The sequence below is a fragment of the Mytilus californianus genome, unplaced genomic scaffold (assembly GCF_021869535.1).
Source record: "Mytilus californianus isolate M0D057914Y unplaced genomic scaffold, xbMytCali1.0.p SCAF_3, whole genome shotgun sequence".
Classification (NCBI taxonomy): domain Eukaryota; kingdom Metazoa; phylum Mollusca; class Bivalvia; order Mytilida; family Mytilidae; genus Mytilus; species Mytilus californianus.
This window is the reverse complement of record NW_026262679.1, coordinates 45,553,329-45,610,992: the sequence shown is the minus strand read 5'-3', so window position 1 is coordinate 45,610,992 and position 57,664 is coordinate 45,553,329. Positions and strand designations below refer to the sequence as shown.

The following is a 57,664-nucleotide window of genomic DNA, read 5'->3' as shown; positions in this document are numbered from 1 at the left end:
AATCACTTGTAATATCATTGCGCCTTGGAGAGTACATGCACTTTACTCCTCTTACAGATTCCAGATAACACATATGTTTTATTCTGTCGCTACAACAATTGACTACCAGCAACGGTTTTCAAAGAAAAACCAAGACATATCACACAGAAAACACATTAGTTGTTGTAAAGTTAATAAATAATTAAAAGTTTTCTGAATCAATCAATTTCTCACTAATTAGTACCACCTGCTGATTGTGATATGGAGCAATTAATATGTTAAGCATCTTTTTATTAACCGGAGACAAGGAATATACACGGGTGTTGTTATCTGCAGTCATTATGTAATTATAATCGCAATTTCTACAGTAGGATAAAAGTTGGATTTTTTTAGACAGGAAGAATCAAAATTACGGTATAAATGGATAAGTAGATATTCGAAAAAAATCTAATTGGTATGTCATTTGCTCGTTATAAAAACCATACTTTAATTCATTGGTTTCTGCATGTCACTGAAAATTTGTTTTTAACATTTCAAATTTGTTGCATATTGTTAATGTTTTTCACATTTTCTTTTAACTTTGAATAGAAAAAATGCTTGAAGTACATTTTGCACAATGTTTTATCAGAACTCACGTACAGGTTATACTTATGCTTACGTTAAAACAATCTATGTGGATTAAGATTAAACAAACTTTCAAATTAAAAGCCAAAGGAAGGAATGCCAGTATGCGTCGGAGAAAAAAATAAGGAACTTCATGTAAGCTATTAAAAAGGAAATGCCAAAACCATACATATACAAGGCCAGCCTGGTCGGTTTGTCTGAGAAAGCTGGATAATGGTTTTTGAATGAAATTAAAAATAATCATTGAACTACAATAGAAATAAAAACAAAATATGTTTCCCGTGCATAACACACGTTTCTAAGAAATCTTCTGGTACGCTCGAGTCTAGAAATGTGAAAAGTCTAAAAAAATATTAAAGGTAACAGAACAGCCAAATCATCTTATAAGGTCAATTTGCCAGAGGGAGTAGCAACCGATCATGACAGCGCCCAAGCACTGACTACTATACCAAGCTGTCAACAGCTTGATCGACCTAGTGGTATACCTGTAGTTATCAATAATCGCAAATATTTCTTCAAGCAAGTTTCTTGATTTACCATAGTCATGCAAGCTCGTAATCAAAAAGGATACATGTAACTTCAAATGATGTAACAATACTTTCAGGGAAACACTTAAGGAAGCAATAGAAAACAAATTGGAATACCAGGTTCAGTACAATACATCTTTAATAAACTGCAAAATGTTCGTACATATAAATATGATAAACAAATGATCTGCTTACAAAGCGATACAGATGATCTGTTTAATGAGAAGATCATACCTCGCAACTTTGCTAAAGAAACCCCAAATGCTGGATGTAAAAAAAGTCCATTATATGTTACAGCTTCCATCCCCATTAAAGCTTTCAGCTTTACAGTTCTTTATGGAAATAAAGTCTTTATAGTTCTTTATGAAATATAATCCAAATTTAGTTATGTAATTAAGAAGTACTACAACTTAGGTTTCTCCTCGACAGAGAAAAATTGGTTTTATTTTTTTGACTTAATTCATTTGTTGATGCTGACATTTTTCATTCATTTATATCGAACAGTGTTGAATTGAATAAACAGAAAGGCTATTAGTAGACTTCTACATTATAACAAATAACTGTGTGCACTTCGTGAAACTTATATGTTTATTGACACGGTATCATTAATATTTCAAACTTCTTTAAAAACATTAAACAAGTTCTTCCTATATTAAAACACACGAGACGTGTAATTTAAGCTATCAATAATATGAACTAGTAGTACCTGAAAGTTTAATTTGTGTAGGCTTAGATCATTATTTTCAATATTGGATCGCAGTGTTTAGTATGGTATAATGAAGTCAGGGTATTCTCCTACTAAACGGAAACAATTTCCCGTAATTGATGCACATTTATATTATTGCTGATATATAATACATATTAAGGAAAAGAAGACCTGAATGACATCAAAGCTGAAACAGGAAATTGCTTGACACTCTATATAAACCTGTTTGCTGCAATAGAAATATTGCTTGAGCAAGGTTTTAATCGTCAATTAAAAAATAAAACATTTATCAAGACAATAGGCATGGTTTACTAAGCCGAAAATATCACTGCAAGGTTGCCATGACTCCAAGACCGACCAATCAAGAAAGAGAATTAATGATGGGTAAATTTATCGATTACAGGACAAGGTAATATATGTAATTCAAACTTCATAAAAGTGAACAACAAACTCTTTGAAGTGGCGAAAGTAACTTTGACATTTAATTATTGGAATTTAAATAATCCGTTCTTTCTTTACAAGGTAAGCAGCATTAATTTTTATCGAAAAATGATTTAAAATAATTGAGTATACAAATAATGAACACAAAAGCAAACCAAAATATACATTTTACAGATGAAACAAAAGGATAGATTATTATTATTATTATTATTATTATTATTATTATTATTATTTATTTTGATAAAAGACACTGATTGTTATATTAGTTAATTGATACCCAGTGACCAATATTACAGGCATATTTCGAACGAAAACAATCCACAAGTCAGTGAACTGGAAACTTCTGCCTCCGGGGAATATTGGAAGTGTGCAGCTATACATAACACCAGTATGACTATACTTGCATTTGACATGCCCAAAGCTTCTTCACACGAAATCGCTAAAAATTTCATGTCCAAATGTGGTGTGCTTTATGTAAAAGCACCTGGATATCTATACCACCACAGCATGCAGCATACTTAATTGCCAATTTTGTAGACGATAATATGTTTTTTCAGTGCTAAACTCTGCTTTAACTGTTTTATGTACATTTCCTTTAGTGGTAAATTAAAAAGTATTATACAAACCCATTTCAGTAGCATTAGCTATAGTTTTAATTGCATGTTTGTAAAATAAATTGTTGATAATTTATCGTTCTTTTATTTACCGTTTATATGGTTTTTACAAAGGATAAACAACAAAAAACAACATTTAATATGTCCTAAATATTTGTTAGTTAAATTAACAAAGATATTGGAAAATATAATTGAATTTAAACATTACGGGTCAATGTGTACTTTTTATTTCAGGATTTGAAATAAAAAAAATGATTATAGATATCTACTTCTCTTTTTCATTCAGCATTTGAATAAAAAAAATATTGATATATATTTCTATAAGCTGGAGAAGTGCTACTTTTGAAAACCAAACAAAACGACCCGAATAGTAAACAGACAGTATAAAAGGTGATTGTAAAGTAAACAAAGTGAGCAAAGTGTTCTTGCTTCTTTGATGCGAAACGGATAGTTTTCTGTAGTTTCTTTTATCATTCTAGCCAAAGTACATGATATCCACCTTATTCCCTCAGAATGTCAACATATATTTATTTTGTTTCAATATGTAAGAGTTAAAAGAGTACATAATTAGTTGACTACTTGCATGTCGACCGATTCATGTAATTGCTCACCCTGTCGAAGCATTTTGCCGTGCCCCGTTTGAGGTTCAAGCGATTACGATCGTGTTAACTCGTATTTTCGATTTGCTTAAATATCTTACGTAATTGCTCTTCTTAAGCCGAAGCTTTTATGATTTTGAAAAAAATGGGACTCGTAGCTTCTTTGTTGCAAATGAACTAAACAAACATTTCAAAGAAGATTCAGAAAAAAAATTAAATTTGTACGTTTAATTTTCATATATTCGCTTGGCGCTAGAGATTTTGGTCTTATTGCATGGTACATTAATTGTATATGTTCTCGAATGTTGTTGCTAGGATTCTATTTAAGCTACCGTTTGAGTACAACGATTCTTTGAGTGCAATTAACTGATACCAATGTGTGTGAAAATATACTTTCATGTTGGTATCTAATCCCTTCTATTCATTCAATAAAAGCATTGGTCATGATGATAGTTTAGCTACCAGTACAACGATTCTTTAGGTGCAATTAACTGATAGCAATACGTGTGAAAATGTACTTTCATATTGCTAATTAATTCCTAACTATTCATTCAGTTTAAGCATGGGTCATAATGATGTAAAACTTCAATATGTCTTAATTTACACTTTGTAATTGATGTTGACAAAAGAATTAGTGCAAATCCCTGTAGTGATAAATTAAGCCATTATTTAGATTTTCTTTATGTTCTATACCTCCAAGGAAAACATTAATGCTTAATTGTGTATTCGGGTAAAACAAAAATGACGTAAAAGATGACCTACTGCAAAATTCGTTTAATTACAATTATGTTTCAGACCTCATAACCCGGAAAATAATATTTATGATTAGACCGTACAAATGTACGCTACTTTACGTATGTATAGATGAATTATCACCAGTTTAAAAAATATATGTTTTTATTCATTGGGCAACTTTCAGCATGAAAAAAGTTGATATAGCGATCGGAATCATTTATTCTAAGATAAAAGCATTTTGTTTGAATATCACTGATATGTTTAAATCAGACAGCGGAGTTTTTCATACTGACTCAATGTTTTCTTTTAATAACAACACAAGTAGATGTTATTATTTTTAATAAATATACTGCAAAACCAAATGCTGAATATTGCTTCACATAATTTTTTTGTAACTTTATGTAAAATTTCCCTTACTCTTACAAATTAACCTTTTTCTAGTAAAGTTCAATTTGTACTATAGAACATATAGTTTCGTGTATACCAAGTTCATATATGTAGTGTACTTTGGAACATGACAACGTTCAAGTGGAATAGTTTAATATCACCTACATGTTATTTATTAAACATCAAACAGTTATAAATAAAAAAATCTCCACCCACATATAACAAGGTAAATACCAAAATATAACAATACTTTAACAACAACAAGATTGCAGCAGAAGAGTCATTTCATTTCGTTTTGAAATGATGATGTGTTTAGATATATTATATTGCTAATAGTAATACCATAAATCAATGTTTTAAGTGTTTGCCATTTGAACTTGTTTGAACATTAGGCATAGCTATGCATATAAGACTATAACGATTGAATTCGTATTCCTTTTTGGCAATTCCTTTTTTTTCATGTACTTGACTTGCATGGCTAATAAGACTTGTAATTTCCTGTTTCAAAACGCGTACCCGGGAGGAGTACCACATTTTGAATAGAATTTGCATACTCTGTTAGAATACATGAGGTCGATACAATTTTGACAGAGGATTGTGTTGATCTTTGTTCTTTGTTTTTGTTCTTTATTGTTTTATTTTAGCTGCGGTATTGTTTGACATAGGTCGAGTAAGTATAGTAAAGATTCAAGTCACATGTGGTTCATACGGGAATTAACGTGTGTTTGTGTATGCTATTTAATTACAATATTGTGCCCTTCCGTTCGGTCAATGAGATGACTGATACAAATTTTAAACTCCCAAAAGGTTAAAGTCTCAACGGCAACATAACAATGCTTAACATTCGTAGTTATTTGTACTAATTAATACGATACAGAGAATAAGTCAATGGCAGCCATATGATTACACAATAACACCATAAAAGACGTCAGGTTAACATACGGGTGTTCGAAAATAGTTTTTATATATCAATATCAAAGTTGTACCGAGTCTAGAAGAATTAAACTTTACAGGGACCACCAAAGACGTTCCACCAATCCCAATTCTTTAACATACGTACCTATTTATGTATGAACAAAGACACACACCAATGCGATATCTGACTTGGGACAGGCACATTAACATTGTACAGAGTTGAGGAATCGTTATTCCTTTTTACCTTTTTCAGTTGAATAACGAAAGTAATGTAATATTTTCACTACAAAATAAACTTATAACAAAGATAACGATAAATTGCATCAGAGATTGATTACAACTTAATTTGTAATCAATATCGTTACTTTTGACATTGTTTGTTGCGTTGCAGTATAAAATTCGAATTGTAACCACCGTTGTCACAGTATATGATGGCTTTCTTTTTATTCTGTATTCCTTATTATTGCTTTATGAGTACTATTGTTGTTTTTGTGTGTCCAATGGGTACTGATTGTGCCGCACTGCTTGCCAATTTGTTTTTGTCTTCATATGAAGCAGAATTCATACAGAACCTTCTCCGAGACAGAAGGAAAAAGCATCTGGGAAAGTTCTTTAATTTCACTTTTAGATATATTGATGACGTCCTGTCACTCAATACCCCGCATTTCAATGAATGCTTACATCTGATATATCCGGCTGAACTTGATATTAAGGATTCAGCCGAAAATAGAATGTCTGCCTCATATCTGGATCTTTTCATGGAATTTGACACAGATGGATGACTTCAAACTAGAATCTATGAAAAACGTTATGATTTCAACTTTCCAATTGTCAATTTTTCATTTCTCAACATAATATACCCTCTGCTCCATCGTATGGCTGTTACATATATCAGTTAATACGTTTCGCTCATGCATGTTCACACTATGCAGACTTCGTTAACAGGGATGCGCTTCTTATACAAAAACTGATCCAATAGAGTTATAAGAAAGAATGACTGAAATAGACACTACATAAGTTTTACGATCACCGTCACATTTATTATGGTTGACCGCTACAATACATGTTTTCGCGGTCTTGAGATACCAGTATAGTCGTCTGATCTGTAATTTTTACCGATTGTGTCCAATTCCCGACTGCGACCTTATAACTTAGTATGGATTCGCATTGCGAGTGATGCATACATAGCAGGAAACTCTTACCTTGTCAACGCGTCTCGATCCTTTTGGAGTCCATGCGATTCATTCAGGTTTTATTTGCTACCATGATTTGTATCTTCTTAATCGATTTGCGAGATTTTGACATCGGTAGACTACTGCCACCTTTATTTTTACCGGTATTATTAATTTATAATAAATATTTATTCTGAACTCGTTTGGATGCTGTCTCAATGACGTATTTGGTCATATATTATACAGGTGTTTTTATTTGACAATTACTAACATGAGCAACACGTGCCACATGTGGGGCAGGATCTGCTTACCCTTCCGGAGCACCTGGGATCACCCCCAGTTTTGGTGGGGTTTGTGTTGCTCATTCTTTAGTTTTCAATGTTATGTTTTATGTACTGTTGTTTGTCTGTTGGTCTTTTTCTGGTTTTTTTTTGCCATAGCGATGTCAATTTATTTTTGACTTACGAGTTTGAATGTCCCTTTGGTATCTTTTGCCTCTCTTTTAAAGTCACAAAATGTACTAATTCATTTTGAATCTGGTGGATAGTTGTCTCATTGGCAATCCTACCACATATTCTCATTTTCGTATCAACAAATAATGAATTTGATTGTTTAATATACTAGTAGTGTTGTTGCTTAACGTTCTGTTTAATGCATTTTAGGACAAAAACAAACCAATCTTTAAATAGAACAAGTAGGTTCTGATATGTAGGTTAACAGGGGTAGAAGGCTGGATATGTCATTGAAATCAGAATAAAAATGCTATTTTGATAAAAGAAGAAATTATTCTTCAAGAGTTAAACACCGAACCCCGCAATAGAATTGTTGCGGAAATATTTAGTGTTGAGAGATTTGATCTCTTCTAAACGAGGTATCGGATTTACGTCCAATTCCGGGCGAACTATTTATTTTGTCGTTTATAATGCAACATATAAAGCCAAGGCAAACAGGCAACCCCTTTCCAGCAGAATATTTTTACTACTAAATGAGAGAAAATTTATTTTACTATATTTGTATACCACTTCTTCTGCAAGGGTTCAAATATTTGAAAGAAATGAAATGGTCTGAAGTTGTTGAATGATTCTTGATATCAGATTGCTTAATACCTATTGAAGTAATATAAGGTTGTTTTTAGTGCGAGAATTAGTTAAAAAGTCATTTGACTTGGAATTGTGTTTGATCGGCTGTTTGTGGTTTTGCATTTGATATTCATTTTCCAGTGTTATAAGCAACCTTGTTAATTTGTATGTGTATATGATTTTAGTATAATAATGCTCCTGGTGTACCAGTTCCTCTTGCCACGATCGTTTTTATATGTTTATCCTTTTATCGATAAATCTTTGTGAACAATATAAGGTGGTTTTAACAACGCTATCCTATCTAAACTCCTTAGATTAATTACCCATGTACTACAAAAAAGCGCCATTTACTGTAAATCAATCCCTCTTAAACAGTAAGTGGTAGTTCAAGTATAGAATCAATAACTTTCCAATTACATTGTTTGTCTTTTAACTTATTATAATAAGAAACAATGGGATAGATCTTTGATAAATTCTGTAAACATATTCAAAATGTTTGTGTCTATAGAAACAATGTATTAGTTGGAATAATATGTAATTTACGCAAAATTATTTTGTATCAATTTTTTGAAATCATTTAATCCGTTGGAAAGGGGATTCCATATCAAAACTTTTCATAAACAAACTTTAAATTAATGATTCTATGAGTAAAAAAAAGCAAATTTAATGTGTAATACAATCAATGGCTATTTTTCTATATCAGCAACCCGTGATGATATCAATTTAAGTCCCTTTTGCACAAGTTTCACAAACAACACAACAATAACGTCTGTTTTTGATACTATATATATATATATTTGACTCTTCAAAATTCAAGAGTCAATTCCAAATTGAGGTAAATTATATGGCCTTCCAAATACCGTTTCGATTCCTAACATAACTGAAAAGAAATTAATTGTCGAAATCCGGATATGGTGTACAAATGTTTGCACCTCATGTTTGCGGTATACCATCTTTTCCGCAAGTTTATTGTTTTCTGTTTGGTATTAAATTAATATGATTAAGATCCATTGTGTTACATCTGTGATCCGTTTATTTGGCAATCGCCATGGCAGTCAGCAGGGTTTAAGAACATCCGTTGTTCGACCTGTTAGTCAAATGCGTTTTGCTAAAATATACTTTTTCACTTTTTTGGTCTTTTGGAAAATGTTGTTTGTGCTGTATTTAGACCCCTCTACAAAGAAATTTGTTTTGCATGCACACGTATAAAAATTGCGGTTTTTATCCAACGCAATCATAGGTTTGAACGTTGTTTTCAATTTAGACTGTTTATATTTTTTCGTTTGGGCTTGTATTATATTTGCCTTCGGGTTTATATGATCCGTTCATCCTATTTCGACTCTTCAAAATTCAAGAGTAAATCCCAAATTGAGGTAAATTATATGGCCTTCCAAATACCGTTTCGATTCCTAACATCACTGAAGAGACATTAATTGTCGAAATCCGGATATGGTGTTCAAATGTTTGCACCTCATGTTTGCGGTATACCATCTTTTCCACAAGTTTATTGTTTTCTGTTTGGTATTAAATTAATATAATTAAGATCCATTGTGTTACATCTGTGATCCGTTTATTTGGCAATCGCCATGGCAGTCAGCAGGGTTTAAGAACATCCGTTGTTCGACCTGCTAGTCAAATGCGTTTTTTTTAAATATACTTTTTCACTTTTTTGGTCTTTTGGAAAATGTTGTTTGTGCTGTATTTAGACCCCTCTACAAAGAAATTTGTTTTGCATGCACACGTATAAAAATTGCGGTTTTTATCCAACGCAATCATAGGTTTGAACGTTGTTTTCAATTTAGACTTGTTTATATATTTTTTCGTTTGGGCTTGTATTATATTTGCCTTCGGGTTTATATGATCCGTTCATTCTATTTTGACTCCTCAAAATTCAAGAGCCAATCCCAAATTGAGGATAATTATATGGCCTTCCAAATACCGTTTCGATTCCTAACATCACTGAAGAGACATTAATTGTCGAAATCCGGATATGGTGTTCAAATGTTTGCACCTCATGTTTGCGGTATACCATCTTTTCCACAAGTTTATTGTTTTCTGTTTGGTATTAAATTAATATAATTAAGATCCATTGTGTTACATCTGTGATCCGTTTATTTGGCAATCGCCATGGCAGTCAGCAGGGTTTAAGAACATCCGTTGTTCGACCTGCTAGTCAAATGCGTTTTTTTTAAATATACTTTTTCACTTTTTTGGTCTTTTGGAAAATGTTGTTTGTGCTGTATTTAGACCCCTCTACAAAGAAATTTGTTTTGCATGCACACGTATAAAAATTGCGGTTTTTATCCAACGCAATCATAGGTTTGAACGTTGTTTTCAATTTAGACTGTTTATATTTTTTCGTTTGGGCTTGTATTATATTTGCCTTCGGGTTTATATGATCCGTTCATCCTATTTCGACTCTTCAAAATTCAAGAGTAAATCCCAAATTGAGGTAAATTATATGGCCTTCCAAATACCGTTTCGATTCCTAACATCACTGAAGAGACATTAATTGTCGAAATCCGGATATGGTGTTCAAATGTTTGCACCTCATGTTTGCGGTATACCATCTTTTCCACAAGTTTATTGTTTTCTGTTTGGTATTAAATTAATATAATTAAGATCCATTGTGTTACATCTGTGATCCGTTTATTTGGCAATCGCCATGGCAGTCAGCAGGGTTTAAGAACATCCGTTGTTCGACCTGCTAGTCAAATGCGTTTTTTTTTAAATATACTTTTTCACTTTTTTGGTCTTTTGGAAAATGTTGTTTGTGCTGTATTTAGACCCCTCTACAAAGAAATTTGTTTTGCATGCACACGTATAAAAATTGCGGTTTTTATCCAACGCAATCATAGGTTTGAACGTTGTTTTCAATTTAGACTTGTTTATATATTTTTTCGTTTGGGCTTGTATTATATTTGCCTTCGGGTTTATATGATCCGTTCATTCTATTTTGACTCCTCAAAATTCAAGAGCCAATCCCAAATTGAGGATAATTATATGGCCTTCCAAATACCGTTTCGATTCCTAACATCACTGAAGAGACATTAATTGTCGAAATCCGGATATGGTGTTCAAATGTTTGCACCTCATGTTTGCGGTATACCATCTTTTCCACAAGTTTATTGTTTTCTGTTTGGTATTAAATTAATATAATTAAGATCCATTGTGTTACATCTGTGATCCGTTTATTTGGCAATCGCCATGGCAGTCAGCAGAGTTTAAGAATATTCGTTGTTCGACTTGCTAGTCAAATGCGTTTTGTTAAAATATACTTTTTCACTTTTTTGGTCTTTTGGAAAATGTTGTTTGTGCTGTATTTAGATCCCTCTACAAAGAAATTTTTTTTGCATGCACACGTATAAAAATTGCGGTTTTTATCCAACGCAATCATAGGTTTGAACGTTGTTTTCAATTTAGACTTGTTTATATATATGTATATATATAATAAAGTGTATAAATTATGATATGTCTTTTCAATATTTTATGTGCACACAGGATCAACCCTTAACCAATATAACCACTCGAGCAACGCCGTCGGGATTATAAGGGTGTCTCAGTTTGGCGAGAGTGTGAAATTGAACAGGCCTTATAATAATAATAATTGTCAGTAGTATTAATCCGACGATCCTGTAGAGCAATCATTCGTGTATTTTTAACAGGACTGAAACGGCGGGAGTCACTAGTTAAGCCGGAACTCCTGAACGTTCCAATTACACCATGGATGTTTTATGGACTTGTTTTGGTTTTTTGTAATAGTTCTTTTTTGTCATGATGTTGTCTGTTTTTTCTTCAACCTATTGTACTCCTTCGGTATGTTCTTCTTTTATCTACTGATTTAGTAGATTAAAAGAACATAGTAATAAAACAAACACAAAGATTGTTTTCTTTTTCTCGTGAAAAAGTAGGACTATTGCGGCAACATACAGTTTGTAGTTTTGATAAACTTTAGTGAAACGTATGATATAAAGCTCGTTAGCAGGAAATCGATTTGAATAATTTAAATCCGTATTGGAGGATCTCATTTCAGATTACAAACTGTTGACTAGAAAATTCCTTAGCTTTTATGGTTAGCTTCTTCGCTATTTATAGTCCGTTTCAACCTAAATAATTCCGGTGACTATCCTATTGGATCAAAGTAAAATATTTTGTCCTACAATCAGCCAATTATTGAACAAATAACAGGTAAAAAAATGATTTTTTGCTTTCTTGTAAAGTATACAAATTAAGAAAATGGTAGTTTACCATGTTCAAATTTCATAAATTGATTTTAAAAGAAGACACATAACGGTAACAAACAAAAACCGAGGGAAAAGCATGGACTCCAAAAGGGGCTAGACGAGGTGCGTCGACAGAATAGTTAAAATATAAAAACAGTCTTCTGGTATCCGTCTTTTTCTTAGCCAAATGGTAATGCTAGAATATCTATAAACGTAATAGTGAAATGTGGGGTCCCTTCGCTTCAGTGTTACGTCCCTTTATAAAAACAACGTCTTTGAAGAAAAATCTGAAACGTTTCGCCCAGACAACAGATGAAGAAATTGGTGATAGACGACTGAAAATACATGCAGAAAACACATTAAAAGCAAACACATTGTTATTGTTTGCATTTCTTTTTCTTATAGACCCCGTATATATCTTATTAGGTCTCTAGCACTGTGTAACTAATAATTATGTACATTGTCGGAAAAACAAGCATGTGTACTCGCTACGAAAACACTGATAACAACAGGGCAATGAACGTTCATTATCGCGTTTAAATTATGCCAGCACCCCCCCCCCCCCCCCCCAAAAAAAAGTGCACCAGCTCCCCTTTATATCTGGCAAACACTCGGTGTAAAGATAATAACAAATAGAATGCCTGTCATGTTAAATGAGCCTAGAGACACGACACAACTTTGCAAAAACAAATAGAATAAAAATCCTGTATTTTCCTTATAATTGATATATATTGTTTCAATGAATACATTACCAGGAAATTATATCAAAAGCACTATTGACGTGTACTTCCTTTTTTATTTAATGTGTTATACATGAAAGCTTGAATTATAAGTATCTGCATTTCAAATGCACCAATGGGACAAAACATGATAAATGAATAATTCCGAAAGACATTTATTCAAAATAAAAATATTAATGTGTTCAAGTGATAAAAGAAAATAATGCACGGATTATAAAAATCTAAATTCATAACTCCGTTACTTGGTTTTTCGATAACACAATTCATCAATAGGAAGGCACATAAAAATTGATTTTTTACAGTTTTTCTCTTGAATTTATACGATCATCCCTGCTTTTACAAGCATTTTTTCATGTGGTATTCCTTCACGGTTAAACAGGATGACTATCAAGCGAACTGAGACAGGTGTCCTAAGAATATGAAAAGAAACTTAACGATAAACAATAAGATCCATTTTAATCTATATAGAAATATTTGAGGGTATCAGTAACCCAGTAGCAAGGAATTTGGAACTGGCATGAAAATACGGATATTTGCTGTGTTCAATTTTTGGGATAATTCCAAATTAAGAAATAATTCTCCTTAATGCGTAGCTTTGATTCCTTGTCCGTGTTTGGTTTTATTTTTTTTCAACCCTTCAAACGTTAAAAGTTTTATATTTTTTTTGAGCCCTTCATACGATAAAAGTTTTATATATTTTTTTAAATATGTTGGTCCACAGCATCACTGAATAGACATTAATTGTCAAAATATGCATCTGGAGGAGTAAAATTGGTATATATAATTTTGGTTGTCTTCGGTTTTTAACTCTTTGCATACAATCCTTTGCTAATATGAACGCATTGTATTGAACTATTTAACAAGGATGTCAAGTCGGTGAGGAATTACTAATCGAGTATTCGTTATCTCTACCGTGAGGGATACTCGAGTACTCGCCCGGAAATATATCTACAAAATGGAAACACAAAATTTAACCCATTTTACGTATTGTTGGTCGCTGTCTAATGGAAGTAAATCCCTTAAATTTTATTATCTAAGACCAGATGATAGTCCCAGGAATTTTAAACGATAATTAATAATTCATTTACTACATGTACTTATTATGTAAACACTTATTTAATTAATAACTTAATAAACACCTATGGAAAAATGATTACAAACTAAAACCAGATCAAACAATAGTATATGGTCATCGTAAAGTAAACACATTTAATGATTGACAAAGAGGTGTTGAAAAGAACTTTCTGATGGTTAACCATTCTATAAAAATTGAGAATGGAAATGGGGAATATGTCAAAGAGACAACAACCCGACCAAAGAGCAGATAACAGTCGAAGGCCACAATGGGTCTTCAATGGAGCGAGAAAATCCCGCACCCGGAGAGGGGCCTTAGCTCGCCCCTAAATAAATATGCATGAGACTACAAATGTGGTGGAAAGACTTAAACATGTTTAGCCAAAAGTGTGAGCCTATGAACACTACTCTCGTGCATAGCTCACCTCTTTTCGGATGAATTTTAAATGACAATTAAGTGCAAACATTCGAAACGTATTCTCAGTAAAGGTTAGACAATACTTGGTCATGTTTTATGAAGATTTAAAGCCCAAGGCGTAGCCGAGGGTTTTAATCTTCATAAAACATGACCAAGTATTGACTGACCAATTTAGAACATATTCACACTTTCGAGTGACCTTACAAAATTATCCTTTCCCATCGTAATATTCAAACCTTGAAAAGAATTTACTTTTTATAATGAAGTGTGAAAAAAATCCTTTGCTTTATATATCAGCAGTCCATACCTGCCAACCCTCCCGTTTTGAGCGGGAGTCTCCCGCGCAAACGACAAAATTCCGGAAATCTCCCGCTTGCCGGTCCACTCCTTCGCGGGAGAATAGAATCTCCCGCTTTCGGATATTTTGACTTGGAATAACCCTAGCCTGGCATCCTGACCCAATCTAATACTTCGTCAAACAGTAAGCCAGGATCCCAGGCTAGAATAACCCGCGTTCGTAATTCTCGGGCTTTTTCATTACTTTCAATAGAAATAAATAAACAATCAGCGATCATTTGAAAACTTTGGTCAGTAGCTTTTATGTTCGATATATAAGAAATGGAAATTCAGTTCTGCTATGTCAACTCCAACAAGATAGAGGTTTTGTCTGGACCAAGCGGCAGTGTAAAAAAGAAGAAATAGATAACTGCAAATCGAAATGTCAAGAAGATTGGCAATGAATCTTTTTGCACATCATGTTCAATCATTTTTTCGATTTCTTCTGGTGGTCTGTACGATGTTTGAAAGCATGCTTAGTGTGAGACTCACAACAAAATCAAAATATGGAATGTTATGAGTTATGAGACTCGGAGGTATTGAAAAAGGCTAAAAAAAAACACCTTGAATAGATTATAACCAGGAATTGAAGAAATAAAGTATATGTTTTAACTCTTATTGGTGTTTTGCTGTCATAGCTGAGGGGAAGATCTCCCTCTTTGAAGGTTTCAGAGGTATGCAGCAGTCTGACATTGTTTTCTTGAAAGAAAAAAAAATAATAATTGACTCGAATATCTGGTATCAACATTGAATAAAAGATTATGTTACCTACATCTTTGCCCCCACTTCATTTTTTGTTTGTTATATATATGTACCATGATAAACATTTGCAAAATTCAAAATGTTTTTTATTATTCTATTCTCTATCATCTTTAATCAGTAGACTATTTTGCCAAGGAAAATGCCTCAGGGGATTGAACGCTTCGTTAGTGTAGTTATTAAGAGTTCCCTTTCATAATTAATCTACAATGTAAAGCATTTTATAGTGCATGGAAAACCATGTACTATGAAAGTAAAAAGGAAAAAAACTGCCTTTTCATTGGACGAGAAGTGGTGAGTATGTTCTAATTTGACTAAGCAAAGATTACTATTTATAATTTTACCGAGAGGCACTCTCAATACAATCAAATTCATCTAAACAAGGCAACAAGATTCTAACAGAAAACCGATTAATAGAGTATCATTTTGATATTCGATACTTGGTAGTATCTATCGATACCCGAGTACTAAGTACTCGTTGACGTCCCTAAAGTTATTAATGGCACATTTTGTTGTTCATTGTTTGCAAATTCGGTATATATCATACAACAAGTTTATCATGAGTTACCACAAATATTGGACAATATTACATATAACACCAACCACCAACATCCGATTCATCGGAAAATCTGACAAATATGTACTACAACGAAAAACACATATGCATGTTTCATTTTTATACAATACAATACAATACAATACAAATATGTTTATTATAGTGAAATTGTGTTTGAAAAAATATGTACAATATTGAAATATTTCAATTAAATTACACCCAGCCCATTGGATCTATAAGTCACTTTAAATAGATACTAGTATTAATCCAGATTGACAGCAGGAATTTTATATACATGTTAATTGTTTAAATATAAGTAGAGGATGTCAACGAGTACTCGAGTACTCGAGTATCGCTCGGTAGTACCGAGTATCGATTACCAAAATGATACTCGACTAATCGGTTTCCTGTAAGAATGTTGTTGCTTTCTTGCTTTCTTAAGCTAAAACAACAACAACAACAAAATTTTCGAAAGCGCCTCCCGGGAAATTAAATATTAATCAAAATTAATAAAACTTAAAATTCGATTCGAATGTTTGTGTTTAAATGTCATTTAAAATTCCTCCAAAGAGAGGTAGGATATATGAACAAGAGCATGTTTCCAAGGCTTACACCTTTGGCTGATCTTAATTATTCCTCCACTTCTCTACCGTAAGAGTATAGATTTTCTTCAGCAGGACTGCTAGTTACCTAACAAAGATGAGAAAACCTCGTCCCAGAAAAAGTATACAAGATGATATTTTTCAATAAGAACAAATTTGTTGCACCCTGTGTTGACCCTCAGAAAAGGATTAAGTTCTAATCATCACCCCTTTGGTGGTCATTAAATGTGTTTTTTACGATTACTGTTGTTTAAGTAATCATTTTTCTATAGATATTAATTAATTACTTGATTACATTATTGTCAGCTTACATAATCTGTTCATGTAGTAGATGAACTATTAATTATGATATAAAGTTCCTTGGACTATTATCTAGTCCTAAGTAATAATGTTGAGGGTTTCACGTTTATAATGCAATGACCCACAATACATAAAATGGATATAATTTTGTGCTTCCATTTTGTAAATATAAAATGCTTGACCGAGCGAGTACTCGAGTATCGCTCGGTAAATCCTACGAGTACTCGATTCGTTTATCTTCACCGAGTTGACATCCCTAAATATAAGTGTTGTCTGCGTTTTGATAATGACTGTTCTAAGTATCGAGCTGTTTTTTGAGGATATTCAGACAATAATAAATTTAACTCTTCACTGTTGTTCAAATTCAATACCGATCACTAAGTCCAGAGAATATTTGATTGTGTAGTCCATTGTAAAATTGGCATTCAACCAGAAAGTGTAGTTCATTTTCAGCGTGCCCGGAGTCATACATTCTGAAAATTCGTTGGTATTCTGGTTCACCAACAAAAGTCTTGTTTCCAATCTTAGTGGGAGAATACCACATCTAAATTGTGCTAGTACCGATCTTTCACTGCGTTTAAAATTGAGTTTAATATACGATTCTTTGAATATTTAGATGTAAAGGTTATATATGTACGCAATTTTGGAAAGTTAGATAAATTTGTATGCCATTTTGTTGCACATATTCCATAAGATTGTTTCGGACACTGTTAATATCACATTTTAGCATTTGTTGAAAGTTATCATCCATAGCAACTGAAGACATTATTGTTCTTACGCTAGATTGACCAATTGTTCGTACATAGTTCGTAGTCACATAGTTCGTAGTCCCATAGGAACACCTTATTACAAAGTCTAGTATTGTCCATATCCATTAGTCGCTTCCAGTACCTTACCATATTACACCAGCGACGTTCTTTTGAAGGTAACCATCCAACATCTCCGTTGATATCTAACTTTGGAGCAAACTTGTGAACTCCTAAAACTTATCTAATGGCCTTGTTTTGAACAGTGTCGACACAATTAAAGTCTTTATAACACCACACTGAAGTCGAGTATAGGCACAATACAAGAACTGTACAGTTTTTTCCTAAGTCTTTTAAACTGTGTATCTTCGATATAATATTTCCGAGTGCTCTTCCACCAGCGGTAGAAAATTTTTCAGCGTTTGACGTACAGTCTTTTTTTTTCTCATTGAAAATAATTCCAAGGTATTTATATTTGTCTGTAATTTGCAAAATATTGCCTCCGGTTCTGAACTAAAATTCACTCCGTCTTTTACGAGATGCTCTGAAATGTACAACTTTTGACTTGTCTGTATTTACTAAGGCTCTCCATTGTTTGCACCAATCATGTAATTTATCAAGCATCTTTTGCATATCACATTCATTCTTGGTCATCAAAACAATATCGTCCGCATATAAAAGTAAAGACAATATTGATTCTCCAATATTTATGCCAAGTCCAAGTTCATTGATTTCATCTACAAGATCATCAATAAAAATAGAAAACAATGTCGAAGATAAATTATCAACTTGTTTTACACCAGAGTTACTTAAAAAACCAATCGAACTTTTTATTGTTAATCGAATACTTGCAGTTGTTTATACATATACACTTTTAATAGAGTTGTATATTTCCCATCAATATTGTTCAGCAACAGTTTGTACAGCAACATATCACGATCTGCGATCTACGAAATCAAAAGCCTTTTTTTAGATAAACAAATGTGGCAATAACATTTGGATTGTTTTTTATTATGCTGTTGAGGGTGATTTTCACACGAAAGCCATTTTGTTCCTCAGAAAGTAAATCATTATCCTTCAGATATGAAGACAATCTATTGCCTAAATCTAATCTAAAAAGTTCATCGGAAGGTACCAAGACCTTGTTGATAAATACTCCGTATCTACTTCACAAATAATACACGATGGTCTTGAAGTATAAATTCTGGGTACTGACGTTGTTTATCATCTTAATAACGTGTTATAGTATTCTTTTATTTGTCTTTATGAATATTACTTTTACTGTTTAGTCTATTTTTGGTGATATCCATTTGACGTGGCTCTGTACTTATACATCCCGTCATTGTGTTATTGTGCTATGGTAAATTTTTGTATTCTTGTCTTTCATTTTTGCTAATGTGCTTTGTCTATATGCTTTTTTGTGTTTCTTTGTTACATATTTGTTTGTTTTTATAGTGATTAAGATTATAACACAATGTTGACTGCTGTACCCCTATTTTTGACATTTTTACCTATTATGTCTGTTTATTTTGTTCACACATCGTTGTCAATATAATGGAATTTTATGCGACTGTCATACAAGTGAGAGGTTTAGCTAGCTATAAAACCAGGTTTAATCCACCATTTTTCTACATAAGATAATGCCTGTACCAAGTCAGGAATATGACAGTTGTTATCCATTCGTTTGATGTGTTTGAGCTTTTGATTCTGCCATTTGATTACGGACCTTCTGTTTTGGATTTTCCTAGGAGTTTGGTATTTTTGTTATTTTACTTTTTGTTTATTAAAATCAATGGACAGCTTTGAAATACACGACAACAAACTGATTCCTCGATAATGTAATGGAATGCGTTTATCTGATGATTTGTCTTTAAGTATCGGACAGATTATGGCCTGATGCCACAATGATGGTACAATGCTTGTATCGAAAACCAGTTGAAACATAGAATGTAGGACGCTGATAACGTTTTCTGTGTTCATGACTTCATAAGGGATATTGTCAATTCCAACCAATTACCGGTTTTTTTTTGTTCTTGAGACAAGTCGCCTAGTTTCATCTATAGTTATAGCTGAATTCAACTTTTCATTTTCATTAAACAAAGGATCGAGCATTCTTTCTTCTAATAAGACTTTATGATTAGAGGCATATCTTTGAAATTACAATCGAAATCGTCAGCTGAATTATCGATATTATATATATTTTGAAAATCTGTTTTCCATTTTTCTAATACAACTTCTTCATCACTAACAATCCCATCATCATTTATATTGTGGAATTTCCGACTATATAAAGGAAGGTCTTCATCAATGAAAATTCTTTTTTCCGCAATATTGCAAGCATCCACTCTTTTTTAATGCTTGAACACATTAACTTTTTTAATGCTTGCACACATTAGCTTTTTTAATGCTTGCACATATGATCTTTTTTAATGCTTGTATATATTATCAATATAATAGTTTAGTATGGAAATGAACATAAGTTATTTAGAAATAGCTCTAAAATGCATAGAATGTACCAAAAAAAACGGGCGAAAAAAGCATCTTCTTTAATTTATATAAAATGCATACAAACTTCAAAAAAAAATGCCGCTCAATAACATATAGATAATAACGGTTTGTTTAGATTTCAAGATTAAACATTTTATTTTTCGGAAATATTTTAAAATAGGTTGATTGGTAAGAGAGGGGCGGTAGAAAAAATAAATCTTCATAATGTCATTAAACTCTTAGCAAACAACTTATTCTATCGAATTATGAAATCATTCAACCTTTGACACTATAATGGCCAAACGTTAAGGTAGTTTAGGTGTCTTTCGCAATCTTGGATTGTAAAAAAACTAGAAAACAATCGGTTTTCATCTTCAATGAAATATGCAAATTTTCAGAATGGAATCAATGAAATTCTTTTTCATCTAAATGAAGAAATTTATATGATCTATCTTGTTATTTCGACTATTTTACAAATATAAAATATTTTTGTTTGATTGAACTTTTTTGATAATTTAACCATATAAGAGGACATAATCCATATTAACTGATTTTTGTAAAAGGAATGTACAGTAAAATTGCCTTTATTGTTTAGTAGCAAGAAAACGAGTTCCATCACTTCAATTTTCTTTTTATTTTGTTTTGAAAGCATATTATAAGAACTATATTCTTATATTTTATTTTAAATGCTATCGTTTAGTTTTCTACCTAGTCACACAGAATTGTTTTCACAATGTATCATCTTTACAAAACCTGACAACTGTAGCTTGTAAAAAAGATCCGCGATACATGCTTTTTATTTCATTTTGGAAATTGAATGATATAAACCACATTTTGGCAAAGTGTAAAAACATTTATTATTTCTACCGATATTAATTTAGACCTCCATCTGCCTCAAGTAAAAGTGTATCAGCCAAAAAAAATCTCTGTAGCCAAAAATAACCCTACATTTTTTAAATAATTATTAAAAAAAATAATGAAATCAATATGCATTAGTGATTAAGTATAATAAAAAGTAAATAACAAAAATACCGAACTCCAAGGAAAATTCAAAACGGATTGTCCCTTATCAAAAAGCAAATTCTAAAGCTCAAACACATAAAACGGATGGAAAACAACTGTTATATTCCTGACTTGGTACAGGCATTTCCTTTCGTAGAAAATGGTGGATTAAACCTGGTTAAATAGCTAGCTAAACATCTCAATTGTATGACATTTGCATAGAATTCCATCATATTGACAACAATGTGTGAGCAAAACAAACAGACCTAATAGGTAAAAATGTCAAAAATTGGGGTACAGCAGTCAACATTGTGTTTGAATCTTAATCACTATAAAAACAATTATAACAACAAAGGAAAAGAAATGGCACATATAAACTCTACAGACAAAGCACATAAACAAAAATGAAAGCCAAGAATACAAAAAATGACCATAGTACAATAACACAATGGCGGGATATATAAATACCGAGCCACGTCAAAAGGATATTACCAAAAATGGACTAAACAGTAAAGGTTAAAAATATACAACGACAAATCAAAAGAACACTATAACACGCAGTTAAGATGATAAACCACGTCAGTACCTATAATCTATACCTCAAGACCACCATGTATTATTTGTGAAGTTGATACGGAATATTTATCAACTCGTTCTTGGTATCTTCCAATGAATTTTTTTAGGGAAAGGACGAGAATTTTTGCGACATAACCCTGGTCATCAACTTTCTGCGCAGACACTGAGCTGTTAGGGACTTTGTAATTATCTGAAGTAGCTATTTTTTAAGTGACCGGATGCAGTCATTTGCAGTTTTGTCTTTGACATTTCTTAAAGACCAAACTCGACATACATCATCATTTATATATGCTAATAAGTGTCAATTTACATCGTAGAAAGTACTTAAAAAATCTTGTTGTTTGTGTTAATGTTAGATGATAGCATTTAACGACTCTTTAAGTTGTGACATTGCAAATACCAGAAAGAGGCATCTGCTGGTGGACTGTTAGTCTTCGAGGGTATCACCATCCCAGTAGCCAGTACTTCGCATGATAATTCGGATATTGTAAGATTGAAATTTGCAGTTATAGAATTTTTAAATCATTTTAGATAATGAATAAATCTATCTCATGCAAAGCTCTGATTCCTTGTCCGGATATTTGGCTTTAGATCCTTTTTGTTTTGATCAGCTCTTCCAACGTTTTCATGAGGTTTTGGATTATCAAATATTGCGGCCTTGAGCATCACTGAAGAGACATTAATTGTCGAAATGCGTATCTGGTGCATAAAAATTGGTACCGATAATGTTATCATCTCAGTCACATCCCCTAAAATAACTTCACATTAACCAATAAAGCAAAACATTACACTTGTATGTCTCTCAATAACGTGCATGCTTTTGTTTAGGTAAATGCATTTATGGGAAACCTGTCAATGTTTCAAAAGGACGTTTGAAGTGCTAGTTAGTTTTATTTATTTTCTTTTCCCATTATGATTCAGCAATTTATTTTTTTGAAACACGAAAGGTTTGATTCATAAGTACCTGCATTTTAAATGCACCGAGGAAGCAATACTTGAGAGACAAATAAATAATTCCATTTAACGTTTATTCTAAGAAAGATACTTGTGTAATGTGTTAAAAATAAATAATTAAAAGAAATAAATATTGTCGATAAATTAAAATTCTATAAACCACTATATCATGGTAACAATTATTTGCTTTAAAGGTTTTCCAAAATAAGGAGGAACACATTAATATGGATTTATATAAAGTTTCTCGTAGGAAAAAATCAGAAATCAGAGATATACCATAGCACAGATACATGCAGTAATTGACGCCGCCATACCAATTCAATGACAATCTTTGGAATTTACCAACGGAATAAAAAGTGTTTTTTGTGAAGCAAGCAGCATCAGCAGTCAGTGGCTGTCGCATTCTTACCAATGTTTTAAGTGTTGACGGCCAATCTTTGATTAGTCTCGATTTAATTATAAATAATTTGTATAGGTTTGGGGCGTTTAGACCAATATATAGGTAACAGTAGTTTACCAATGTTCAAATCTCATAAATCGACCAAAACATAGTATAGACACATTTCTTCTGTTGAAAACTGTATGTTGACAAATCGCTGTTGTTTCTTATGTCGTTTGGTTACTGTTGGGTGATTGACGGTCCCTTCATATCTCATTTTATGCATAAGCAAGAAAATGCATAGATTATATAATAGTAGAGTGTTTAAGAAAAAAATAATTTTGAATTTATAGCAAAGATAAAAGTGAAATTTTTAAGTCGACTTCCCGTTTTTAGTTTTGTTCACAAAGGTTACATTGTAATTCCATAACATGGAAAAGCAAATCTGATAAAATGTATTACTCGTATAAATACTGTAATATTTGTTTAGGTAAATTACTTTTACTAAATGAATATAATCAAGACAATTTTACAGAGGAAATGAATGTATAGGAGATTTACCAAACCCAAATACGACTTAACTTATTTCATGCATTCTTGTTTTGTTCCTTGAATCTCAACTGAAGTGTGTCTTGACGTGGGGTATTAGATGCATTAAATGATAGTCCGTTACGCTGCATTAGGTTTAAGTTGCAATATAGTGCATAAATCAATCGAAACAGGCCATGAAAGAATGAAGAATCTGAATACCAGCTTAAACTAGATTTAAAAGATCGATTTGAGAATGAGAAAGTTCTACTTTGCAATTAGAAGAGGGATTAAAATGTTTTCGAAATCAAGAAAAGAAACAACTATGAAAACTAAATGTATTTTGTATTAAATAGGAATAAAGGTAGATGAGGATACACTAACGAGACAGTAACCAAACGACAAAAATATCGGAAAACATCCAGAGGGCAATATGCAGTCTTCAACAATAGGCAGTCCAGTCTATTTATATTCCCCTGTCGTTGAAACGTTGAAGGTGAATCATGAGGTGGGGATAGATGGCGGTTGTGTTTGAGAAGATGCTTGAACAGCTGTTCACACATTGAACAATTAACTAAGACTGTGTTTCCCACGTGACACATACTTCGAAACTTGAAACATGCGACTTTATCTGACGTGTTTATGTTTGTGTGAACTCTTGACCGAAGTTTTATGATGCCTGCATGCTGTCTATTACGGAATATGCAGAGACGGGTTTAGAAAATAAACAACACTATCAAATGGGATCAAACCACTCATCTATAAACCACGATTATACAATTCTATAAATTACCACAAGCTCTAAATCGCCCGGAGTCAAAAAAATTAAGCATTTTACCATTTTTATTTGCAAATGCAATTTTACTGACAACTGACAATCTACAGTAAATACTTTATACAGATGTACAAATATATGTCTCAAAATTATTAATCACCTTGTTAAGTAAATTTATATTTAGCTCGTGACCACTGCTATGAATGATTCATGATATAACATTATTGTTTTATTACCATACCTATTTAAGGATAAAAAATTATCTTTACCAGGAAGCCGAGCTCAAATAGATTTTCTGAATATCTTATCATATATTTACAAACAAAAAGGGTAACAAGGATCATGAAAAATATTTTACTCTACAACCACCCACAACAAAGTCCTCCGACAAAATAGACGCACAAACATAGAAAATCAACAACGAACAACCTACTTTCAAAGCTATCCTCATCCTTTCTTTTGTCATATATGTTGATTTGTCCTATAAGTAACCAAAATCTTATAACAGTTAGACCTTGTATGTGAAAAGAATGTTCATAAATGATTTGTATATACTTTTGTATATTGATAGGTGTAAATTCAGGACTTTTTATCTATCGTTTTTTTTTTAATTCGGGTGTGGTTAGTGCCAATTTAAGTGAATTTATATAAACAAAATTCAATACTATTGAAAAAAAAAAAACAATTATTAAATTTTCTTTCCTACAAACAGTCTACATTAATTCACCAATAAAACACTAATTCACTTTCAGAAAGTTTTTATAATCATATAGTGTACAAATGCTTTTTGTAACCAATGATAATATTTCTTTCTTTTTTTTATCATTTCAGAATATGTGTTATTGGTCCATTATACAACTTTTGAGCATAGTAACTATTGTAAAAGGTAATAAAACATATAGTACATGTATCAAAATGTTAAAAATATAATTATAAAATATCGGATTTTCATTTGCTACAATCATAAAAAAAACAAGTTTGTTCGTGTTTTGTCATTAGGTTAATTAAAAACAATATTTTACAAATGTAGTGTAAAGTTCAGAAGAGTAGGAACGTGCATATGATGCAAGAAATGTAAAAATGTCGAAAATTCATTGGATAATACTAGGCCATTGAATGAAGAGTATACATGGCATATATAATCAAGTAAGCTGATATTTGAACCGTATGATTTCATGTACATTAAAAGCGCAAAATCATAGTTACAGTATATTTGTTCACTCAAAAACAGATCAATTGCATTTTGATCAATGCACTATAAGTGTTATATTTGTCCTCTTAGTACTATGTTACTAACTATCTTTTAATTTCTTTTCGTAGATATTGGTTCTCATTTTGCTGCTGATGTTGGATATACATTGGTTTATCACCAGGAACAACGAAATTATCAGACAGCCAGCGATATTTGTAGAAGTCATGGTGGAACGCTTCCTATTATCAAAAATTATATTATTCCTGAAATCCTTGCTGATATTCCTTCTTTAAGGTATTTTTTTTATTTGAAAGTAATCCACAAATGTCTTTGAATATGCTGAAATCTGAAAATGCTTATTAACTATTTTCATTTAAAATTAAGACTGAAAGCAAGAATGTGTCCATAGCCCCACTCGCGCTATCATTTTCTATGTTCAGTGGACTGTGAAATTGGGATCAAAACTCTAATTTGGCATTAAAATTAGAAAGATAATATCATAGGGAATATGTGTACTAAGTTTCAAGTTGATTGGACGTCAACTTCATCAAAAACTACCTTGACCAAAAACTTTAACCTGAAGCGGGACAGACAGACGGACGGACGAACGGACGGACGCACAGACCAGAAAACTATCTACCTACTACTATCGTTGGTGGGGCATAACAATTACGGAATTCCTTCAAAAAGGTATTTTCATTGCCAAAGCAATATGCCAGCTTTCTGATAAGAAGAAAGTTATCTAAATAGAGAGGTAGATGCCCATCTCGTATGAACATTTTTAAAAAACCTAACTATACAGATAATTGCTGTCCTTAATCTGTCACATATTTTTGTTAAGACGTCTCCTAGTTTAACAGACGGAGTGAAAACCTGTTAAAAAAAGGCCAGTCCTGCAACGCCTGACTTTTACCTTACATTATATCATTGACTTCATTGAGAATATAAAAAGGTGATAAAGAAAAAAGCAAATTCCTCCATTATTATTAATAATTTTTTTAAGAATTTATTCTCACTAAAACGCAAATGACATTTTCATTATATGAAAGCTCTTTATATGTTTATGACCTTAAATTAAATTTTATTCAAAACGATGCTCCGTCTAATCGAGCTCCATTTTATTATTACATAATATATCTCGGTAAAAGTTGTATTCACCCAGAGATAATTTCAGTTCTTACAAACGTATATGCAAATGTGTGGGTAGAAACAAGGTATTTATTATCTGTTAAATATTGAAATATTCTCAAAATCATTTAATGTTTTTAAAAAATAAAATTACTGCTAATATGATTGGGAATGACAATTAACAGATATAATTAAACCAATGAGACATATTAAATTATTTACAGAAAAAAACACAATTATGCCAATTATGTCATTATTATTATCCTCGTACCATATCATTAGCGTGTAATAAATAGATTCGGGTTGGTAGAAAATCAGTTGATATCTTCGATCGTGAGAAAATAATATTCATTGACTATTTTTGCTACTTATTTTATTGATTTGAAATAAAACTGGACTTCATCCTTGGTTAAAACTTGCATAAACGTTCTACTTTGTTGTCCTATGTACATAAACTGTATTGTAACATGTTATACTTATGCCAAAAAGCTTTAAACAAAAAACAAAAACAATTAAGACAATTGTGTAGTAAAACTACAAGATGCAATAAAACTGTTACCCGCCTGCTGTAAATATGTATTTCAAAAAGAAATCAAATTACTAAAGTACTGAACATAGGATGACCGCAAGTTATGTTGGGTAATGAATAAATGACAGGCGGTAATATGGTACCTGCCAGATAGATATGTACATCCTCGCTGTTGTTGGGATGCGTTTTCGAGATATTTATCCGCAAACACAATTTTTGGTGTGCATAGATATTAATGATTTTTTTTACTTATATACATTTCTCACGACCAGACATTTTCATATTATTTATTTATTTTCTTAAAAATATTTTCATGAGTATTCATTGAAGAAATGAATTTATAACAAGCGATAAGGAATGTTATTTTGCACACGATAATATCCGCGTATTTATACGAAATACGTTCGGTTATCAGTCAAAAGCGCAATGGACGTGTGCACAAATTTCTGCGGCAACATAAAACCGGTATGACCTCTCAAGGTCACATCCGATATAAAAAGAACAGTTCTTCAATAAAAACGAAACCAACCATATAGGGGGCATCTCATATACTTCATAAAGGGTTAGCATATCCTGATCCATAACTGGTACCCGTCATATTGTTCATGGCAAGTACAAATTATTAAAAAAGTCTCATTCAGTGATTTCACAATAGGGGAAAAGAAGGCGGGAGTATAACATGTGTAAGGATGCTTTAAAGCATATAGTTGACTTAACTATATAGAATTTATCTTGTAGAAATATATCCGTGTGGATTGGTTTGTCCCACGTAAATAACACATGGGTGTGGGATGATGGTACAGAACTAACGTCATCACCATGGAAAAGAGCGCCACCATTTAATAGGTGTATGTCTGCAAGACTAACAATGGACGCAATTCTGGAACCGAGGCCTTGTGACAATAAGTTACCGTTCTTTTGTCAATATAAAACAGGTAATTTTGCTCTCTCTCTCTCTCTCTCTCTCTCTCTCTCTCTCTCTCTCTCTCTCTCTCTCTCTCTCTGTGTATATATATATACCTTCTTAATTTCAGACTGACCATTTTAACGCGCACTCATTGTGTATTGTGTGTTTTGCATACTTGTTGAATTTATTGTTCATCTATTTATCGTGCATGAGCTTATCGTAACGTGTCTCTTTAAAGATAACATGCGATCATCGTGTATTCATAGAATAACGATCTTAAAAAGACGCGCTCCTTTTTCACTGTGTAACGTTTATTTGTGTGTTTCTAGCTTTTCTCGATTTATATTTCGTCTAGTATATTGAACATTTCATACTACTACTAGTAATCAACCATTTAATTGGACCATCTAGTTACCATATCGTTTAACGTTTTAAATTGGTAGATATGTTAGTATATTTCTCATCTAGATATTTGATTTAAAATAGATAGTTATAAAGCACTAGATTTAACACGAATTTAGATCAGTGGCGGATCCAGAACTTTTCATAAGGGGGGCCCGCTGACTGACCTAAGGGGGGGGGGGGGGGGCCCCGCTACAGTCATGCTTCAGTGATTCCCTATATAATCAACCAAATTTTTCCCAAGAAAAGGGGGGGGGGGCCGGTCCCCCCAGTGCCCCCTGGATCCGCCTATGTAGATGGCAGTATTTCATCATCCTTGGAGTGTCAAAGAGACAAATGAGAATTTTGTTTTTAAATCGGTCCTTTTGGCTGTTGAACCCCAATTCAACTCTAAATGATTATGCAACAAATGTTTTTTTGACTAACTTAACTATTTTCGAAGAGTTATTTTAATGCATAATCATCTGAATAAAATGCTTATTCATTCTCAGTTGTACATCATGAAAAGGGGGCGTCGAAACAACACTCAGTCCGGTTATATGGTCTGATACTTACACTTAGCCATTCAAAACAAGACCAAAGATTGAGATACAAAAGAACAAATGTGATGCTATTTTACACATATTACATATTGACATGTCTATTTATTTAAATTATTCCTATTAAATTAGAGGCAACAGTATTTTACCTCAAATTCGTACTTTATTTGGCCTTTTTTTTTACCTTTTTTTATTCAACGTCACTGATGAGTTTTTTGTAGACGACGAAACGCGACTGGCGCACACAATTATAAGCTTGGTATCTTTAATGAGTGTTTTTTTTACCTATGTTTACATCTCATAAATCAATTAAGATGATATAAATCAAGGTAAAAAGAACTGCATGCATCACCCGACATGCTAATCCCAGGCAGAAACACAGTTGAAATTAAACAAAAGAAATGGAATTCTTTGTGTTAGAGAAGGTTAAAACGCCAAGTTGGTAAATTTGAATTGTTTACATCTGTTTCTATGGGTTTTAAAAGTGTAATGAAAGTGCTTATTTTAGGATTGTATGCATCTTATGTATGTGTTTTTACGGTAAAAATTATGGTATGGAGCTTTGAGACATTTGTAAACTTTTAAATTATAGACAAATTTTCACAAAACAGTTGATTGTGGTAGGTGCAAATACATGTGGATCTCTTAAGTGCATAAGCTTAAATTCCGCCGAAAATAATTCCAAAGAAAAATAATAAACTGATAATTTTAAAGCATTAATTTGCATCTCTGCTCCGGCGACAGTTTTTTTTGGGGAAAATCCCTAAAATGGGCAATAATTTCATCGAAAAGAGAAAGTCGAGTACACCTTTTTATGTTTAGGCGTGTTCGAGTTGACTATTCTGTCTTGAAAACGAATAAAAGAAAAATATTTGATACATCATCTCGCTTTAGATTCTATTATTTTTATACATTTAGGCTCTAGGTTGATATATAGTATTAAAAACGTGCAGTACTATAAAAATGAAATATATGGGTTAAGTGAAATACCTTTCTAATGAGTCATTATATCTGTTATATGTGTATGCCCCCTGGGGACCTTATTTGGAAAATAAAATATCTTATCTTATCTTATCATAACAAGAGAGTAGGTGTGTTCGAATAACAATTTTTTACTAAAATTACTTGACGACAGACTTTTCAAGAGGATCTTAAAAATGCATAACTTCGAAAAAATCTTCATTTTTTGTGTGTGCTATCTAGGGTAATTAGTCTTCAACCTCTGAAAATACTTAGTCTGCCCTTCCACGAAATATTTGATTAGAATTTTTTTTAAATATTTTTGAACTTTCGAAAATTCCCCCTGGCAACCGATCAGACAATAGTTTTAAGCTAACCAAATACATAAAAGTACATTAAATGATGCGAAATAGCTAGTAAATACATTTGTCTTTTAAAATACAACTGGCATATAAGGATCGTAATGATGATATGTGGATAAATATATCAGTTTTTAAGAGCTAAATTGACAGCGCTTCATCACTACAATAGCTTCCCTTTTCACGATTATAAAAATTAGGTGGCGTAATGGGGAGATAATTTTGACGAAGTAGAAACCTGACTGTAATCCCCATTAAGTTTACTGATGTTCATACCGCCCCTTTCGTGAGTCCCATAACTGGCCGGTTTCTACAGGTTTTACTGTAAATACTTTATTCTGGACTATATCTAATGTCTAACGAAGTATTTTTTCAAAAACCGAACACTACTTCGTGTAGACAACTGATCATACAAACCAGACAACACCTATCAAAATGTCTGACATTTTGTCTTTATTTTTAGACACAATCCTTTTTACAATGAGATTAAAATTAGATATTTAATTTCGCTTCACTTTATCTTTGATGTGAAACGAATCATATTAAGTATTCATAAGGTTACAATCTATATCATGAGTTTAGTAATTGATTTCCGTGTCATGATTTGCAGTTTGCTATTAGTAGTTGAAATGCATCATATTTATTTAAATACAAGATCTTAGAAATGAACATATTTTAAGATAAAAGAAAATTTTTTAAAAAGTGTGGCCTAGCGGAAATAGCAGTGTTGACTCAAATGGAAATGAAAAGTTTATTATATTTGTGTAAATCATTTTTAATACTGATAGGAGAATATTCAGTATTTGTCGCGATTATCACGAAATAAAACTGTCGAAGTTAACCTTGGATTATTTCATCTTATAGTGATTGATTTGTTTAAGAGACGCATTTTTTAGTTTGAAATGCACGAATCTGCCATATAGCATACAACAAACAAACAAACAAAAACATCGAAATAAATCAGCAAAACAAATAGACCGAACAAAAAATGTTATATGAAAAGAACTCCTTCATTTTGAATTGGTAGCGTATCTCATAAAAGCATACGCAGCTTTGAGATAAAGAAAACTTATACTGAGCACGGAAATGTTTTACATATTTTACTCTATAGAATAGAGAATAGAAACGGGAAATGTGTCAAAGAGACAACGACCCAAACAAAGAGCAGAAAACAGCACAAGGCCACCAATCACATTGTAAACTACCGTTGTATAGAATGACTTGTTTGTTATTTTCAATTTTCTCTTATTTTAGAATTGGTTTTAGTTGATTCAGAGTTTTCATTGTAGACTGTTCATATTAAAAGATCAACCTTGTTTAACATTTTCCCTTAACTTTAAGTATAAATTCTACCTTTAATTCATATTTAATGAAATGATGTCTTGAAAACACAATCATACAGGTAGCTGTTACTTCAGAATCTATAACCAAGCAAGTATTGTTGGACATAACAAATTCAGCTTAACCAGAACGAGTCTAGAGAGATGTAAAGACGTATGCGGTCATGTGACAGAATTTGAGTGCTGGTCATTTGAATATAGTACAATAAACAAATTTTGTCAACTCAACGATGTAAATCGATGGACAGCATCGGAGAGCTTTGTATATTTTGACAGAAGCTGGGACTATTATCATAAGACGTGTTATACCTGTAAGTTTACTGCTCCGGATTCATAAAACACAATATCATAGCACCATGCATATTTAGTAGAATTTTCCATATAATTCTTTAGGAAGAAAACGTAATAAATAACAAAGTTTGAATTAAAAGCCTTACAGATATGAGTGTAACAGTTTCAAACAAGAAATATTATATGTTATTCGAGATATCCCCTGGGAAGCCGGATAACAATTATCTTAAAATGGAGTGTCCTGATTTTAACATTAATGACCATTCTGATATTCGTTTTTGTTCACGGGGGTATTGGTTGATATTCCCTGTCAAGGTAACGAATCAAATTGCAGGATTCACCTGGATATTTCACTAAAGTAAAATATCATACGACATTCAGGGTATATGATGTGAAATTCCCGGCTTAGGTTTTATATTCACTTAAAGGAATATATTAAGGGAATATATAAACCCACATCCGGGTGTGTCAAATCATATTACAGATTACCTCTGTCTTAATGTTTTTTAAGTAGCAGGTATTTGTTGAAAATTCGGCATGCAGTACAGATATTCACTACATGTTTCCGTATACTTAAGGTTCTTCGCTTAAATGCATTTTTCATCTTGATGATTAAACAATTTCTTTTTTAAATTAGGAATAGTTTGGCAATAAAATATTGTATCTGTACTTGTATATGCACTGCTTATATGTGAATGAATTTGGTATGTATTTTTGACCACCTTAAACTCAGCCTGATATTTTCTACATACGTGAAATATTTTGTAATTTGCAGTGAAAATATATTTTTCGTTTATGCAATACTTTACTATGATATTATCAATCATTAATTTTGTATTTGGTGTGTAAATAGTGTGCTTTTAGCTTAAAAACGTACTCACAATTTTTTACCATTTGTGTCATCTGACATTCTTTTATTTTTATTTATATTAAGATTACGTCATATAGTAACCTTCGTTTTGATTGACGTCATTGAGGTTCTAATTGAGGGAACAAGTCTTATAAACCCTCGTTATTTCCGCAATATGTACTAACATCTCTGTGTATTTACCCAATCACATAACTTGACAAATTTATGAATTAAGGATGTACTTAGGTCAGGTTTAGGAATTTTTGTTAGATGTTCGGACACCTTGGTTTTTTTCCTACGATACAGGATAAAATATTTTGCCCCATAACACCCATTTTTTTTTCTTTTCATATAAGACTTCAATAGCTCATAAAAGGTCATTTACCAAAATTTAAGCAGATTCTAGATTTCTTTTCTTTTGATTCGAGACCCAAATAATACCAATGTAAATATAAGGTAAAAGTCCGATTCAGCCTTTTCCCGCCCTTTTTAAAAAAAATTAATAACTCGAAAAGGAGCTCCATAACCTATCAATAGTTTTAGCTTATTTTGTTCTTGAACTAATGCTGTTCTGAATTAAAGTATCAATTTTAAATTCTAGATTTTTTTTAATTTCACCTAAGTACATCCTTAAGTGGACAGTGGTTAAAAGCTCGTAAATCGATTAGGAAGAGACAACTCAAGGTAATCAACAAAAACAGAATTCACACTCAGTCAAAATGTAACATCGGGAATGGGACACAATCGGTACAGATCAGACGACTATATTGGTATTTAAAGATCTAATTCCGATCATATATGTCGCTAGTGATTTGAGACATCGACACATCGTATCGGTCAACCAATTCGTGATGGTGACCGTAAAACTTATGCAGTGTCGATTTCAGTCATCTTTCCTAATAACACTGTTTTAGCAGTTGTTTATTTTGTAAGGAACACACCACTGTAAATAAAGTCTGTATACTAGTAGTGTGAACATGAACGAGCGTAACGTATTACCTGAAATATGTGAACACCATACGACGGAACAGATGTCATCTGTAATTAAATAATTTTATTATCCGAACAATAATAAGGTTTGCTGCAGAACATCAGCAGAATTGTCTCCCTTGATCTCATATATATTGAATATAGATTTTTTTAAATGTTACAGCGACTATATTATCCGAGGATTCAGAGCAAACAACTTATATGGCATATCGCAGTTCTACAATGAGCACACCTACGAATACACCAACAGGTGGCTATGGTAAGTTATAATATCAGTTTTAATCCTGGTATCTATAATGAGTTTATTTTCACCTACAATACGAAAAACTGTCTTCTTGCACGTAACTTGACATTTTGCTTGCTCTAAGTCGCTAATTGAAAGTACGTATCTTATAAAACACAAAGGCGAGAAGATAACGAAACGTTTATACTAAGTTATCATAGATAATAGTAATAATAATAATCTAACTTTATGTATGGTAAATGACATGATTGGTATCTACAATTTAATTATTCGTTCGCTACACATAAAGCTATTAATAATACTTTATTCCGTAAGCAAATACAGCTCATAGGATTAAACAGATACACAAATTATACAGTTTACATATACATATACAACATTAATGTCATAAACCGTTTCTAACATATAGCGGAGTTAGGCATACTATTTACATTGGTAATAAAGGTACATAACAAAAATCCAGTGTTATGAATTTTCTCTGCCTCATAAAGGTATTTACCCAGATTATTTAACTCCTTAATATTTCTTACAGATAATAACTGAACTAGTAGTTAAAGTAGATGGGTATCTATAATAATATATCTTAATATATTTACTTCTGACATTTATATATTCATCAAATTCTAATATAAAATGATATTCGTCTTCGATTACTTTCTTATCACACATAGTACAAACACGCTCATTACTGGAAATATTAAAGTATCTTCCAGCTTCTACATTAAGTGAATGTGAATTGATTCTATATTTAGTTACATATGACTGGAATAAACTGTTCAATGGTCGATTCAAATAAAATTGCAAAGTATGTCCATCATGTATATATTGATACAAATTACATTTTGAAGTATTTTCAAAAAATGACAAGCCTTCAGCTATATAATTATCAACAATTCTTTTTTTAAATTCATACAAAAATAATTGACTATTTCCAACACTTTGTGCTAACCATATATCATTAAATCCATATCTGTTTAGTATGTCTCTTATCTTACAACTCCAGTTGAGTTTATCATTCTGTTTAACAAAACTAGATTGGTACATATCTTCATAAATACTCTTCAATATACAATTATTAGATTCTAATAACTTCAACCAATAACGAACCATTCTTACATATCTATTTACATACAATGGTAAACGCCCAAGTTCAAAATACACCATACGATTTACAGGAAGTTTATCAGTCCAAACATTACAACTTTAAAAAGAATTTTAGATATAAAAAGTGTTCATTGTCCTTATCGGTACTCCATTTCTCAGTAATGTTTACTATCTAGTATCTTTAAAGTAAAGAACCGAATATAGAGAGAACAATTCTAATCTTTAATTGGCTCGACAGCGCTCATTCATTTATATGGCCAATAGTTGAATAGCAATGCATAACATGAATAATTTCCCGCATACATTATATGATCACATAACATCTGATTGTGTGTTAAATACATGTACTAGTTTTGAAATTTGTACTTTGCAGAAGCCGACTTGTCCTTATTAGAACCAAGACGATATGTATTACAAAACATAAGTTTGTCATGGTCTCAGGCTGAGAAGTATTGTGAAGATAAAGGAGGTCATCTGGCTAAATTAGATGGTCCATCGAATATACCAGAAACAGGATATCAAAGCATGGTAAACATGTATGTACTTCTAAATTATGTTCGAGTAAAGTATACCGTATTTCCTTATTGTGAAATAGTAATTATGACTATCCAATGAAACACAAACATAATGAGATTTATTGATATTGATTGCGAATTTTTAACAGTCAGTAATACCCAACATTTGTTGACAAATAACATTTATATACTTATCCTGCAGCATTTTATTTTCATAGATATTTATATTTTTTCTGTTATCCTACAGTTTAGTTTCAGCCGATCCTGTAAATTTATCGGTGAATGTCAGAGTACGAATTATCTTTACAGCGTAACGCGAAGTTAAAGTACATTCTTTTGGAGAAGTTTGTGTATGAAATCGTCTTTTACGAAAAGGAACATGTGTTTGAGAAGAGGAGCATATTTGACTTAAAAAATAAATTACTGTTATTATATTTATATATGCATGTGCTCCAGAAGGGTAAGCAGATCCTGCTCCATATTAACATTTTCCCTTTGTATGTTTCTAACTGAACGACTCCGCTATATCATATTTTACCACACGAATCATTATATCAACTCTTTCTATAAACACTGGCTAAGTTTCGTTTAAGAGTGTGACGAAACTACTTTCCTTGAGTATAGTGGATAGAAGATGTGCCAATTTAGCTTAGTCGGTTAGAGCGCTGACTTCAAACTCAGAGTTACCGGTTCGATTACCGGAGAGCAAAATGTCACTTTCTTGTGAGATTCATGCTCTCTGGTTGAATAAGGATAGTTGTATTTGTTGTACTTGATAAATATACAAACACAAGTAAATGGCATGTTACTTTGTTGGAGTAACTTATTACCGTCAAGAGATATGTGCATTATTTATTATAAATTAGGCCGTTAGTTTTCTCGTTTGAATTGTTTCCCATATTTATGATCTGCTTACCCTTCCGGAGCACCTGAGATCATCCCAGTTTTTGGTGGGGTTTGTGTTGCTCAGTCTTTAGTTTTCTATGTTGTGTTTTGTGTACTGTTGTTTGTCTGTTTGTCTTTTTCTTTTTTGGCCATGGCGTTGTCAGTTTATTTTCGACTTATGAGTTTGAATGTCCCTTTGGTATCTTTCTCCTCTCTTTTAATGTCGGGATCTTTTACAGCCGACTATACGGTATTTTAACTCTGGTGGGTAGTTGTCCCATTGGGAATTAAACCACTTCCCCACATTTTTATATTATGTATATTTTATGACCAAACTAACAACTATGTCATTAATCATCAGTTTTTGACAAACATTCAGCTGTATCAACCTTGCATTCTGCAAGTTTCCTTGAGTTACTTACAAAACAAAGCATAAAAGCATACATGTAGTGACAAACCACACGAACACATTTAACCTTTACAATATGAAATTAGTTTGGTACCATGTTGCATTGTATTTTTCAACCACAGCAGATGAATTGTCTAAAGACCAAAAAAAAAAAAACCTACATATCCCACATAGTTCTTTATATATTTGGTTGAACTGTTGACTCTTTGTAGAAACGAACCTAAATTAGGGTAAAATGGAAAACATTTTGTTATACAGTGTACATGTTATTGTTGAAGGCCGTACGGTTGATTTAATTGCTTACATCTACTTCATTTGTAGATAATTGTCTCGTTGGCAATCATACCACATCTTATTTTTATATATATAAATAGTATAGTCTGTTACACCTTGTAGATAAATCTTGGTCTCTTATTTAAAAATGTCCTTTTCCTCATGTATTAACATATCTTAAAATAGAGCATTGACTAAAGAGAAAGATTGAGGTACAAAAAAGTTTATACCTTGTTGCGTCATTCATGTAGCTGGTTCATTTGAAGACGACGGAATCATATAGTTTTAGCTTTTTTAGTCATTGAAAAGATATCCTGCTGCATATATTAAGGGTAACTTATCAACCTAATTCAATTATGAAAATATTAACTATAAAAGGCATTTTTAATTATTTCATGCAATAAATGTGTAAACAAACAAATGCCATGATTAGATTACGCGTATTTCTTTAACGAAATAAATTACAAAATGATGAACTATGTTTATTTTTTAGAGAAACACAAAGATAAGAATCACATATCTTTATCATGTTTTAGATAAAAAAATTATTGGGCCAGAAAATACTAACCCTAAACCATTCTTCGGTTTTCCTACTAAGCTGGTTGGCTCTGTAAAAGTCCATTCATCAATCGGGAAATGGTAAATAATCATCTGTGGTTTAATTTTCTCATTAATTTTCTACTAGTTATTTAAATGTCATCATTTTACTGAACAACAGGTATAAAACAAGTTTTAATTATAGGCGTAATCCAAACATGCATAATAATGAATTGAGTACTTTAATCTTACATCAATCTAACAATAACTAAGGCCAAACACTACTAATTAACTCCACTGATTCCCTTTTAACCAGAAAAGTATTACATGCCCTACTTCTCAGAAATCAATGAGCGAAAGATGTGGACCATTCATAAAAGTGCAGTTTGTACTTATCCATTTGTCATGAAGTGCGATGTTTAATTTAATGAAAACAAAGTTGAGAAGATGAAAACACTTCGGTTTAATTTGTTTATTTTCATACATACTTCATGTTTAATTGAACGTAAGGATGGTTAACGACATTTTGATTGCTAATACACATGCTGATGCATGCAATCAGCTTAAGTATATCATGCTAATCAAACCGAAAATGATAGTCAATTTAAAATGAAAATGAAAACAAAATAGCTAAATTACCCAAAGATACTTGAAAAAGTTACATGAGATTTTAATACGAGACACTATCTCTTTGCGTGAATTCACACTTTCTTTTCAAATAATTAGTGCCAAGGACATTTAGTATAGAGTGAAAACACATTTGAATGCCATGTAGTATAGTGATAACATCAACAGTACAATACAAATATAACAAAATTTGCAACAAACTATAAGCATGTATGTCTTATATTATAAAACTACTATTGATACGTTTGTCTATAGTAGTTCATCACTTTAAATCGTATACTAATATTAACATATTAATTGTTAACGAAAAGACTTTACAGCAACATTTATATCTACAGTTAAATTATATATTTTTTCAGCCAATAATTGGTACGAATAAAGTTATGCTTTATTTGAAAACATACAAATACGATTCTCCGAAACTGTGATTCTATTACAAACAAAGGCGCAGACTTAGCATTATCGACATTGACCAAAGAACTTTGCTCACACCGGTATTTTGAGTCGTCTTGAACTAGCTTCGAGGTGAGGGTATTGTTCTATGTTGATACATTACTGTGACTTTGGGATGAAAAACACTAAAAGCTTTCCCTTGCCGTTATTGTTTTTGTTATGTGCTTATAGTGATTTTGTGTCATGGGTAGCTTCACAATAACCTATCTTATTTTCATCATATAAATATAATTTCCCAATGTTAAAGTGTATGCCCTTTTATTTTGATAGTTGTAGCGTATTAATTTTTGAGATAAAATCTCCTATGTGCGCTACCATTAGGGTTGTAAATATTTCAATTTGATTGCACCTTGCCCTTTGGAAAACAATAAGAAGTGGCGAGAACCTTTAAGCAGCAATTTGCTTGTTAATCAAATTTGCTGTTTACAAGTTCTCGCTTTGCTCAATTTTCCCTTTCTCTCATTTTCATTTACATACAAACACTGTTACATACTAAAACTTAAAACTGCGGTATATATAATGAAGTGTTTTGTGGATATTTTTTTTTTTAACATGAATTTTTTTGTTTTTTTTTTGTTAGATTTGTTCGATAAAAAGATACATAACTTAAAAACATTACTTAAATCTTTCTTAGATGCAAGAACTTGACTTTGAAGTTTACCTGTACCTGTAATCTTAAAACAAATATGATATCACACCCCAATTTTACAGTGATGGTGTTTACAGAGTTCGTAAACTAAGACACGATCCATATAAAATTATTGTTTGTTTATCTAAACTCATATGAAAAGTCGTCAATGTAGTATGTAAATTCAGAAATTATTGCGTGCATTTATTATTGTGATTTTTCAAGAATGGGCGAGATTAATTATTGCCACATCAGGAAATCTGCATACAGATATATGTGACAGATATCTGAATGCGAGTTCTTGTTATTGCGATAGTCACTCAGTCGCATTATTCGCATTAATAAAAACCTCGCAATAATTTCTGAATTTACAATATTGTAGTAAGAGCTTTGGATATTGTCTATTTCGGTACTAACATTGCTTTCAATTTCAAAAAGTTTAATACATATCTAAACATGTATAGCTATTCATGTATCAACAACTACGGTACTACATTCTGTCGATACTTATATTTTGACTTCATTTTACTCTAGGTCATGCTTTTCTTGGACTGCCTATACCATCTTTTTAATTTAAGTTTATTAGGTTTCGATCTGGATTTCAATAGAGGCAAGTATTCTTAGATCGTCTTTTTTATCTTTCGTCTTTTTGTCCTTTGTTTTTAGCTCACTACCTATCCAATGCGTAAAGCCCGTTCCAACTGATTTTTACAACTTTTCTTGCGTTATGTTGTGTCGTTACACTTCTACCACAGGTTACGGCGCGGATGTCATTGGTTGTTGTCTGTGATATTTGTTTTTCGTTTATTGCAATTGGTTTTCTCTTGAATAATTTCACGGCTTCTTTTTTACCAGGGTATTCTCTGTTTTTCTTCGTTTTATGTTTTTTGATGCACTTTTGTATCTTCCGTCATCCGTTTAGCTCAGAAGACGCTAAAATAGCTGAAGACTGATCAAAGGGAGAAAATCAAATTTGTGAATTCATAACTTATATCCAGTATTGTGCGAATAGTAAGACTTTAATATGATATGATTAGACTAACATGCTAGTATATGAAGAATTTTTTGGCAAGTCGTTCCGAGGTCACACACATGGCAATAACTAGATAGGGCAAATAACTTATTTTACATTTTTGTAATTGTAGAGATGAATTGTTTTGGATTGGCTTAAAGCGGACAGAAAACATTGGATGGCGTTGGTATAATAATACTGATTTGGAATGGGCAAATTTCAAGTATAAGCCTAATGAATTTGACTTTATAAAAGCATGCGGTGCTGTGTCATTGTCAAGTGGTTGGTGGTATAATGAAGTTTGCGAAGAAAAGAAAAGATTTCTTTGTCAGTATCCTAAAGGTAAGCTTGTACGGCTGTTTTCTTAGTGTTTGTCAGAAACAATTAACAGCGTCACACATAAATATGATTACCATTTATCTTTTACGTGATCAATTTGTCTTCACTTTCATCATGAGCTATTGAAAATTGTCAGTTGTTGAATTAAGAACTTCTCAGGTTAAATCGAGGTTCGTCATATTTGATATTGATGAAACTACCAGACGTTTGCCTTAGCGATTCAATTTGTAAGTATTCTGTTAATATTTAAAGATGCACTCTTTGTTAATAATTGAATTGAAAAACAATTTGTATTTCATTTTTTTCCATTTGTAGAATCATGTGAATTTATCAGAACTGCTAATGCAAGTATCATGGCATATAATGAAGAAATATATGACAATGTATCCGCAAGTTATTGCCAAAAGAAGTGCATTTCTGCCAAATTTTGTATCTCATTTGAGTACAATACCAATAGTAGGGCATGCCAAATAAGTCACGAAAATAGATGGACGGTTCGACAGTATTACCATACCAATTCTGTAAATTGGAATTATTTTCATAGACGTTGTAGTTTTGGTAAGATAATACAACGTATACATACTAGTTTCTTATTAGTGAAACAATTTCAATTGATTTCAGTTAACGTTAAAATACTTACCAAGAGTAAACATTTCCACTTATTGAAATTGTATCAAAATTTCCTATGTATAAATAAATTTATGTTCTCTATAACTAATGCTGTGTATGATATTTTGGTTTTCATAAGTTTAATCAAATCTTGACAAATAATAATAATGATAAAGGCAATTTGTGATGCTTGGTTGCATGGATATTTTATTGCAATACCAAAGGGCTTAAATGGTTTTCCTCGTCACAAGCAAACGAGTTTGTCATATAGGTTGCCAAAATTGAGAAGATAGAATGTTCGTTGTGAGGTACCAAATAAATGTGATTAATTATTTATTTCAGGATACGATACGGCAAAAGAAACAACTACTTTTATGTCTACCACCGGTAAGTATATTTACAGAATCGGAAGAGATAATTAACATGTCAGTCATGTCAAGAATAAAATTAACATGCCATTAATGTCCTCTCTAATTATCGCTGATAAGACAAAGTATAACACAATGCTATCACTCAAATATGGAAATTAAGGAAGATACAGTCTCTCTTATAATGTCGATGCATATATATCATAAATGTCAAACTAAACGAATAAACGGAAATATAAAGGTTATTATCCACTTTATTTCCTTGTTTAGATTCTTTGTAAACTTTCTCTTCAACAATAAGTGTAGCACACATCATCCTAAATAGACAGGTTATGAAGGTATGAATATTAAGGTATTATACATCCGTTTGATAAATTATTAATAAAGAAATACTGGCCTCGAAATAATCATGGACAACGTTGACATCATAGGCATATCTTGCTATGCATGAATAACTAGCTACCGTATATAAATAGAAATTTCATTATGACGAAAGAGAAAACAGCTTACTATACGGTATAAGTTTTGCTGATTGTTCATTGTTATACGGTAACACTTAATTGTTTACAGCCTTATCCTTCGATCTTAAGATTGGCAATCATTCAAGACTACATTGTTTTTATATTTATGGTTCAAATAATTTCCATATAATGAAAAGATGTGCTTTTTTAATATTGTTAGAATCCATTACGACTACATTTGTTGGTTCAACAAGTCTAAGTGAAAGCAGCACGTCCGAGGACATACTGACTACGATAAACCCAACAGCGGAAAGTGAAAGACTGTTTCAAGAAATTAAGAAAGACATGAAAACAATGACTGACAAAATAAAAAAGAAACAATTAAAAAAGAGTAAAACAAGTGCAGAAGACGACCGCCCTTCTGCAAAAGGTGTTGGAATAGTAGCAGCAATTATTTTAATTTCCATATTCGGAAGTGTAGTTTTGATGGATATTTTGACACTAGGTGTACAATGTAAACAGATGTCAAAACGAGACGCACGGAAAAACAGGCGGTATATTAGTAAAAATAAATCACCATTTCATTCACATAACAATAACAATAGGGATCATTCAGAAAGAAAAGATATATCGTGTGATCCTTCAGCCAAAAAAAGTATCAATACTGAAGCAGCTTCTTTAGATTGTATTGACATTTCAGTAATCGGCGATAAATTAGACAACCAGGATGAGCATGGTAAATGTGTATCTTTGCATTGCACAAAGGTAGTAAATAATGATAAACTCGCAGAAACAAACAATTCCAACGAAAGACACTTCTGTAATTTAGAAGTTCTTCCTGACAGTCAAAATATAACAAATCAAACCGTTTCAAATCATGTTAGAACAGATAGTTGCACTAGTGATGACAAATCAAAAATGACTTTAAATCATATATCTTCCAGAGATTTAAATATAAAAGTCAAAAAAGAAGACATTGTGACTAAATCTTCAAAAACGTCAGTTATGTTAAAAATTGATGTACCTATAATGAAAACTAACTTAGAACAAGAAATTACTACATGCGAATCAAACGTGTTAAACACAAAAGCAAATAAAATCGAAAATAGTATCGTAGACCCTATTGAAAATAAAAATAAAATTAGTACATGCTTATAATGTATATATGTAAATACTATATCAATTCGTATGCAAATGAAAAATGGAAATGTTTTAATTTTTATTTGATACATAAACCAAAGCCAGGACAATCGTGTCTTCACATTTTATTCCCATCATTACTGTTATAGGAAGTTTTGATTGATATCACTTTGTCTTTTGTTTCAGTCCTGTAAACGATAGCTTGATTGGATGATAGGTATCTCCTATTTTTACATAATCTGGGTATCCAATGTTAATGGTCAGTCCAAAATCTATTGGTGTATTGGATACCTTTAGAGGATGTTTGTCCTTCCCAACTGAAAAGAGCAAAAAACAAAATTATGTTTTTAATTTGTTTAGATAAAAAAGACAACAAAAAAAACAAAACCAAACAAACCATTAAATGTCTTCAGTTAGTCCGTCCATCCGTCCAGTTTGATGTAAAAGTTTTGGTTTCACCAGATAGTTTACCATGAACACACCAACTTTAAACTATGACCACATGTCCATTGTGATGAGAATATTTAGAATACATGTCACACTTATGCTTAGAATAAGATTTCGCGGTTAACTCAACATAGGAACGTAATAGTGAGAGCGGAGCATGATATCCTATGGACACTTTTTCTTGTTTATCTTTAATAGGAAGCATATGCAACCTCATCATTTAAAAAATGTTTAAAGCACCAGTTCGTCCAGAATTACATAGTTTTAAAACTGCATTTTTATGACTCTGATACTATTCAATAATTCTTTTGTAATAACGATGTTCTGTTTACAAATTAGATAAAGAAAATTGAATGGAAAATAAGTATATTACACGCTTATCTATTGTAATAAAATTAAATACTACAATAACTAATAAAAAGTGACTTTGAGTTTTTAATTTTTCTCTAAAATAAGATTCCTATACATTAAGACTAATTATAAAATAATACTATAGAAAGATATCATGTATTATATTATATTCCAGACGTGACAGTCTCGTGCCTGTCGTGCATAGTTATGTAATTATATGAAAATATTATATTAAGGTATTGTCACTTTTGATAGATGCATGTAGATATGCAGTTCTTTTCAATGAATGCTTATTATACATTCTACATATAGCACGAGGTGAAATTGTTTTTCTTTCACAATGTACCAGGTAGGTGTCTATTATGCAAAACTAAAAGTATTTTAATAAAAATACGTTTAAAAAAATAAAAAGATGCTTATGATTAAGCAAACCGATTTGTAGAAGAGAGAAAATTGTCAATAGAAAAAAGGAAGTAGGACAAACAAAAGTCCAAAATACACTTAATGACAAAATTTATGATTAAGAATCACGAACCCCGTCAAAATTGCAGGTGAGCACAAGTACTTCTTCTGAGAAGGCAGGTACTGCTACACTAGCGATTCTGGTCATTTTGCCCAAGTTAAAATCAATCATTTAATAGTCGGTAGTTAGACTTCATACCATACCATATAAGTTAAGCACTTGCACTTGACCATGTTGAACAAATCTATCCCATTGAAATTGAAATAAAGAATATCTCAAATACAGTTAAATCTGTCTCATATCTTGACTAACGTCTGATAATGAGGGTCGGTTGAGAACAAAACTTTATGACAAAAGGGATGATTTCTGCTTTCCAACTTGTGACTTTTCCATTTCGATGTGGCAAAATTCCGGCAGCATATGAAATGTATTTTCGCAGCATGCGTTTTCTAACAAACATTTTTAAATAGAGGGTTGCTGCTTAAAAGGAAGCTATTGCATCAAGGGTTCGAAGTAGGGATGTCGAGGATCGCTCGGCAGTACCAAGTATCGAATACCAAAATGATACTCGACTAATTGGTTTCCCGTTTGAAGACTGTCTTCTTCGTTTCATCAAATTCAATTTCTTAAGATCGCGTTAATGATTCCTAATCATCGTACCTTTGTAAATGTGTTGTTTTTAAGATAATAATGTTACTGTTGTTTGGTCTGGTTTGACTTTGTAATCTTTTATTTCCAATATGTGTTAATTAAATTATTGATTAGATTATTTCTTATTTAATTCATACATGTAGCTAATGGACAATTAATTTGATATAAAATTCACTGGACTGGTGTCTAGTCCAAAATGATAATGTATCCAGGGTATAACGTCCAATAGACAGTGACCCATCAAGTGTAAAATGTGTATAATTGTGTTTTATTTATGTAGATATTATCCGAGCGAGTACTCGAGTATCGCTCGGTAAAACCAACTAGTACTCAATTAGTAATTATTCACAGATTTTTCATCTCTAGTTCTCTGTGAAGAAGTTGAATCATCCCTTCGAAAGTTTTACAGACGCTATCACAAGTTGGTTGACCGTTAAAGAATATCTGTGTCAAAGATGACCATGCTTATGTTTTCACATTGTCATATCCACAAGCCCGTTCTCTTTTCTTCGATTGAGACATCACCGAATGAGATTTATCACCGGACTTGCATGAGCAACAATGTATAGCAGGAACTATCTACCTTTCCAGAGCACCTGCGTTCATCCCAGGTTTTGATTGGGATCGTGTTGCTCAATCTTCAGTGTGTTATGTAGTGTTTAGTTGACTTGTACGTCTTTTCGTCGTTTTTTATTTTTTTGTCAGCTTTTATACGACTTCTGAGTTTTGAATGTCCCCTTGGTATCTCCAGCCTCTTTTTTTTTTACATGTAATTCATAAATATTTAGTTAATATAAAAATAAGAAGTTAGTTGTAGTATAATTGACTGTGAGACGATTATCCAACAAAGTCAAATGACGTAGATGTAAGCAACTATAGAATATCGTACTACGTCCTTCAGTTAAAATGTCGCAATAGGGAATAGAACACAATTAGACACTTATTCTGGTATTTAAAGCGCTAAGACTTTGAAAACACGTCGCTTGTGAAATGAGACAAGGACATGTTGTATGATTCAACCAATTCGTGATGGTAACCGTAAAACTTAGGAAGTGTCGAGTTGAGTCGTTCTTCGTCATTACTCTGTTGGAGTCGTTTTTGAGTAAGGAGCATGCCACTGTTCAGGAAGACCGTATAGTATGAACATGCACGAGCGTAACGTATCAATTGTGATATGTAAACGCCAAACGACGGAGTATGGAGCTGTGGGTAAGATACTGCTGAGAAATGGGAAGTTGTTATTGGAAAGTTAAAAATATCACGTTTGTCATATGTACTAGGTTGAAGTCGTTCACCTGTGTCAATATCGAGGAAAAGATCAAGATACGAAGCAGACATTCGGTAGTATCCATAATCTTAAGTTCACTGGGATATATGAGATGCCAGCACTCACTGAAATAATGGTTGTTGAGTGACTGGACATCATCAATATATCGGAAAGTGAAAATTAAGGAATTTTGCAAGATGTTTCTTTATCTTTTTCCGTGTAGAAGGTTTTGTATGAATTCTGCTTCATATGAGTAAAAAAGCAAGTCTGGCAGTAGGGGTACAACATAGAATACCAAAGCAATAGCAAAAAGCACACAAAAGATCCGATATGGTAATGAGCTCATAAAATGACAAACAACATTTTGCTTATGACAAGAAAACTTTTTGTTACCAGTCGCATTCAATGATGTCAAACACAAATAAAATAGAACGGGCTTATGGTTACAATAAATGGCACTGAGAATGGAAACGGGGAATGTTTCAAAGAGACAACAACCCGACCAAAGAGCAGAAAACAACACAAGGCCACCAATGGGTCTTCAACACAGTGACAAAAATCCCGCACCCGGAGGCGGGCTTCAACTGGTCCCTAAACAAAATTGTGTACTAGTTCAGTGAAAATGGACGTCACACTAAACTCCGAAACATATAAATGAACCAAAATTTAAAAAACATACAAGACTTACAAAGGCAACAGGCTCCTGACTTGGGACAGGCGCACAAATGCGGCGGTGTTAAACATGTTTTGTGAGATCTCAACCCTCCCCTATACCACTAGCCAATGAAACATATCAGTGGTCATCTGTTATACAGATATCTAATAACAGTCAGTCAATCATAATGGCGTTCTTGAAACTTTGGAAGAGATGACCTCAACTCTGCTATAATTAAGAGCCCTTTCGGTAATCAACAATTCTTTATTAAAGAACCATTATAGGAAAGGAAATCCATAGAATGCCGTGTTAAATGGGAGATAAGTACTCCATATGCATGCGCTGCTGAAATTTGTCTTTGAATTGTTCGTTTCTTTTGTAGTAATGTTAATTTGTTAACCGACTCTGTCTGGCAATATATAGATGTAATTCAGGATATGAATCACACCTTACTGTTTTTGTGATAATTCAAGTTCAATGGGATAATTGCTATCAAAATAGAATTAAATAAAAATAACAAAAAATCATCAAAGATACAAGGCTTATAAACTAATATACCAGGCGCGCGTTTCTTAACATTAGATTCAGCAGTTGCGCTAAAATCAAAATGGTTGGAGGCTAAACAAATGACGAAGATGAAAAGCACTGAAAACAAAAAATTCCAAAAAATACCAAACCTGACTATGGCCATTTATGTTTTGGGTAGAAAAACCTTTTTGTTTTGAATGTTAAAGTTTTATAATCACTAAAAATTTACAAAACATGGACACACCAATGATATTTAATGCCAGCACTGAATAACTAACTACTATGATACTCTCGTGGGCAAAACATTGTCACCAGAAATTGAAATAGGCAATGACAGGAAATAATCTTTATAGCGGAACGCGAAGTTAATGCTTGTTTCATGCACGACGAGGTTTTATCATACTCATAAACAAAAAGTTTGAAAAAAGAGGTACACAATGAATTGTTTCCAATTGAAATGCCGACTGTCTGTAGCAACACATATCCAACACTATGAAACAAGCCTTGAAGTTGTCGATTTTAATTTTCTTAGTTGTAAAAATTAGACAAACTATATATCGATATTCTTAAATATTTTAATACGATTGAATGAGAAAATTGATATGGGTAAATGTAAATATTTAATATCAAACTTGTAATGTATACTTTAAGATAGAAAAACTCTAAAGTGGCTCATAGGAAAGGGATTGCCAGACACATTAGTAACTAGCGTATTGTGCATTTTAATACATGCCATAGCAGAATACAAAAGTTCAATCCCAGCTATATAGAGAATAGTAAATCTGTATAAAATAAGGAGATGTGGTATGATTGCCAATGAGAAAACTATCCATCAGAGTTAAATAAATCGATATAAGCAATTATATGTCACTGTGCGGCCTTTAACAATGAGCAAAAGCCATAGCATATAGTCTGCTATAAAAGGCCCCGACACGACAAATGTAAAACAATTCAATTAACACTACTTTTTTGCTTTGTTTCAATGGAAAACAAATGGTTTTGTGTATCAGATCATGATACAAAATTACTACATGTAAATGGCAAAGGGGCGTACTTGTTCATCGTTATCGTTAATGATTGCTAATTACAATGTGCGCGTAAGGCAATAAAAACCTAAATGCGACAATTCATTAAGTCACAGTTGAGAGTCATTCCCAAATGAAAATTATTTGGCTGATCATGTCTAACTGTGCAAAACCTCATTTTGAATGGGAATCTAAAATAAAAATGGTAATTGAACTCGTTATTATGTAAATTTATAAAATTTCTTTTTCATTATTTCCTAATTTGCAGAATTCATTTTTATTTCTGCAATATATTTTTATCTCACAATTGATATTCAAATAACACCATTAAGACGCTTTTTTAGGTAGATAAAAAATATCTTAAGACTTAAGTATAAGAATATATGTCGGATAGACAACTGACCTGGATGTGAATGTGAATGGGCTGGTTTTTTATGTTTAGCTTCGATGGTGTAAAGCACAAGAACTATTGTCAAAATGTACCAATGTATATGTCCACACATTCTGAAAAAAAAATTTAATATTTCTTAATTGCACGTTATTCTGTCAACTAATCAATGTTAATTTTCATACCCGCACGCAAAATCACATACATTTTTAATATTGAAAAGTATATATAAAAGTAGAATTCTCGAATTTCAGCGAAGAAGGAAGAAAAAGTATTTTATTAATTTTTTTTCTTTGTACTCATTAACTTCTGTTTAAAAACAAATAATGTTTTTTTTTGTTACGAATTAACTTACTTGGACTTTTGTTGATGTTTTGTTTCCTCCACAAAATACACTTGCGCGCTGTAATGTTCATGCGGAGGCAGAAAGCATCATTTTGCCCACACCTTTGTCAATGATCGTTAAATTAAAACTGAAGTCTATTCTGACAGAATAATAAACATAACAGTTAGATGAATATAATATATTATCAGTCTTTGTTACGTTACATAACTTTTTATATTCAATTATTGTCAATGGGCGCTTAATTTATCTAAGCGTGATATTATTGTCTGACCTATGTTTGTACATTGACATTATTTAATTTAAAAAATGATCGTTGACAAGTTATATGTATAGCATATAGCATAAATTATTCTAAATAAGTGTGGTTAACAGACACATTGTTTATATATTGTCCTTTGAATGGTTCAATTAAGCCTTAAGCAAAACATTAAGCAATTTGAACGAAACCTTTTAAGATATAAAATATTCGAGCTTGAAGATGTATTACGTCTATTGTCCTTTGTTTGAAAAATTACTTTTATGTCCAACTCATAAGGTTGAAGATCAAATAAAAATATTGTTTTCTTCTTATATCCACCTGGATAAATACTCAAAAAGTGGTACATATGTACGTAGAGTATATTACTTTAAATATTCTACCTGTAATTCAGTTGTAATAGTACTCTCAATAATTTCGTAAGAAAAAAAACAATGTATCAACTAATCAAAACAAAACATTTGTCAGAATTACAATTAGAACAAAATTCGGTTTGAAGATGGCTGCTGGAGTGCGAAAAAGTTTACCACTTTCTATTACCTTTTTGGATATGTTGCACATTTTTGCCAAATAATTCGGCCTAATATTAGGTAATTTCTGTTCATGTCATAACTACAGGTATTTTTTTCTTTTTGTACACCATTATTTCAAAAATTCAAACTGCTGGTAAATACATGTTAAATTATAAAAGACTTATAAATGCTCTTAAACGAATTAATGTAATTTCACGAATCAGTTAGTGTTATGATGCTAAACTTATAAGTTATAAAATTCAAATGTCGATATAAAACTTCAACAAAAATTATAAAGTATCGAAACGTTAATGATTACGGTGTCCAGGACCAGGTTAACTCACATTTGCTCCAATCTGGCTTTGAATTTAAACTTTATAAAAAAAACATCAAAAAGTCCACATTCTGTTCTCAAATGGGTCTATTTGCTAAATAAAACAATTGCCTTCAGAAGAGTACATTTATATGATCCAAATACAGCACATTTTGTATATATTGTCAAAACATGATGAGTTTGTGCCTTTTGGACCTAAAAGCTTCACAAAAACCTACGTTCCAAAATTTTCTGTTACCAAAAGTTGTCAATGTTGACCTAGAATTCTTAGAAACAAAGGTGTCTATGCGAAAACTTTAATAAAATTGGACCAAAACTAATGTAACAAGATATATTAGTCATATCTAATGAGTCCTAATTTCATTATTTATAATGTGATATACCAAAACGGAAAGTTATGCTGTTTAACTAGTGTCACATATGTAAAATTTGTATTATTTGGGTCAGATTTTTTAAAAATCAAGAAATTCTTAGGGCCAATTTGTACTATTCTTTAACCTCTACTCGTACCATTTATAAACAAGATTAAAAAAAATCCTTTTATCTTTTTAAACTGCTTTAATCTATTTTATTTTGGACTTATCCAACATATAATTGTTGATTGAATGATTTAACAAAATGAGCTTCCAACTACTGAAATATGTCCAAGGCTTGAAGCGTTCTTAGTTGTTCGTCATGTCCAATTATTACCATAATATGTCTCACATAATTGCCGCCCTTTTTGTTTGACAGAATGTTGAAAAAAATTGAAAACAACACGTTTAATAATTTCATGCGTCCGAAGCGCTTTTCTGGATTTACCTTCATCAGGAACGCTCAAAGCCAAACATTTGAAATCCGAGGGATGTATAAGTACCGAAACAGTTGAAGAGCTTTATGACAAAAATACCTAAAACAAATAGCCAAATTCATCTAAGGTCAACTTTGCCTGAGGGAGTTGAAACCTTAGTTTCTTTATAATTTCAAAATTTAACAACGGACAATTTTAGAAAGGTTTGTTATAAATCCTGTCAGTACCGATGTACTGACTACTGAGCTGATGATACCCTCGGGGACTGTTAGTCCACCAGCAGAGGTATTCAGCTCCAGTGAAAAATAACTTTCCAATAAACTTTTTCATGCGTTAAAAATATTTGATCATTTATGGTTTATAGAAGTTCAATTTCGTCCATTCAAGAGTCTCCCGAACAAAGTAAGGATAAAAAGTGGAAGTATTAAAAAAGCTCACTCGGAAAACCTCAGCAGATTCAATAATTTATGGCCATGCATGTCATGACTCTGCCTGTGAAGTTACTCAAAATGATGGCTTTATGTATGTCTAGGTCAATACTAGACCACCACAGGCACCTTTTCAGTCTGTAAAAGAATATACATTTTCCTTAGATAAAATACTTTAAATTGAACAGATATCTAGTGTTTTGGAGAGTTATTTGCGAAAAATATGAGTCGAGAAAGAACTTCCTAGTCGACAGCATACAGTAGAAATTTGGTATTTAGACTGGTATAAATGTTGCCATTGAAAATAAATAAAAGCAAAAATAAATAATAAGTAAATGATTCAGGATAAAATGACACCGTTGCTAGTAAGGTTTCGCCTTACAACATAATGCCAGATCAAAATGACATAATTTGACTTGAATTATAAATGAACGTCATCCTTACGAACTTTTTAAGGCATCGACCATTCGTTTTTTATTTTATTTTTTTTTTTTGTGAGAGACATATTTTCCGCTTTCCTTCTGAAACATTTTTTTTACAAGAAATAAAAAACCTAACCCCTTCCCCCTTAAAATAGATGAGAAGTTGGTGCCTACCGATTTTACATAAAGTGGTCTAGTAGCCGGTATGGTAATTTTATACTGAATGTTGTTATTCTACCTCTTCTTATTTCTATTTTCTTTCTCAACTTGTCCAACTGTTTCCTGGGATACAGACGAGATCATGATATATCAAAATGGTAGACCACTTATTTTGAAAGGGTCCAATGTTTGCTTTCATGTAATATTTATAGTTAGTATGATCCATTTAATTTTGTTAGTGCTCTTAAAACCCATATATAGATTGCCTTAGCCTTGTTTGGTACAACTTCTATAAATTTTCGGTTTTAAAGCTCTACATTCTACAACGTCTTAATTGATTTGGCCTTCCAACTGTTTAATAGAGCGCCACTGATGAGTCTTATGTAGACGAAACGCGAGTCTGGCGTACAAAATTATAAGCAAGGTAGTCTATCTTTGATGTGTTTTTTATTACATGTTTGGATTCCACAATGTTTGTTCCCCAACTGGTACATATACCTGAGGAAGGTTAACCTTGTAACATGCATTTGTTAACTGTAATCGGTTTATTCATTTATTCTAATATTATCATGAGACAATTATACATTTTAATATAAAATGAACCGTATTACATCCGAACAATTTAGCGAGACTGCTATGATTTACAATCTCTTGAATTAGTATTATGGGATGGTAGGTTTTATTGCAAATGGGAAAAGTAAATTACATACAGGCACAGGTTAACCCGTATAATAAATTGTTTTACCGATGATGTGGTCATAACAAGTCGTTTAGTACGTTTTCTGCATTATTTACAAAATATGAACCGTATTACATCCGAACAGTTTAGCGAGACTGCTATGATTTACAATCTCTTGAATTCGTATTATGGAATGGTAGGTTTTATTGCAAATGGGAAAAGTAAATTACATACAGGCACAGGTTAACCCATATAATAAATTGTTTTACCGATGATGTGGTCATAACAAGTCGTTTAGTACGTTTTCTGCATTATTTACAAAATATCTCTTTCCCTCCAGACATATTCGCAATATATGAGTTTTTTTCCTCATCTCTATAACACTTACTTTCTTCGTTTTCCATTATGTCGAAATAAATTATAACTTTTTTTTTACAAACACACAGATTTGATTTATGAAAACGCACTAACATGTAATGGAAGAAAAACAAATTCAAATTAACCTTGGTAACAAATTCATTTTTATTATCCATTTTAGAGTCCTATTTAAAGGAATCCGGACCAGATGAAATAAATAAAAAATATTGAAAATGTGCTATGAAAAATAAGTAATACCCTTTTGAACAATATTCAATAAATCCCTACGAAAGACAGTGCTAATATCCAGCATGGTTCATAATTATAAATGTAATAGCTTTTTGTTAAGGACTGTGTGTTGTTCAGTTAATTTTAATGCATGAATTGCATTTTTAAATCTTGCTTACATTTGACATATTGCAATTTCACTTTAATTCATAAAAAGTAAAATATTAATAATTTTGATTTACAAAGTGTATATCCAAAATTAAGTAGCTGTTCGGCCTCACTTTTCTTGATTTAAGGGCAAATAACCTGTCAAATGTTGGCAGTAGATAATTAAAATGATGTATAAATTTTCTGTAAGTCATAATACACAACATTAGTATAATGATATGTCTCAACTCAAAATTCTGCACCATCTTTAAATCCGGAATAATCTCATAAACATGATAAAGCCAGGATGGATAGATCAAAAATAAGACGTAGCAGGTGTATAGGAATCAGGGGTCGGCAAAATTAAAATAATCCGCACACTTTTTTGCAAGCAAAAATTAATGAAAATAAAAAAGGGTAATGAAATCAATTTGCCTCCCCCACCCTTTTCAACCTTCCACCACTTTCCAGTCTACTCCTACGCCACTGTGTGATATTATTGCAAATGAGACAACTATCCACCAGAGATCAAATGACTTAAATGTAAGCAATCATATGTCACGCTACGGCCTTCAATAATAAACAAAACAATACCGTGTTGTAAACAACATGATGACAAAACAAAAAATAAATAATGGGATAGACAGAAACCAATGACAACCACTGAATTACAGGCTCCTGTCTTGTGACTGGCACAAACATAATGTGACTGGGTTCGACGTGTTTGTGTATGCTTAACCCTCCCACTAACATGAGACAGTGATGTAACAGTACAACATACGAACAAACTCGAAGAAATCAGCTAAAATGGGTTTGATTAATCCGATCGACACAACGTATAAATAAACTAAATAAAAGACTAAAAAGTACAGATCTAAGAGTACTTGCATCACTGAAAGCTAGGTCAAAACCAATTACAACTAATGAATAAATCCTGATTCCTAGACTGAACTATTAATCAGTACACATCCAATGAATTTAGTGTAAGGACGTCATAAACAGTCTGAAAAAACATGACCTTGTGCAATGCCAAAATATAAGTATCTACAGGATGTGACAGTAAGTGTTCATAACTGTATAGGAATACAAAATTATTCATTTATTTATTAATTACAAAATCAATGTTAGTACAGATAAAACAATATTCAAAGATCTTATTACAGTGTTAAATTGATAACTTTTTTAATAGTCTGTTAAATTTACTAGAAACATGTGTGCTTAAGTGATTTAAAGGAGCATTACATGTAGCTGTCAAATTCATGTTCACCGATTTGACCCAAATTTTCATAATTGATTTATAACATACTTAAACGTATATCTTAATTACAAAAGAGTCCAAAAGAAACAATTAACAATGCAACGACTCCTTATAATGTATCACCATTGCGTGCGTGTTTTAGACTTGACGCCATCTAATTATCCATCGAGAGGTAGAAGACTGCCGATGGTCATATAACCTAATATAAACATACATGTGTAAACGTGAATATAAATAGATAGAAATTCGATTGCAGTCCTGTATGACGATTTTTCTGGGTCAATTTGATTTCATATCAACTGTTCTAGATCAAAAACATATGTAAATAATTGTTTTACCTGTATGAGAATGATTTTGGACCGGTAGCTCTTGTTTCACTGTTCAATGGTGACATTCTTTTCCTTTAAACGAATGACCACATCAGCGACAAACACTAGTAAATGCATTTCAGTCATCAACGATCATTTTGATCTTGACATCATCTGAAAATTCTTAACAATAAATTATTCAGTCTTGTTCAGTTTTTAGTTAATTTTCAGACTTATCCAGTGCGGTTAATTCAAAACCGTTCAGACAATTCGCTTGCAGTTCAGTTGTTTTTCAGACATTTCAGTATGATGTTGATATAAATATCAACTACTGAACAGTAAACATTGACTGATCTGATCTTTATTGACTGCAAGCGAATAGTCTAGACAATACTGAATTTACTGCAGTGGATGAGTCTAGAAATTTACTGAAAGACTGAAAATTGCTTAACAAATTACTGTTCAGTATTTTCACAGCTGTTCAGATCAAAATGACCGATTCAGATCAAAATTCGTTTACTAGTGCAATCTCTAGCTAAGGCTAAAATAATAGGTTGCATAAATACGCATTCAAGTGAGGCTGAATTATTGTCTTGCAAGCTAATTATACATCAGCGATGGTTTTGAGTTTATTTTTGACAAAATTGAACCAAACTGACTGCTAACGGCGAAATATAATTTCTATATTTCCTTCGCATTACGATGCAAAGCTATCAGTTTTAGTCGATATACTTTATATCTTGAAATTATTACTTAATTTGATATTATGAAAGTAAAAAGCTCTACTAGTAATATTATGGTGTATTGTGACCAGAAAATATAGAATTTTTAAATACTGGTTTAAGCTGCTCTGTACCACAAACTGTATTTTGAAAAGCTGTTACTGTTTTAAATAATAAGACAAATTGGTTGTATTTTATTAAAAATGAGCTGCTTATTATAGGTTTAGGTGATATTTGGTATAATCAAGGTTTATTTTTAGGTAAAAAGCTCTCCAGTACTTTTTACTCTATAATTAAAACAAAAACAGCACTTGTTTGATTGACTGAAGCAAGATATTGACTTCCAACTGAGTAATTTAGTTAAATGTTCAAGTTATAGATATATGGTTCAAAGTTTTTTGTTTACAACATTACTTATGTAAATCAATATCAGTTATTTATAAGAAATGTATTACCAAAATAAGACTTAGTAGTCATAATTTAGCTGTCGAATGTGGACGTTACTCTGCAATTCCAAGAAGTAATAGACTCTGTAGTTTTTGTAAAAATGACATGGAGGATGAGAAACATTTCATTTTAAAATGTCCCTCTTATCAAGGTCTTGGATCTTATTTTATTGAACCTTATTATTGGAGAAAACCTTCTATGTATAAATATATACAATTAATGAGTTCGGATATATTTAGTCCACAAAAATTAAGATCTAACATGTTGTAATATGTTTCACACTACCTTCTGCTATCTATGTATACTGTGTGTAGTTTATATATTGTATGCCTATAGTTGTTATGACTTTGGTAAATAAAGATTATTACATATTACTTATGTTTGATATGTATAAGGTAAATATCATATCATCAGTCGTTACATAATAACCATGAAATCACAAAAACACAAAAAAAAGGCTGACGTAAATTGTATGATACTGCGAAGCACTCCAAACCTTTTTGAAAAGGTTAAACTTGTCAACTTTTATATGTTTGAAATAAAAAAAAAACATATTTAAATTTGTGGTCTAATTCGTAGCTTATGCACCTTTGAAGCTGAACTGTTTTGTCTATTGTAAGAAAATAAATATTGACATTTACTTTAAGATGCATTTCAGGTTTTTTGTGGTTGGTTAATATTCAATTGACGATTTCCCACACCTATTTATATTCAAACAATAAATAAATATTGTTCTGATGCAGTCTCATTGAAATACAACTATAGATTTATGTCAAATTAACCATATAATAAATATCTATTCGAAATAACCTCAAAAATGTGGTGCACACTTTTAAATAACACGCTACACGGGTTATTAAGTGTGCACCACATGTTTAAGGTTGTTTCTTCATAGACAGAAAACATATTACAGTCATTCCGTAAATGTTAGAAATGGTGGCCCAAATTTTGTTGAATAATTTTACACTTTACGGGATACTGTAGTGTTGAAATTGTAACCGTGAGACTGCTAACTGAAATGATTATGATAACGAGATGCAACCGGTTGCAGAAATTGGCGGTGCCAACGATAGAAAATGACTTGGGCCTAGTGACTTGCCTGAAAACACTCGCTATAACTCCACTGGGGGTGTCGTAAATATGGGCCAAGAGACTTTAGAACGTTATGTTAT

General features: G+C 31.9%; 1 protein-coding gene across 1 annotated transcript; it reads left to right on the top strand.

The window, feature by feature from the left end:
• The first annotated feature begins 2,282 nt into the window (after positions 1 to 2,282).
• LOC127734671 (uncharacterized) lies at positions 2,283 to 43,614 on the top strand. The gene is made up of 11 exons (XM_052244668.1): positions 2,283 to 2,358; positions 25,065 to 25,119; positions 25,554 to 25,719; positions 27,821 to 28,017; positions 31,652 to 31,900; positions 33,884 to 33,979; positions 35,442 to 35,604; positions 40,541 to 40,749; positions 41,062 to 41,304; positions 41,698 to 41,742; positions 42,405 to 43,614. The coding sequence occupies exons 2-11, from the start codon at positions 25,068 to 25,070 to the stop codon at positions 43,340 to 43,342; spliced, it is 2,358 nt and encodes a 785-aa protein (XP_052100628.1). The 5' UTR covers positions 2,283 to 2,358; positions 25,065 to 25,067; the 3' UTR covers positions 43,343 to 43,614.
• Positions 43,615 to 57,664: the final 14,050 nt, after the last annotated feature.

Bases quoted from the DNA above. Each gene is read 5' to 3' on its own strand.
- LOC127734671 (XM_052244668.1), top strand. From the start codon at position 25,068: ATGTGTTATTGGTCCATTATACAACTTTTGAGCATAGTAACTATTGTA. The intron at 31,901-33,883 runs GTAAGTTTACTG...TAAATGTTACAG, and splicing joins TCATAAGACGTGTTATACCT to CGACTATATTATCCGAGGAT. The intron at 41,743-42,404 runs GTAAGTATATTT...TAATATTGTTAG, and splicing joins TACTTTTATGTCTACCACCG to AATCCATTACGACTACATTT.